Source organism: Talpa europaea (assembly GCF_964194135.1).
Source record: "Talpa europaea genome assembly, chromosome: 11".
In the NCBI taxonomy this organism is placed as follows: domain Eukaryota; kingdom Metazoa; phylum Chordata; class Mammalia; order Eulipotyphla; family Talpidae; genus Talpa; species Talpa europaea.
Genome location: NC_140078.1, coordinates 19,976,635 through 20,048,401, shown reverse-complemented (window position 1 = coordinate 20,048,401; position 71,767 = coordinate 19,976,635). Strand labels below are relative to the sequence as shown.

Below are 71,767 nucleotides of genomic sequence, written 5' to 3'. Positions count from 1 at the left end.
CACCCCTATGTTTATAGCAGCACTGTTTACAATAGCTAAGCTTTGGAAACAACCCAAATGCCCAAAAATAGATGACTGGATCAAGAAGATGTGGTACATATATACCATGGAATATTACTCAGCATTCAAAAAAGATAAACACATGCAATTTGCAGCAACATGGATGGCGCTGGAAGGGATCATGCTCAGCGAAATAAGCCAAAAAGAAAAAGAAAAATACCGGATGGTCTCACTCATAGCAGGAATCTAGAAAACTTAAATAAGGGACCAGAAAAATGAATATAAGAAAGTGAAAATCAAAATCAACAAAAACTATGAACCAGAGACACTTTTTGGGGGGTGGGGGGCGGGAGGGGAAGGATTGGGGTCAGAATGGGGCGTTTGCAAGTGTATGGGGGAATATAAAAATAAAATTTATTATTTAAAAAAAATAAAATAAAATGTTAATTAACCACAAAAAAAAAAGACAGTAGAAAAAAAAATAAATAAAGTGGTGCCTGCCAAGTTCAAAAAAAAAAAAAAAACAACAGTGAGTGCTGTTACCTCTAATCTTCTTGGGTAGTTCTTTCCCCTTTCTCAGATAATTTCTTCACATGCAGAGGCTACTGAATACTCAGCTGAATACATGAGTAGATCTCCAGAGTTTTCTAACTCTCTCCTCTCTGGCTCTCTTTCCTAAGAACTCTAACATTTTTTGGTCTCCTGAGACCCTCAGCTCTATATCACCAATTCAGATCTCTGCTGGGCTCTACCTGGGTTCTCCCTACCTGCATCATGGCCTGAAAATTCTCTCTCAAGACAGAAGTTTTGGAAGCTTATTTGTTTCCAATTTCTCAGGAGTGACTGCCCTTCATTAACGGCTGTCCAGTGTCTTGAAAACAATTGTTTCATTCATGTGAGTAAGGCAGGGAGCTTTTAAAAGCCACAATGTCCAGGGCCTCCCCGGTGGCGCAGCGGTTGAGCGCTGGGTTGCGAAGCTGCCCGCAGCCTCTGCAGCGCCGGTTCGATCCCCGGCTGCTCCCCGGCCACAGAAGGAGGGTCCCACATGGCGCGCAGACCTCTCCTGCCGCCCGCTGCTCCCCTCAGCAGTGTACTTCGGTCCTTCTGCCTGCTCTGCTCCCCGCTCTGGCTCTGGTGAATTCTCTCACCCTCCTGCGCTTCTGACTGTACCCAGTGCTTGTATAAATAAATAAATAAATAAAAATAAATCTTTAAAAAAAAAAAAAAAGCCACAATGTCCAAGCCACACCCTCGATAATTAAATTCAAATTACTGGAGGTAGGGATCCAGGCATCAATATTGACCCCTCAGTCTGATTCAAATGCCCATCCAAATTTAAGAATCAGTCTTCTATGCTGTGAATTTATTATTTTGGTAATTTATCAGTAATTTAGAGGAGTGTTGGCCATAGTAAGAAGGTTCTTGGGCACATTTTCAAATTGTAGCAGAGCCTCTGATTGAAGAGATTAATATCCTTAAAGTTCCCTGATTAAAAAGTAAGCCCTGTCTCAAGCCCAGGGCAGGGCAGAATCAGTGTATGAGAATCCTCTCCCCTGTGCTCCAGCTGTGGGGAGCAGTCTAATGAGCAGAGCAGGGAGCTGAGCAGCACCTGACTGGGGCATTTATAGCTTATCATTTCCACTCAAAAAATCATCAGTACCTCACTGTCTTGCTTCATTTTCTTCCCCCAACAGCCCTAAGACAAAATTCACTCTGTTTGGCAGATAGAGAAATGGGGTTCAAGAGGTTGAATGACTTGACAAAGGGCAAATAGCAGAAGAGTTAAAATTTAAACTCAGGTCTCAGAGATGGATTAAGGAGCAAAGCAGTACTTAGCTGGGTGACTGCCAGGGGTAAGGAACAATCCCTGGAAAATGCTGAGATGAAGTGAATTCTGTTGGTTGCTCCTCTTAGCAGTTGAGCAAGAAATTACTCCATAAGTTCTAGGGGTGGAGGTGGTAGAGACTGAGACCTGCAAATGGAATGGTCAAAGAGCAATAAATAGGCCCTCTGAGGGAGGAGGGAGGAGGGAGGAGGGAGATTGAGGCTCCCTGCGGGACTTGGGAAAGGTATACAGGTGTATAGTTGGAGCTGAATTGCAAGGAAAATAAAGAAGAAACTGGGTGTTGCTACTTCATCTTCCTTCCTGACCCTTCCTCACACAATACTTAACCTTTGTTCTCAATTAATGAAGAATATATATATATATAATAATTCAGCAATCTAATTCACATCTACTTATGTTTCCTATAAGCCAGACCCTTTCCAGGCATCATTGCAGTGAATCTTCCCTATGATTCTACAAAACAAGAGCTATCATCATTTTTATTTAAAACACTTAGGGGCCTCCCTGGTGGCGCAGGGGTTAAAGACAGCACTATCAAGCTATCACCAGCCACTGCAGCACAAATTCAATTCCCAGCCTGCCAGGAAGCAACCCACATGGCAAAGCAGACCTCTCCTGCCTCACCCGCTGCTCCCCTCAGCAGTGTGTTTCAGTAGATATGCCTTTTCTGCTCCCCACTCTCTCTGGTGAATCCTCTCACCCACCGCACCTCTGGCTTATATCCCAGTTCTTATATGCATATATAAGTAAATCTTTACAATAAATAAATAAAACATTTATTTGCTCATTCATTCATGCATTCCTCTGGGCACTTTCTTCCTTTGATATTTTACCAGCTCTCAGGTGCCAAGGCTCTTGCTCTCCCCAAGATACCTTAGCCCTTCTGTGGTGAGAATGGCCTCTGCGTTCCTGGGGTGGCACTGCTCAGCCCCTACTCAGACCCTCCCTGGGAAATGCTGACATGAAGCAAATTTTGGCGGGCTTCCCCTGGCTCAGGTGCGCAGAGACCAGATGGGATGGAGCTGGGTAGGGACAGAGGCATTAGGTCATGAGGAAGCAATTGGCGGGGGTGGGGGGATAGTCCTCAGCACATTGACAGGACAGCTAGTGCGGTCACAAGGATACTGATGCACCCCCAAATTAGAGGAGGGAGCAGGAGAGGCAGAGGAGGCCAGCATGTATGCCCCACTTGACTGATCCACGTTGAGAAGTACCAGACTCGTGCATAAATGGCAGGACGCGTGGGATACATGCAGACTAGGCCCCAGCTGACTATTCCAATTTGCATCCAGCTGTAGTGGAATTCAAAAACAAGAGAGCCTCCCGAGTCACCCTCAGACATAGTCTTTATGTTCTTGAGGCCCCAGGATATAGCAAATTCCATAGGCTATACAAATTTTGTCCCGAGAACATTTGGCACAAGAACGCCAAGAACCAAGAACACCAAGAACAGGGGCAGGGGCTTGTCTGAGGTTTCACCTGTCAGGATTTGAGTTCCCATCCTGCAGCCCAGCAAGTAAGGTTGAGAGGGTCCACATCTGAGGGCAGACAGGGAGCACACTCAGAAAACATGATGCAGGATTGCAGCTCCACCAGAGCAATGTCACCTCCAATGGGATGGCACACTTCATATGTAGGGTGTGGGATCACCCGATGCACCTCAAACTACTGAGTATGACTACATGTGACTCAAGGCCCACCAGGACAACAGACATGTCAAATGTCGTGGTGTCCACATGCCTGCTGAAGCAGTGGGTTGCTACAGGATGCAGTATGCATGGATGATGGACCTACTGCAGATGTGGAAGCCCAAGTAGTGCACACTTGCCCACCAAGGCATGTTGGTGCCCCCTGTGGCCTTCCCCTGCAAGCCATGCTGGTCACAGTCCATAGAACCTTTGACAGGGGAGCAGGGCAGGAGGAGCAGGAAGAGGTCAGCGTGCAGGCAGGCTGACAGGGCCATGAGCAGGGAGCCATCGTCTTCATTTTAAAGGTGAGGAAAGGTTGGGCCTCCCCTGGCGGCACAGCAGTTGAGCGCTGGGCTGCGAATCTGCCTGCAGCCTCTATAGCGCTGGTTCGATCCCCAGCTGCCGGTGAGGGTCCCATATGGCGCGACAGACCTTTCCTGCTGCACCCACTGCTCCCCTCAGCAGTGTATTTCATCAGACAGCCTGCTCCGTTCCCCTCTCTGGCTATGGGGAATTCTCTCACCCTCCCGCGCTTCTGACTGTACCCAGTGCTTGTATAAATAAATAAATCTTTAAAAAAATAAATAAAGGTGAGGAAAGGGAGGCAAAGAGTGACCATATTCATTATGGCTGCATAACAAATGGCCCCAAAACTTAACAGCTTAAAACAATAAACATTTATTAGCTCACACATTTTATGTGGCTCAGGAGTTTATGACCAAATTAATTGGGTGATTTGAGTCTGTAACATCTCATGAGGTTCTGGCCAAGACATCAACCACATTGCAACCAAAATTGACTAGGGCTGGCAAATCCAATGACAAGGTAGACTGGGTATACAACTGACAAGTCCATTGGTAGTTGCCAAGGGATCTCAGTTACTTGCCATGTGGATCTCTTCTGTGGGTTGCTTGAGTGCTGTCACAAGATGGCAGATCTGACTTCCCCCAGAGCAAATGATCTAAGAGAATAAAGTGGAAACTGAAATGTCTTATCTAACCTCATCTCAGAAGTCACACTGTCATTTCTGCAGTATCTTAGTGTTGGTCAATCCTAATCATTGTAGGAGGAAACTGGCTATAGGAGAGTATGAATAGCAGCAAGTGAGAATCACTGAGGGCTATCCTGGAGACTACCTACCACAGTGACAAAGTAATTTACCCAAGCTAAGGGGTTAGAGGTGGGCTTTGAACCCAGGTAAGTTACTATGTCACAGTTAATATTGACTCAAAAGAGTGGGAACAGGCTGGTGTCCACAGGTCTCCTATGACCTATAGGTCATCACACTTGAAGGCCTGTTTCTGTTTCCAGTGATCAGGTGAGTCAGACTCTTCATTTAATGTGTCAGACACTGTCAAAGCAACATAACTTGAACATGTTTATAAAAGATTGCACAAATCATCACTTGACAGTGGACTTGGTGAGTCAAAGGAAAACGATTTTGGTTCCAGCTTTGCTACTGACTCACTGTGTGACCAAGGACAAGTTCCAGCCCTTTTTGAGGACTTTGTTTTTCTATCTGTACAATGGTGCATTTTGATTTCCTGAGCCTGAGGCCCTCTGGCTGAGAGATTCTGGGATCCCATGCACAGAGTTGTTCACCTGGAATGATTAGTTCCCTCTCCAATTTCCCTGGATCTCTCACACCTTTGCCCAAGTGAAGTGGACCCCTCAGGTGCAAGGGTCATTTTTATGGACCCAGGCCAGGGCAGGCCAGGCTGCTTAGCCCTGCTTCAACTGCAGCTGGCTGGCACCATTGTTCCCCCATAAAGCTGGGCCCCTTTCCAGTTGCACTGCCCTCAGAATAGGGGAGAGGCTCAAAGGACTCAGTTGTATGGCTTTCCCCTCCCCCAGAGCAGGCCTGGGTTCACCCAACAGGCTGACTCAGGCAGCATGGGAACAAAGGAGATGAGATATGGTATAAGGAAAGAATTTGACATTTACTATTTCCCCCAGAAAAACTTCAAAGTAATATTATGGGGAAAATCTCATACTTTATTTACAGTTTAGTGGGCTATAAAAAAATTGGGCTGAGCGCATTATATTATTTCAGTGCTTTTGAGGACCCATAGTTTCATGAATCTACGGCATATATTTGTTTGCCCTTTGATATCTTTGAAATTGGGATGCATGTAATAGTTGATGGCAAGTCATAAACTAATTGCAGCATTAAAAAAATATTGTGTAGTGTTACATAAAAGAATAGTGCATATTACAAGATGGGTTTTTAATTTGATGAAATATGGTAATTAGACCCTGTTCTTGCAGTCTGGGTCCTATTGCATCCCTTCCTCCACCCCCACCCCCATCCCAGGCCCAGGCCCACTCCTTCCCACCCAACCAAGGGCTTGTCCTCACCCTGCAGTCTTTGTCTTAACCCTGGGTCTCCAATACAATCTTCAAACTGTCTAAAGCTTTTCCTCTACATAAGACTTTGAAGGAATTATGAGGGGGAGGCTGTCCCCTACTTATAACCAAGACAGAGATGTTATTTAGTAGAGTGAAAGGGCATAGAAGAATGAAAATAAATTAATTCCATGAGTAATAGCTAACAGTTATCTTACACTGTGTAAGAGGCACTATTCTAAGTGCTTTGCATGTATTAACTCATTTAATTCTTACAACCACTTATCTGGTAGTTACTAGAGTATCTCTGTTTTACAGATGGGGAAACTGAGGCACAGAGGGGCATTGTAACTTGCCCAAGACCATACAGCTAGTAAATGAAAGAGCCCAGAAAAAAAGAAGCAAAATTCTCCCCTGTCCCAGAAGTAACACTGTCAATAATGTGGTACACATCCTTCCAGATTTTTTTTTTATGCATTTGTGGCACAAATATATAGAAATACATCATTTTGTTTTCCAAGTAGATCATGTTCTTCAATTAGGTTTTCTACTTCACCCCACGACTTAGAGATTGCTTCTCTATAGAGGGACATTTGTAGTGACTAGTTTTTTCTTACTGCTGCCCAGTATTTCATAGTGTAAACATGAAAATATGCACAAATGTCTACAAAGTACCAGGTTCTGTCTTCCATGCTTCACATACAAATTCCATTTCAACCCTACTGCCCATGATTGCTATTATTCTCCCCATTTTAAAAATGAAGAAAGCAAGGTCTGGTGGGGTTAATTAAATGTTCTGACAGAGGTAGGGGATTTTTCCTCAAAATAGGAAAAAAGTTCACATTTTGATCTTTTTTTTTTTTTTTAATAGAGGCATGTTTTTTATTTATTTATTTATTTATTTATTTATTTATTTATTTATTTATTTGCTTGTTTGTTTATACATGCACTGGGTACAGTCAGAAGCACGGGAGGGTGAGAGAATTCACCAGAGCCAGAGCGGGGAGCAGAGCAGGCAGAAGGACCGAAGTACACTGCTGAGGGGAGCAGCGGGCGGCAGGAGAGGTCTGCGCGCCATGTGGGACCCTCCTCCAGTGGCCGGGGAGCAGCCGGGGATCGAACTGGCGCTGCAGAGGCTGCGGACAGCTTCGCAACCCAGTGCTCAACCGCTGCGCCACCGGGGAGGCCCAGGAGTTCACATTTTGGATGGCTAAAAAGGATGAGCAACACCCAATAGAAGAAGCAGCAATGTGGAAGGAGCTAGAGGATTAGCTTCTTCCCCAGCAATCATCACAAATGTTGAGGGTGGCAGGTGCTCTTTGGCAAGAGAGCGACATCAGAAGGGGTATATGATGTTGCTGGGTCTGCCCCTTTCTTTTTGACTCCCCCAATGTCTCCTGGATGCTCTGTACTCAACAAAAGCACAAGAAACTTATCAAAATGACTAATTTCATGAGGGCATACCCCAAATAATAATACATGAAAATTGAGAACCCCTCTATGCAGGGAACTATGGAAAGTATTTTACATTCTTTTTTTTTAAGACTTATTTTTTTATTTATACAAGAACTGGGGTACAGGCCAGAGGCGCAGGAGGGTGAGAGGATTCACCAGAGACAGAGCAGGGAGCAGAACAGGCAGATGGATGGAAGACACTGCTGAGGGTTGCAGCAGGCGGGGGTCTCCCTGGCCGGCCAGGAATCGAACCCGCGTTGCAGAGGCTGCGGACAGCCCCACAGCGCTGGGCTCAACTTGCTGTGCCACCGGGGAGGCCCACATTTTACATTCTTGATTTCACCTCTCCCTCTTGACAACCCCAGAAGTCTATGCATTTGTTCTCTTTCACAAAGGGGGAAACTGAAACTGCGAGAGACCTACTTGTTCCTCAGTCATAGCTCTTCGTAGTGGGTTGAAAAGTGGTCTCCAAAAAGAGATATGCACTTCCTAACTCCCAGAAACTGCAAACTTTATTTGGAAAAAGGTCTTTGTGGATGTAATTAAGTTAAGGGTCTTGAGATGAGTTTACTTCAGTGGGTCCTAAATCCTAAATCTAGTGACAAATATCCTTCAAAGAGACACAGGGAGAGAGACAGAGTGAGAAGAACGGACGAGTCAGATGGAGGCTGAGACTGGAGTGCTGCAGATACAATCCAGGAACCTTCTCAAACCACCAGAAGCTGCAAGAAGCAAGAATCTCAGGACCTTTGGTGGTAGTGTGATCCTGCTGATCTATTGATTTTAGATTTCAGGTCTCCACGACTGTGAGAGAGTGCATTTCTGTTGTTTCACACTCTCAGTTCATGATAGTTTGTTACAGTAGCGCCAGGAAAGTAATACATGAGGAGAAGGTGAAGGGGAAGGAGAGGAAAGAGAGGAAGAAGTCACCCTTTCCTACAAAAACTCATCTCCTGGCAGCTTAATTTCCTCCTCTGCCTCCAGTTCACTTCTCTGTAACCTCCACAGCCTCTTTGCCATTCCTGGAATGTGCCAGGCACATGCTCACCTAAAGGACTCTGTCCCTGTTCTTTCTTCCGCCTGAAATATTTTCCACCCATTTCTCTGGCCCTCAGAGAGGTCTCCCTGACCTCCCCTCTAAAGTATCTTCCACTTCCCGGGTTTTCTCTATCCCTTTTATTTTTCTTCCTGGCACTTACCCCTCACCTGATGTTATATTTATTCCTTATATCTGTGCTATGTAACAGTGTCCCCCCACCAGGCCGTTAGTTCTAGGACAGGGGCTTTGATCATTGTTGTATCCCCAGTCACTACACAGTACTTGGTCCATATAGGTACTCAGTGGACAAATTGAATAAATGGACAAATTGAATACTAATAGCAGTGGGGACAAGGAGGAGGAAGGCCCAGATGCAGAGCTGTCATCCAAACTGCGTGGGGGAAGCAGTTGGTCCTAATAGGGCTCCTGGCTCCTGGCCCAAGTGTGATTATGAGCCTCAGGAAAGCCTTTCTCCACGCTCCTCCACCTGGCCCGTATCATCTTTCCAGCTGGTCATAGTCCCCAGAGATTCATTTGACTGGAACATCTCTGAAAAAGTCTGAAAATAGTCTTTGTTTCTATATTTTGATTTTTTTTTTTTTGCAATCATCAAATATGGACAAGCACCTCTGGAAAACACACATACTTGTGCACACAAACACACAATTTAGCACACATGTATGACCACATCACTCTTATATACTCTCTTGGCTCAATTTTCCCACACTCAGTACTAATTTGCACACTTGAGGACACCTACTCACATTTGGTCTCATTCTCACTCCCCTGTCCAATACACTCATGCACATCCACAGTCCTACATGGATTCTTGTGTACACGGACATGACTCCGCCCAAGTTCTCACTTATACACTTATTCACACTCACACCCACATACTCATTCATGCAGCTCGTATGGACATTGGCACATATATGCACTTACACACACATCTTTGGACACACCTCGAGACTTCCTCACACACACAGATAGACAATGGCCTGGCATGGTGAACCACACTGGTCAGAGCTCTGTGTGACGACCTGTCCTACCAGACAGGTAGGACCAGATAATGATACCAGATTGGCTATGCCTCCTCATAGAAAAGGCTATTTGCAGCCTGACACTGAGATATTAGAAACACCTGTCACCACCCCTTTCCCCCTTGGATACAACTTTCTCTCACTACTTTTGTCTGAGAAGCTACCCGCCCCCCATGCCTTCCTCCTCTTAGTCATCTTCCTCCACCTTGCCACCCTTGCAGGTCTGTCTTGTGGCTGTCTCCTTTCCACTCCCCTGCTTCAGGTAGCTCTTTCTGCTGGACAGTCTGCCTGGAACGGGTAGCTCATGTGAACCCTTGACATTTGGAGTGTCAGGCCTGGTTCACTTGCCTTCCCAGAGACTCTCTCCACCCTCCCTAAAGTGGTTCCCTTAGGAAAGTTCCTTATACATGCTTAAAATAAAAAGCTTTTGATAATAAACTCATAGCTTGCCAGCATGATTCCTTCTTTAGGAGTCCCTGGAATGGTAGTAGGGGTGACTGACTAATTTTTACTGTTGCCCCAGCACCTCCACTCTTTCTACATTCTCCTTCTCTGGGCGATAAGGGAACTGCATCACAAGGTCAGGCTTCCATCCTGCTCACCTCCTCCATTTCCCTCTACTCTTCCCATCTATATGAGATTCCTAGGGCTGCTGTAACAAAGTGCCATAAGTTGCTAAAAACAGCAAAAATGCATTCTCTCACAGTTGGAGGTCAGAAGTCTAAAATCAAGGTATTGTCAGAGTTGGTTCTGTTACAGGGCAGAGTTAGGGGTACCCCGAGACTCCCAAACATGCCTGCTCTAAATGAGTTCTGCCATCTGCCGCATCAAGACAAAACATACTGTAGTGTGTAATACCTTCAGTAGAAAATTAATACAATTAGTGTGCATTAAAGAAAAGAGAAAAAAATATAGTTTAAAAGTTTCCCCATGAAACACCCAAAATTACCCATCCTCTCGTGGGTGGATGCCAGGTCAAACAGGGTTGGCCCAAAGCAGGGCCACTGAGGCCCAAAATCTTGCCACAAGTCTAAGGCACCTTCTGGTGGGGACCCATAGGAAAGGGGCAGTAGGGGCCAGGCAAGTCTGGAAGGAAAAGAGCAAAATCAAAATATAAGTTAAGATAAAGGGTTCTATTGTCAGCCTCCCTACAAATCTCTCACTCACATCACTCTCTTTCAAGTCCAAGGCTGAGAAGCAAGCCCGGTTTCTTCACATGTCCCTCTGCTCCATGTGCCTCCTCCAGTCTTCTTTCTCCATTTCTCTCAGTGTCTTTTCGAGCTTCACCTCCCAGCTTAGCTCCACCCTTCTTTAGGGTGGAGCAGAGAACCTTGAACCTCCCCTATCCCTGGGGATTACCCCGTTACAGTTCCTTCTGCAGGCTCTAAAGCAGGATCTGTCCTATGACTCTCTCCCAGCTTCTGTAACTGCTGGCAATTCTTGCTGATCATTGGCTTGTAGACACTTAGCTCCAATCTCTGCCTCTGTATTCACGTGGTCTTCTCTGTCTGCTTTATCTCCCTCCCTTCTCTTATAAGGACAACTGTCATTTGATTTAGGGTGCACCTAAATCCAGAATGATCTTATCGCAAGATACTGAATTTAAAAATAAAGTCATAGAGAAGCTTAATAATAACATGTATAGCTCCAGTATACATGGAGGAGACCCAGCAGGACTGAGTAAGTGGCCCACATGGCTTTAAATGTCATACTAAATAGTTTAGCTTTGACAAGTGAAAGGGAAGAAGTCAGGTAGGGCACTTACTGGGGTATAAAGGTACTTCTGTTTTCTTAGGAGAAAAGAGATAAGGGGGTTAAGACTCCCTGGAAAGGACCTTTACAGAGAGAAGCTTAGATGTAAAATCAAAAGCAACTTCTTTCTACCTAACCTTCAGAACCCCTTCCTGAAATAAACCTCTTCCCAAAGACATGTTTTGAGGTGGCTGATTTTTGATCCCTTACAGAGATCATTAATTACACGGACAAAAACCTTTTTTTCCCCAAAAGGTTATATTCACAGATACCACACATCTTTTGGGAGGCCACCATTTAATTTACAATACTACCTTTGCCTGTATTTCTGTAATGTCTAGAAATCTATCTTGGTCCCTGAAAATAAGTAATCAGCAGGGTCTAAAGAGATACCTCCCTGTCTTTCCTGTCTTTACCTTTGGCTGGGCAGCCTCAACTCCATTAGGGACAGAGCAAGTCACAAAAGTTAGCCTCTTTGTTAGGGCCTAGAGGTTACAGCTGACAAAATGGGTAAATTATAACCAACACAATTCAGGAGGTCTTGCAATAAGGGAACATCTAGGGTAGGGCCAAACTACTCAGTGTGTGTGTGTGGGGGGGGTGGTCATGAAGTGAGAATAACCAGGATCAGGACGATCCTGGACCACTGAGAAACATTAGAGGCCAGAGTACCATTAAGAACTGAAATGGGCCAGGGCAGGGACATATGTTGGCCTGAAGGACTTAGCAACCATCTAAAGAGAGCACCTAATATCCAGCTCACTTATCCCTTGTTGTATGTAGACTGCAATGTAGATGCAGTTGTCTTAACTGATAAATTTTTCAAGGGGATCTAGAAATATGTATTTTCATGTGACCTCCCTCAATTAAAAAAAATGGCAACTAATTCAAAATATCAGAAAACATGGTTCTATCACCTTAACGACTACCAACCACATTCTGGCCTCTGCTCAAACCCATGTGTCATCCATTCCACATAGCTGCCCTAGGGCAGGCACTGAGCTGAGGAAATGCCTAAGTTTTGGTCACTGCCCTGAAGGAGTTCATGGCCTTCTGAGCTTTCAGTCCTCTGTGAAGAATTTAGGAGTACAAGTAACACATTTACAATGCTGTCTGCCCAAACAAGAAAAGACTGTGTGGTCCCTAAGGACACAATGATTGGCAGTTCTTCTTGGACAGAATGGCATGCTGGGTAAAGGAGGCACTGGGGTACACAGATGAGATTTAGAGGAGGTGCACCTGTTAGCATCCCCTAAAATGCCAGAGGGGGAGATGTGTGGGAAGCAGAAGTGACCAAAGTCAAAGCAGTGACATTAACTTACACTCCCCCAGAGTCAGTCGGGGCAGGGTCAGATCCTGACTCTGCAACTGGCATCCATGATCTGTGTGGTAGTAGTTGGTGAGTCTCTCCCACAGCCAGGAAGTTCCTTGAAGGCAGAGGCCAGGTCTGAGTGATCTGTGTTCCCCAGTATTCTGCCCTCCAGCAGGTGACCAGCAATGTTTGTGGATGAATGGGAGGAAAGGTTGTCATAAACAGCTGGCAGCTCACAGGCTGAACCTCATGCCCCAGATCCCTGGCAGTTATAATGCAGGTCAGATGGGGCCTCCCTGGTGGCACAAGGGGTAAAGCACCACACTGTGAGGCAAAACTCAGCCTCTGCCACATGAGTTCGATGTCTGGCTGGCCAGGGAGCAACCCACATGGTGCAGCAGACCTCTCCTGTCTCACCCGCTGCTCCCCTCAGCAGTGTATTTCAGTCAGTCTGCTTGTTCGTTCCCAGCTCTGTCTCTGATGAGTCTGGCCTATACCCCAGCTCTTGTATGCATAAATAAATAAATCTTAAAAATAAATAAATAAAAAGCTGGTCAGAGGTGTATCCTTGTTCAACACCTGATGGAGTGTGTGTAAATGGGTGACTGAATAAGTATGCATATTTGAGTGTGTGAGGTGAGTGGGGATCTACACGTGTGTTTGAATGTACAAATATATATATGTGTGTTTGTGTGTGATAGTTGGGAAATGTGTGAGGGTCGTAATGAATGTATTTGGGTGTAAACACAGGCATGTTCACTGAGATGGAGCTCCAGGGAAGGAAGGTCTGTGTCTCTCCTTTGTGAGGGCTTGTAAATCAAGCACCTAGCAATCTGGGATACCCAAGGAATACGGTGCTCTTTAGAGCGGTCCCGGGGTCCGACACTCCTAGGGGTGGGCCAATCGACCATTTCAAGCCTCGGTTTTTCATCTGTAGGTGGCTATATTAGCAGCGTCTACTTTAGGGTGGTTTAAAAAGCTTAGAATTGTGTGTGAAGCACAGGCAGCACTCAAATGCCAAGTGGTATCATTACACCGTGTCACCCTCAGCACACAGCCCAGCGCTCACTCCTCAAATCAAGTCAAAGGGCTACTCACTAGCCACATCCACTGATCGTCTCTCAATCTTAGTTTCTCTTTCCATGAGTGGGAGCAATAAATGGCGCTTCGCTTGTTTCCCAGGGCAGCGCTTTATGTGAGATCACGGGCCTGCGACCGACTGAAGCCACAGCCAGGAGCAGGGCGCCCTCTTCTGGCAGTGGGAGGTAAAAGTTAGTTCCGGCGGGACGACGGCGGTGCGGGTTGGACTCCCAGAAAATGGATCCCTGCAGAGTAGCGGCTGGCTGGCAGGGGACCCTTACAGCCCCCAGCGTGCAGGGCCTCCTCCCTCCCTCAGACCTCACTTCCGGGGAGTTTCTCCCAACCCTCCGCCAGAGGGGGCCAGGCGGCCGGTTACAACTTGTCGGAGCTTTCAGTGTTCATTTTACATTCCTCTGTGGGATCATTTAGGCGATGTCGATCTTAAAGTATCGTGTGAGAAATGAAAAGGAAGAGGCAACATCCCACACCGTTTGATTCTTACAGCCCCTGGACTAGGCTCTTAGCAAATGTTAAAATACAAGGATGGAGGAAGCCCCGAATCTAGTGGAAATTGACCTAAGAGGCCACTCAACTCTCTTAGGGAAGGCCCCAGCCTTAGCTAGGCACCTAACAGACCCAGATTCCGGGAGCTCTGGCCCCTCATCCCTGGACAACCTGGTCTGTGAGCTAAAGCCAAGAGAGGCACCACAATGTGGATTCCTGGGGAGACATTTGGGAGCATTCACTCATTCCTCAAATACTGGAGGCCTTTTGTGTGCCTTGCACTGAGCTGGACATTGGGGATACAGCATCCAGCAAAACCAGACACATTCCTGACCTTCCTGAGAAGTAGTGGGGGCAGTCACATAGACATTCTCAACATAATGATAAATAGCTGCACACAATCCCATTTTACAGGTGGAAAAACTGAGAATCAGAGGGCAATGGCTAGTAAGGAACATTCTCTTGTATTCTGTGAGTTTGGGGGGGCTCCTCAATGGGAGAAATTTGTGGATGGGTCAGTGCAGCCCTACACTCATCATCTACTGCAGAATAATCCAGGATGAAGACTGAGACAGGGATGGGATGCAGGAGCCTGTTTCAAGTTTTCTAAGAAATCTCCCTACCTTTGTACTCCCATGTTCAGCAGTGACATCAAGGCAGACCCTGGGGGTTTAAAAGTCCAAGGTGACCTTGAGAGTCTAGATAGAGTGTGTGAGGAGTTGGCACCAAGATAGGGGTGGCGTGAAGGGAGGAGATGGAACTGCATATCGTCTCTCATCTCCATCAGCGGGCCTGGACTCCATTCTTACACTTCGCAATTTCCCAATTAATCCAGAGTCTGAGTGCTGGACTCTGGATTGAGGGCAGTCTAGAGAACCCCTTGGCCAATGGGCAGGCTCCTTTCCTTCCCACCCCTCTCCACCCTCCATGCTGCAGAGCTAAATGACTGCAAAAATAAACATCAAGAGGGCAGGTTAAAAGGCCAGGTTAAAAGGGCAGGTTCAAATGGCCTAACCTGTCTTTGCCTATTGTTTTGGGGGCCCCCACTGCCTCTCCAGAACCCTCAGCTGGCTCCTGGGCTGAGAGAAGGGCAGTCTCACAGCTATTTATTCACTGCACCTTTCAGTACGCTGTGAGGACCACCACTCTATTAGCAGTTGCTAGTATATCCAGCCTGATCATACACACACGTATATATAAAATATGTAATATATGTGTGTTTGCCTTTTACAAAAATAATAACATACTAGACACATCGTTCTGCACGTTGCTCTTTTCCTTCAATTTAGCATTTAATCTTGATGGTTATATATAAATATCCTTTTTCTAAAAAAGTGGCTGCCTCAGTATTCCATCTGTGGATTATACCATTATTTATTTAACAAGTCTCCTACTGAAGGGCACTGGGACTGTTTCCAACCTTTTGCTCTTAACGTCATTTCACTCAATGTGTTTACATCTTTGGGATAAAGTCTTAAAAGTGGAACTACTTGGTCAAAGGGTATATGCGCTTGTAATCTTGTTAGCCATTGCCATAGTGTTGCCCATGAAAAGTTGGGCCAATATACAACCTCAAAAACACTGTATGAGGGGACCTGCTTCTCCACAACCTCTTCAACAGTTAGCCAGACATTATAGTACTTAAAATTTATCAATCTGATGATAAAATTAAGAAGAAAATTGATCACATACCCATTTGTACTCAACCCCATGGGAAACCTAGTCTTCTACTCCTATTTGGCATTAATAAGGAATCCCTTTCCCTCCCTGATTATTTTTTCATTGATTTTTTTCCCCCACTATATAATGAGAAAAGGGTCATTTCACCAAGAAGACAAAGCAATCCTAAATGACTATGGATGAAGTAAGAACACTGCAAAATGTATGAAGTGAAACTGATAGAACTGAAGGAGAAAAAGACAAATCCATAGTTACAGTTGGGAGACTTTAACATAACTCTCATCAAATAGACAGGAGATCAGCAAAGATATAGAAAGGAAATCTTGTAGCAGTAGGGTACAAGTAAAATACACAAATGTATTAAAATATCAAATGTATTTCTACATAATACATGTGAATGTATGGACACATTTAAAATGCAATACCAGGGCCTCCCCAGTGGCGCAGCAGTTGAGCGCTGGGTTGCAAAGCTGCCCGTCAGCCTCTGCAGCGCCGGTTCGATTCCCCGGCTACTCCCCAGCCACCGGAGGAGGGTCCCACATGGCGCGCAGACCTCTCCTGCTGCCCGCTGCTCCCCTCAGCAGTGTACTTCTGTCCTTCTGCCTGCTCTGCTCCCCGCTCTGGCTCTGGTGAATTCTCTCACCCTCCCGCGCTTCTGACTGTACCCAGTGCTTGCATAAATAAATAAATAAATAAATAAATCTTTTTTAAAAATAAATAAATAAAATAAAATGCAATACCAGGGCCTCCCCTGGTGGCGCAGTGGTTGAGCACTGGGCTGCGAAGCTGCCAACAGCCTCTACAGCGCCGGTTCGATCCCCGGCCACCAGCAAGGGTCCCACATGGTGCGTACCTCTCCTGCTGTGCCCGCTGCTCCTCTCACCAGTGTATTTCATCAATCTGCCTGTTCTGCAACCTGCTCAGGCTCTAGTGAATTCTCTCACTCTCCTGAGCTTCTGACTGTACCCAGTGCTTGCATAAACAAACAAACAAACAAATAAATAAATAAATAAATTTTTTAAAAAATAAAATAAAATAAAATAAAATGCAATACCATTCAAAAGAAGGGGACAGAGCAGAAAAAAAAGGATATACTTAGGTATAAACTAAGGATGCTTACATAAGACTTTTATGGGGCCTCCCTGGTGGCGCAGCGGTTGAGCGCTGGGTTGCAATGCTGCCCAAAGCCTCTGCAGCACCGATTCGATCCCCGGCTGCTCCCTGGCCACTGGAGGAGGGTCCCGCATGGCGCGCAGACCTCTCCTGCCGCCCGCTGCTCCCCTCAGCTGTGTCTTCGGTCCTTCTGCCTGCTCTGCTCCCCGCTCTGGCTCTGGTGAATTCTCTCACCCTCCCGCGCTTCTGACTGTACCCAGTGCTTGTATAAATAAATAAATAAATAAATCTTAAAAAAAAAAAGACTTTTATGCTGAAAACTACATGATACTAATGAAGGAAAGCAGAAGATCTAAATAAATGGTGAAACATACAGTGTTCATGGGTTGGAATAATCAGGATAGTGAAGTTACCAATGCTTCCCATGTAGATATAAAGTTTAAAGCAATTCTGACTTAAAAACCTGCAAGATTTGGTTGTTGTTATATAGACAACAAGATTGCTCTAAAATTTATAGAGAGGGCCTCCCGGTGGCGCAGGCGGTTGAGCGCTGGGCTGCGAAGCTGCCAGCAGCCTCTGTAGCACCAGTTTGATCCTGGCTGCAGGCGAGGGTCCCACATGGCACGTAGACCTCTCCTGCCGCCCCCGCTGCTCCCCTCAGCAGTGTATTTCGTCAGTCTGCCTGTTTTGCTCCCTGCTCTGGCTCTGGTGAATCTTCTCACCCTCCCGCGTATCTGACTGTACCCAGTGCTTGTATAAATAAATAAATAAATCTTTAAAATAAATAAAATAAAATTTATAGGGAAAGACAAAGGAACTAGGATAACTAAAACAATTTTGAAAAACAAGAATAAGGTGGGAGGTATCAGTTTACTTGATTGCAAGACTTATTATATAGAGCTACAGTAATCAAGACTGTAGTGTTGGCAAAGGGTCAGACACATAGTGGAACAGAATAGGAAACTCATAAACCAACAGAAATAAATGTGCCTAACTGAATTTTGAAAAGGTGCATAAACAATTTAGTGGAGGAAAGATAACCTTTTCAATAAATAGTGCTAGAACAATTGAATACTCATGGACAAAAAAAAAAAAACCTCAAGTTAAACTGTACAGTTTGTAGCAAAATTAACTCAAAATGGACCTGGACCATGGAATTACATGTAAAATATAAAATTGCTAGAAAACACCAAAGGGGAGAATCTTTGGGATCTAGGGTTAGGTAAAGAGGTCTTAGATTTATACTAGAGGCATGATCCATAAAAGGAAAAACTGATAAACTGAAATGCATCAAAATTAAAAGCTTGCTCTATAAAAGTTCTGTTAAGAAGCTAAGAGAGAGCCTTCCTGGTGGTGGAGGGGTTTAATATCAGCGCTATCAAGCTATTACCAGCCGCTGTGGCCAGGAAGCTAACCCACATGGTGCAGCAGACCTCTCCTGTCTTGCCTGCTGCTCCCCTCAGCAGTGTATTTCGGTACATCTGCCTATTCTGCTCCCCATTTTGTCTCTGGTGGATGCTCTCACCACCTGCACTTCTGGCCTACACCCCAGTTCTTGTATGCATAAATAAATAAAATAAATCTTTTTTATTTTTTTAAAAAGATTTATTTATTTATTTATACAAGCACTAGGTACAGGCAGAAGCGCGAGAGGGTGAGAGAATTCACCAGAGCCAGAGCGGAAAGCAGAACAGTTAGACTGACGAAGTACACTCTGAGGGGAGCAGCGGGCAGCAGGAGAGGTCTGCGAGCCATGTGGGACCCTCGCCCACAGGCTGGGGATCGAACCAGCACTGCAAAGGCTGCAGGCATCTTCGCAATCCAGTGCTCAACCACTGCACCACCGGGGAGGCCTAAAATAAATCTTTTTTAAAAATTTCTATGCAGCCGGGCGTGGTGGCGCGCGCCTGTAGTCCCAGCTACTCGGGAGGCAGAGGCAGGAGGATCGCTTGAGTCCAGGAGTTCTGGGCTGCAGTGCGCTATGCCGATCGGGTGTCCGCACTAAGTTCGGCATCAATATGGTGACCTCCCGGGAGCGGGGGACCACCAGGTTGCCTAAGGAGGGGTGAACCGGCCCAGGTCGGAAACGGAGCAGGTCAAAACTCCCGTGCTGATCAGTAGTGGGATCGCGCCTGTGAATAGCCACTGCACTCCAGCCTGGGCAACATAGCGAGACCCTGACTCGCAAAATAAATAAATAAATAAATAAATAAATAAATAAATAAATAAATAAATAAATAAAAAATTTCTATGCAGGATAAAGAATTCAGAATTACCTTGATTAAAAAACTAAAAGGAATAGAATGCTATGGAAAACATAATCAATGAACAGAAGAATGAGACTGAATTCGTAAATAAGAAAATAAAGGAACTCCAGGATATTAAAAGATCAACCACTGAAGGGGCAAAAAAATTCTGGAAAAGCCACAAAAATATAACAGATGAAATGGAAGAACTAATCAGTACTCTTGAGGATACAGATATAAAAAGAGCCAAGAAAGAAAAAGAAAGAGAGGAACAGAGGAAAAAGAATGAAGATACACTTTGAGAATTATCTGACACCACATGGAAAGGAATCCCAGAAGGAGAAAAGAGAGACAAGGGAACTGAGAAACTATTCAAGGAAATAATTGAAGAGAACTTTCTAAACCTGAAGAAGGAAATGAAAATAGACATAAGGAAGCTAGAAAAGCACCAAACTATCACAATGAAAACTACAGCAAGACACATAATAGTAAAGCTTTCAAGAGTCCAAGACAAAGAAAAAATAATGAAGTTGACAAGGGGAAAGGAAAGAGATAACCAATAAAAGAAAACCATTAGGCTGACATCAGACTTCTCTGAAGAAACACTATCGGCAAGAAGAGAATGGACCAACATATTCAAAAAACTCCAAGACAAAAGATGCCACCCAAGAGTATGAAGATCTAGAACAAGACAAGGATGTCCACTTTCACCACTGCTTTTCTTTTTTTTTTTTTTTTTTTTTAATAGAGGCATGCTTTATTTATTTGTTTGCTGGTTTGTTTGTTTGTTTTTGTTTATACATGCACTGGGTACAGTCAGAAGCGCGGGAGGGTGAGAGAATTCACCAGAGCCAGAGCGGGGAGCAGAGCAGGCAGAAAGACCGAAGTACACTGCTGAGGGGAGCAGCGGGCGGCAGGAGAGGTCTGCACGCCATGTGGGACCCTCCTCTGGTGGCCGGGGAGCAGCCGGGGATCGAACCGGCGCCGCAGAGGCCGCGCGCAGATTCGCAACCCAGCGCTCAACTGCTGCGCCACCGGGGAGGCCCCACCACTGCTTTTCAATAAAGCACTGGAAGTCTTAGGGTAATTAGGCAAATAGGGAGAGAAGAGTAAAACTGTCATTGTATGCAGATGATCGGACAATCCTATAAAAAATCCACAAAAAAAACTAATTAAAACAATAAACCAGTTTAGGGCCTCCCCGGTGGTGCAGCGGTTGAGCGCTGGGTTGTGAAGCTGCCCGCAGTCTCTGCAGCACCGGTTCGATCCCCAGCCACCAGTGAGGGTGCCACATGGCACGCAGACCTCTCTTGCCACCCGCTGCTCCCCTCAGCAGTGTACTTCGATCCTTCTGCCTGTTCTGCTCCCTGCTCTGGCTCTGAAGAATTCTCTCACCCTCCTGTACTTCTGACTGTACCCAGTGCTTGTATAAATAAATAAATCTGAAAAAAAAACAAAACAAAAACAATAAACCAGTTTAGTAAAGTAGCAGGTTACAAAATCAATACACAAAAATCAGTAGCCTTCCTATATGCAAACAATCAACCTCAGGAAGAAAAAATTAAGAAAATCATCCCATTTACAATTGTAACACCAAAAATAAAATACCTGGGAATAAACCTAACAAAGGTGGTAAAAAAACCTATACAAGGAAAACTACAACACACTGTTAAAAGAAATACAAGGCACAAAGAAATGGAAAGATATTCCCTGCTCATGAATCAGAAGAAATAACATTTAAAAAATGGCCACCCGGAACTTCTCTGGTGGCACAAGGGGTTAAGCACTGCTCTATGAAGCGATCTGCAGCCTCTGCAGCATGAGTTCAATCCCTGGCCAGCCAGGGAGAGACCCACATGGCACAGCAGACCTCTCTTGTCTTGCCCGCTGCTCCCCTCAGCAGTGTATTTCAGTCAGTCTGACTGTTCTGTTCCCCGCTCTCTCTGGTGAATCTTCTCACCCCCTCCCACATCACTGGCCTGTACCCCAGCTCTTGTATGCATAAGTAAATAAATCTTTAAAAAAAAAAAAAAAAGGCCACCCTACCAAAAGCAATTTACAGATTCAATGCAATTCAAATAAAACACTCAATGGCATTCTTCAAAGAAATAGAACAAATATTGTTGAAATTCATACAGAACCACAACCCCCCCCCATAGTAAAAGCTCATTACAAAATCATTATAATAAAAACAGCTTGGTATTGGAACAAAAACAGACACACAGACCAATGGAATCAAATTGAAAGCCCAGAGGGCCTCCCCGGTGGTGCAGCGGTTGAGCGCTGGGTTGCGAGGCTGCCCACAGCCTCTGCAGCGCCGGTTCGATCCCCGGCTGCTCCCTGGCTACCGGAGGCGGGTCCCACATGGCGTGCAGACCTCTCCTGCCGCCCGCTGCTCCCCTCAGCAGTGTACTTCGGTCCTTCTGCCTGCTCTGCTCCCCGCTCTGGCTCTGGTGAATTCTCTCACCCTCCCGCACTTCTGACTGTACCCAGTGCTTGTATAAATAAATAAAAATAAATCTTTAAAAAAAAAAACAAACAAATTGAAAGCCCAGAAATAATACCATAGATAGATGGCCAACTAATCTCTGACAAAGGAGCAAAGAATATACACTGGAACAAGGAAAGTCTCTTCAATAAATGGTGTTGGGAAAACAGGACTGCAACATGCAAAAGAATGAAACTAGACTACTGTCTCACACCATATACAAAAAATCAACTTAAAATGGATAAAAGACTTGAATGTATGTAAGACCTGCCACCATAAAATATATAGAAGAAAACAAGGAAAATTCTCCATGATATAAACCTCAGAAACATCTGAGGATTCTTCTCAAGAAGCAAAGAAAACAAAGGAGAAAATAAACAGCTGGGACTACATTAAATTAAAAAGCTTGTGTACAATAAGACCTGAAACCATAAAATGCATAGAAGGAAATACAGGCGAAATACTACATGACATGCATATCAAAGACATCTTTACAGAAACATCACCCAAAGCAGTGATAGTGAAGGCAAAGATAAACAGCTGGGACTACATCAAATTAAAGAGCTGCACAGCAAAAGAGACAATAACAAAAACAAAGAGTAACCCCAATGACCGGGAGAACATTTTTGCACACAACACTAATGATAAAGGACTGATCACAAAAATCTACAAAGAGCTGATGAGACTCAACAAAAACAAAGAAAATAATCCTGTCAAAAAATGGGCAGAAGAGCTAAAAAGAAACTTCTCTGAAGAGGAAATGCAAATGGCCAACAGGCATATGAAAAAATGTTCAACATCACATGTAACCAGGGAAATGCAAATCAAAACTACCATGAGATACCATCTTACACCAGTGAGAATGGCACATATTAAAAAAACTAGCAACAACAAATGTTGGCGAGGTTGTGGAGAAAAAGGAACTCTCCTGCACTGTTGGTGGGAGTGCAAACTGGTCCAACTGTTATAGGGCAGCCCCGATACAAAATGGGGTGCCTGACTGTGGGTCCTCACCCGTGCTCTTAAAAGGACTTATCAATGCTCTACTGCAGGCACACGCGAAAGGTTAATAAAAGGTTTATTTACAAGGGAAGGGCAAATGAGGAAATGTACAACTAAGGGAGAAAAGTGGGAGACAACGTTTTAAATGCGTCCTACCCGATCCGCCAATCTGGAATTCCAAATGGCACTCTGAGAGCTGGTGGAAGCCAGGAGCCGTGAAGCCAGGAGGCGAGCGAGAGAGCGAGCCCCCCAAGGCCCACGTGTCTGGTTTTTATACCAAACCTGGCTGCTTAACTCCACCCTCAGGTCCCAGCCACCTTCCCTTTGGTGGTGACAGGATTTGTCTTTCCCAATGTCCTGATGGCTTTGGTCTGGAGTGGGGGTGGAGTCCACAAAGCCTGCATGGAATTAGCTCAGGACATCCTTTCCCCCTAACACAACCACTATGGAGAGCTGTGTGGCGATTTCTTGATCTACTAAACATAGAGCTTCCATATGATCCAGCAATTCCACTCCTACGTATTTACCCAAAGGACACAGAAACATCAATTCCAAAGAGCACTATTTACAATAGCTAAGCTTTGGAAACAACCCAAATGCCCAAAAATAGATGACTGGATCAAGATGTGGTAGGGCCTCCCCGGTGGCGCAGCGGTTGAGCGCTGGGTTGCGAAGCTGCCCCGCAGCCTCTGCAGCGCTGGTTCGATCCCGGCTGCTCCCCGGCCACTGGAGGAGGGTCCCACATGGCGCGCACACCTCTCCTGCCGCCCGCTGCTCCCCTCAGAAGTGTACTTCGGTCCTTCTGCCTGCTCTGCTCCCCGCTCTGGCTCTGGTGAATTCTCTCACCCTCCCGCGCTTCTGACTGTACCCAGTGCTTGTATAAATAAATAAATAAAGGTTTTAAAAAAATAACATTACAAAAGCTTAAAAAAAAAAAAGATGTGGTACATATACACCATGGAATATTACTCAGCATTCAAAAAAGATAAGCACATGCAATTTGCAGCACCATGGATGGCGCTGGAAGGGATCATGCTCAGCGAAATAAGCCAAAAAGAAAAAGAAAAATACCGGATGGTCTCACTCATAGCAGGAATCTAGAAAACTTAAACAAGGGACCAGGGAAAAGAATAACTATAAGAGGGCCTCCCCGTGGCGCAGCAGTTGAGTGCTGGGTTGCGAAGCTGCCCGCGGCCTCTGCGGCGCCGGTTCGATTCCCCGGCTGCTCCCCGGCCACTGGAGGAGGGTCCCACATGGCGCGCAGACCTCTCCTGCTGCCCGCTGCTCCCCTCAGCAGTGTACTGCGGTCCTTCTGCCTGCTCTGCTCCCCGCTCTGGCTCTGGTGAATTCTCTCACCCTCCCGCGCTTCTGACTGTACCCAGTGCATGTATAAACAAAACAAACAAACAAACAAATAAATAAATAAAACTTGCCTCTATAAAAAAAAAAAGAATAACTGTAAGAAAGAAAATATCAAAATCGGGCCTCCCCGGTGGCACAGTGGTTGAGCGCTGGGTTGCGAAGCTGCCCGCAGCCTCTGCGGCGCTGGTTCGATCCCCGGCTGCTCCCTGGCCACCAGAGGAGGGTCCCACATGGTGCGCAGACCTCTCCTGCCGCCCGCTGCTCCCCTCAGCAGTGTACTTCGGTCCTTCTGCCTGTTCTGCTCCCTGCTCTGGCTCTGGTGAATTCTCTCACCCTCCCGCACTTCTGACTGTACCCAGTGCATGTATAAACAAACAAACAAACAAACAAACAAAAAAAAACTAAATAAATAAAGCATGCCTCTATTTAAAAAAAAAAAAAAGAAAATATCAAAATCAACAAACAATATGAACCAGAGACACTCTATGGGGGGTGTGGGGTGGGGGGTGGGGCGTGGGGGGCGGGGAAAGGAGGGATTGGGACAGATCACAATATAAAAATAAAATTTAAATTAAAAAAAATTTAAAAAAGCTTGTGTACAGTAAAAGAGACATCCTATTGAATGGGAGAAAATATTTGCACATCATATGATGGATAAAGGACTGATATTGAAGATCTCACATAACTCAACAAAAACAAAGCAAACAACCCAGTCAAAAAATGTTCAAAAGAACTAAAAAGACACTTCTCCAAGGAAGAAATGCAAATGGCCAGCAGGCATATGAACAATGTTCAACACCATTATCGGAGAAATTCAAATCAAAACCACAATGAGATACCACCTCACTCCAGAAAGAATGGCTCACGTTAAAAAACCGAAACAGGGCCTCCCCGGTGGCGCAGCGCTTGAGCACTGGGTTGCGAAGCTGCCCGCGGCCTCTGCGGTGCCGGTTCGATCCCCGGCTGCTCCCCGGCCACTGGAGGAGGGTCCCGCATGGCGCGCAGACCTCTCCTGCCGCCCGCTGCTCCCCTCAGCAGTGTACTTCGGTCCTTCTGCCTGCTCTGCTCCCCGCTCTGGCTCTGGTGAATTCTCTCACCCTCCCGCGCTTCTGACTGTACCCAGTGCATGTATAAACAAAACAAACAAACAAATAAATAAATAAAACATGCCTCTATTAAAAAAAATTAAAAAAAAAAAAAAACCGAAACAACAAATGCTGGAGATGTGGAGATAAAGGAACCCTCTTACACTGCTAGTGGCAATGTAAACTGGTCCAGTCACCACGGAAATCTGTGTGGAGGTTCCTCAGAACACTGAAAATGGATCTACCATATGATCCAGCAATTCTACTAGGATTCTATCCAAAGGACACAAAAACACTAATTCAAAAGGAAACCTGCACTCCTATATTTATTGCAGCACTATTTACAATAGCCAAGATATGGAAACAACCCAAATGCCTCAAATTACATGAATGGATCAAAAAATTGTGGTACATTTATACAATGGGATATTATTCAACAATAAAAAAAGACAAATGCATGTCATTTGCAGCAACATGGATGGAGCTGGAAGAGACTGTGCTAGCCAAAATAAGTCAGAAGGAAAAGATAAATACTGGATGGTCTCACTTATATGTGATATGTAGAGAAACCAAACAAAAGGTCAAGAAAAAGTCAAAACTAGCGGGCTGACCACAGAACTGGGGGCACATAGCAAAGGAAAGTGAGGAAGAGGAGTCAACACAGGGGAGGAAAGAACATAAGGGAATATGGTGATGGTTCATGGGTGATCTGGTGGCAGGAGATTTATGGGGACTACAACAATGTAAAAAAAATTTTTTTAATTAATTAAAAAAGCAAAGAAATAAAAAGGGTCTCCTCAGTGGCGCAGTGGGTTGAGCGCAGTGGGTTGAGCACAGTGCTGTGAAGCTGTCCGCAGCCTGTGCAGTGTGGGTTCAATCCCATCAGCTGGCAAGAATCCCACATGGCACAGCAGACTCACATGTCGCGCCTGCTGCTCCCCTCAGGAGTGTACTTCCGTCGATCTGCCTGTTCTGTTCCCCACTTTGTCTCTGGTGAACCCTCTGGCCTGTGCCCCAGCTCTTGTATAAAAATGGATAAGTCGGGCCTCCCCACTGGCGCAGCGGTTGAGCGCTGGGTTGCGAAGCTGCCCGCAGCCTCTGCAGCGCCATGCAATGCCCTGCTGCCAGGGGAGTGTCCCACATGGCGCACAGACCTCTCCTACCGCCCGCTGCTCCCCTCAGCAGTATACTTTGGTCCTTCTGCCTGCTCTGCTCCCCGCTCTGGCTCTGGTGAATTCTCTCACCCTCCCACGCTTCTGACTGTACCCAGTGCTTGTATAAATAAATAAATCTTTAAAAAAAAATGGATAAGTCTTTTAAAAAAAAAGGGGGGGGGCTTAGTAACCTGGAAAGCATTGTACCCAATGAAGGTAAAGTTTTTTGATTAGCATTAACCCTTAAGCTGATATTCTTTTTCCCATTTCTCAGTTGAGAAAATGAGGCTCAGGGAGGTTCATGGCAGGTATGTCAAAGAGGTGGTAAGAGACTTTAAAGGCAATGGGATGGGTACAAGTTATCTTTACCAGAGAAGTGTGACTATGAGGGGTAAGTAGAAATTGCTTCTGAAGAAACTGGAGAATAAAGGTTTTCACACTGTACTGCATAGAATCCAATGAACTGTCATAAACTTTCAGAGGGATGTTCTCACTAAGCTTATTCTTTTTTTTTTTTTTAAATGAAGTGGCTTTGTTCACTTTTTTTTTTTTTTTTAAGATTTAGTCATTTATTTATTTATACAAGCACTGGGTACAGTCAGAAGTGCGGGAGGGCGAGAGAATTCACCAGAGCCAGAGCGGGGAGCAGAGCAGGCAGAAGGACCGAAGTACACTGTGAGGGGAGCAGCAGGTGGTAGGAGAGGTCTGCGCGCCATGTGGGACCCTCCTCAGGTGGCCGGGGAGCAGCCGGGGATCGAACTGGTGCCGCAGATGCTGCGGGCAGCTTTGCAACCCAGCGCTCAACCACTGAGCCACCCACTTTCCCCCCAAAGAAATGACTCAAAATACATAAAAAATTCTGGATGAGTAACAACTCATTACCATTCTAATAATGAAAAAAAAAAACCCAGTATTTTATGATAGCAGTATGATACACCTGCAGTTAAAATTTTTCCTATGAGTTCTCTTATTTTACTGGGGTATAGGCTAAAAGGGTGTATGCATTTGTTAAAGTTCATCTACGTAATACTTAACTTCTGTGCATATTACTTCATACAAATTTTAACCAATCTCAGAATGAAAAGGTGGCCATATATTGTATGATTTCATGTAGAGGAAATGTCCAGAATAGGTAAATCTATAGAAACAAAGTATTAGAGGTTGTCAGAGACTAATAGGAAGAAGAATGGAATTGATGGATAGATGGGTAGAGTTTCTTTTAGAGGTGATGAAATGTTCTGGTATTAAATATTTTTTTTTTTTAAGATTTATTTATTTATTTATACAAGCACTGGGTACAGTCAGAAGCGCGGGAGGGTGAGAGAATTCACCAGAGCCAGAGCAGGGAGCAGAGCAGCCAGAAGGACCGAAGTACACTGCTGAGGGGAGCAGCGGGCGGCAGGAGAGGTCTGCACGCCATGTGGGACCCTCCTCCGGTGGCCGGGGAGCAGTCGGGGATCGAACCGGTGCCGCAGAGGCCGCGGGCAGCTTCGCAACCCAGCGCTCAACCACTGCACCACCAGGGAGGCCCTCTGGTATTAAATATTGATTCTGGTATTAGACCCTGGTGCAGGTGGCACAAAACTGCTGTGCAACCGTGACCACATTAAAAACCATTGACCATATTAAAACCAATGAATTGTACACTTTAAATGGTTAATTGCATGGTATTTGAGTTATATATTAAAAAATGAAAAGGATAATTATTCTCATAAAGCAACACAAAATTATGTGTTTACATATATATATAAAATGATGAGAAAAAAGATAAGAAATATAGTAACGCATGATAACACTAAGGGAAATGAGGTGGCAGGATCAGATGCCATGTCAGAACCTTTGTGCCCTACTTCAGATTCTCATTCAGGTCTCCCCTGACTCAGTTCAGCCCTTCTGAGGGAACCAGTTCTGCACAGGTTCCTACAGTTTCATACAATTGCATCTCCAGCTGTTCCTTCCCCACAACTTCCTTCCCAAGTCTTCTTACATTGGGCATTTGTAGCATCTCCTGGAAGTCCAGAGTAGTTAATGCCCTGTGGGGAGAACCTTGGATCCCTTGGGATCAGAAGTTGATATTTTCACCTTTCTCCACCTCAGATGAATAGTACAGGGCACCTGTGCCCACACAGCAGACCAGAAGTCACATTAACACAAAATTCCAGTGGACCCACGATGTGTGGGAATTCAGCAGAACTCAAAGTGAGTACAGGGTAAGCTTGTTAAATCTACATGAGCTGAGTACTGACAATTTCAGAGATCACACTTGCCATTCAGAACAGAACTTGATTCCTACACAGAAAAGCCTAAGACCGAGGGGCAGTATTGTGTCTTTCTTATTCATGTTAATTACTCTGTTAGAAGGAAAGGGGAAGATAAGGCGATCAATAGTTTCTTTTCTTTTCTGTCCTTTCTTACTCATCAGTAAGCAGAAGAATCACGATGAACTTGATTTTTTTTATTTTTAGAATTAAAAAAATGAACAGAAATAGAAGGTCTGATATTTACTACACCTTAACAGATGGTCTTGTAATGAGACTGGTAAGTACATATACCCTTTTACAGACTACTACTTTAGGCAGCGGGAAGTCAATGAATAGTTTTAAGCCCCAGGGGGGTGAGGTTTAATATGCTTATATTGTGCTTTTAAGGGATCACTCTGGCTATGGGGTAGAGGATGTATGGTTCATGGGTACATTGGATGCTTGCAGAGTGAGAAGGCTGGTGTACAGATCCAGGAGGAGATGGTGAAGGATGGAATCAGGCTGTAGGCCATGGGGTGCAGAGGGGGTAGGGATTGGTGGATTTGAGAGCTGTATAGGTGAAAGAGGGGCTGTTACTGAATGAAGGTGGTGCCAGGTAGTCAATGAGATGAAGGACACAAGAGGTAGTAGAACAAGTTAAAGGTACCCATGTCCACTTCTTCAGTAAGGAAGAGAAAAGACAAAACAACAAATGTCAGGACTGGAAAATAAGAATTGTGTACAGAGTCAGTGCAATAATTTATAAGCAAATCAGAGTTGATCAAGACTACTAAGTAGATTAAAACCAATTCATCTTGTGAAATAAGCAAAGACAATAATCTCATTAAATGTGGAATCTAAAAAAAATAAAAATGAACTCACATATACGTAGAAGAGATTGGTGGCTGCTGGAGGCAGAGGGGTGTTGGGTTAAATGGGTCAAAAGGTACAAACTTCAAGTTATAAAATATGTAAGTCCTGGGGATGTAATGATAAGAAAATATATTATTGAGCAAATGAATATAATAAAGATTCCAGCAGAACTTCCAGCCCAGGTGCAATGAACATTCCAATGCAGGCATAATTAACAAATTTGCTTACTTACAGCTCTTTCCCTTTCAAGATTCATGGCCAGGGCCTCAGCACTCTTATCTACAAGGTCGGGCAGCCAACCAGATGGTCTGTCTCTCCAAGGCCATCCCTGAATGCCTGCATCTTTCCCCCCTTGCCAAGCCCACCTTGTCTGGGGACTTTGCCGCAAATGGTTGTGCCTGCTGAAAAACGATGCTATCAATGTAACTGATATGGAGACAGTTGGTATAAAAGGACCCCTTGGTCTTTAAACCAGTGCTCAGACCTTATCGGACTACCCAGGTCTGGGACCTCCTGCATGAGTAATAAAACTTTTCCTGACCTCACCATTCCTGAAGTACCGCTTGTTCTTCCCCTGCCTGGGTAAAAGGCTAGAATTTATTTCTACAACAGTAGTATACAGCATAGTGACTATAGTTAATAATTCTATATTGTATATTTGACAGTTGCTAAGAGAGGAGATCTTGTTTTTTTTTTAAAGATTTATTTATTTATGCATACAAGAGCTGGGGTGTAGGCCAGAGGTGTGGGGGAGTGAGGGGATTCACCAGAGACAGAGTGGGTAGCAGAACAGGCAGAGATCTACTGAAATACACTGCTGAGGGGAGCAATAGGCAAGGCAGGAGAGGTCTGCTGTGCCATGTGGGTCACCTCCCTGGCTAGGTATCAAACTTGTGCTGCTACAGCGGCTGTGGACAGCTTCATAGTGCTGTGTCTTAACCCCTTGGGCCACCAGGGAGGCCCCTAAGAGAGTGGATCTTAACATTCTCATCACAAGAAAGAAAAAATGTATGTGTGGTGATGGATGTTAGTTAGATTGACTTAGTGATCATTTTGCAATATATACAAATGTTGTACAATTATGTTATGCACCTGAAACTAATATGTCATTGTACCTCAATTTTGAAAGAAGCAAACTTGAAAAATAAAAATTAAAAAAAAATTAAAAAAACATAAAAACACCTAGGAATAAACAGAGTCAAATATATTTACATATTTATAATAAAAGAATATCAACCCATGAAGGAACTAGAGAAGCAGGAAGTTGCTAAGATCAGACAGAGAAAGGTCAGTGTGAACAGTGGGAGGAGAGTCAGGAAAGTGGAAGCAAGAGCACATTGTGTGCAGCAGGGAGGTGGGTTGGGACGCCCGCTGAGGCACATTGATTGAATTCTGCCAGGTTCCCCAATGACCTTGGCTGGAGCAGTTTCAGCATAGACGTGGGGGTGGAGGCCACACAGCTGAGGACTGGGGGAGGTGAGGAAGTGCAGACAACTCTGAAAAAGTTTGAAAAGAAAGGAGGAAAGAGATGTGGGAAGAGGTGAGGGAGATGGCAGTTATTCCTTCAGAGTGTTAAGGGGTCTTCAGGTGGCCAATTAAAGTCACAAGTAGATATATTTTCACTCATCAGTTCAACAAAAATTTCTCCGAGTGACTAGTGGTGACAGTGATGTAGAGCAATGGTCTCTTTCAGACACTGCTGATGGGAGGGTAAATGGTAAAACTACCTTGGAAAGCAATTTGGCATTTATTTAGGAAAGAAAACGTAAGCCTTCAGCCCATAAACTCCACCCATCGGTATACTTAAGCCCAAAGACACCCACTTAGAGGCACTAAGAGACAATTTTCATTGCTCCACGTATGCAACAGTGAGACTATATTCAACCCGAATATCCACAAGTAGAATAGGTAAATTAACCATGGAATTTATACAATGAAATACTATTCTGCAGCAAAAATAAATACATCCATGCTATACGCACAACTCTAACAAATCTAAAATAGACAAAAAAAAAAAAGTTGCATAAGGGTAAGCACAGTATGGTAGGTATCATTGATATAAAGACCTTAAATACAAAGAACTCTAGGAAGCACTTAACGATTTATACACGTTGTAAAAGTAGAAAATGGTATGTAAATTTACTTAAACTGAGGCTAGTAGTGGGGGGTGAGGGTGGAAGGCCTGAGGTAGGTTAGGTAACCGGCACCCTGGAAATTTACTTATAATCTGTGAGGTAGGTATCATTCAGACCATTTTACAGATTAAGATATTTGAAGCTCAGGAAGCGAACTGGGTGGAATTTCGGTTTCAGGCTTTTGACATAAAATTCACTGGCTGGAAGAGCGAAAAAGAGAACTCTCCCGGGCTCGTTCTCAGCTCCAAACCCGGCAGGAGGCAGAAAGTCGGTAAAACTCGGTCTCCGCTCTGATCGAAGTCCACGCGGCCCCGCCCCCTCGCGTCGGGCCCCGCCCCGGGGCCCAGCCTCGGCGGGGTCATGAATATGCAAGCGCGAGGCAGATATTTAAAGGCGCCGGCGCCACGCCACCATCCCTACCTCGCGCCGCCCGCCCAGTGCCTGCGCCCACTCCTAGGCCCGGCCCCCTCTGCTCGAGTCCTTCACTCCGAGAGGAAGCGCCGCCGGTATGTCGGACAAACTGCCCTACAAAGTCGGTGAGTTCCAGGACGTGCTGCCGGCACCGTCTGCCCGGCAACTGCTTGGGGCTTGTGGGGACGGCGGCCGCAGGGCCGACTCGGAGCGCGCAGGAACCCTTGAATCGCAGGCGCGGCGCGATCCTGGGCGCGCGAGGCCGCCTGGGGGTTGGAGTTCTCTTGCTGCAGGTAGTGGGTGGTGGGAGGCGGACGAGGACTACAAGTCCCGGCGTGCCCCGCGTGGCCCTGTGCCACTGCGCGGGTCGCGGAGCCGAGAATTGGCGGCGTGTTCCATACTGAGCTGGCTGCAACTGGCGGCGAGCGCGCACCTGCCCAGACCTGCCACCCTGCGGGGATCCGGGACCTGCCTCTTGAGCCAGAATTGGGCCTTTGGCCAGCAATGTGGTCCCAGACAAGTGCTCACCCCTCTCGGTCCTCCTAGCGGGAAGGCTAGGACACTGGAGCCCCGAAGGGCGTGTGGGCAGAGGCCTGGGGAATGAGCCCGGAGGCACTAGTCCACGTGTCGGGGACTTTAGTTACTCAACCTCTGGGGTCAGGGACGCACCTGGACCACAGGGACAGCAGAGTTAAGGATCTCGAAGAAAATTAGGAGTTGTTAGAAAAATCCTTCCTGTTGTCCTATGGATTGGAGACTGATACTCTGGATAGTTATTGTTTATTGGCCATTTGCTGTGGGATGGGCACCGCCTTCTACTTTTATTCTGCAGTAATTTTATTCTCACAGCTCTTTAGGCTAGGGACTATTACTTTCTCATTTTTATAATGAGTATATTGAGACACAGGAATAAAGGTAACTTCTTCAGGATCTTACAGCTGGGAGGTGGTGGAGCAGGATATGAACCAGGCTACCTAGGCCTCTGAGCACATGTTTTCACTACTGCTACACAACTGAACACAGCGTTTGGAACAACCATGAGTTATCAGCAATAGTCAATTTAGGCGGCCTCTTGGTGGCCTAGGGGTTAAGTCTCAGCACTAGCACAGTATGGCCAGAGTTCCATCCCCAGGCAGGAAGCTAATCCACATATGGCACAGCATACCTGTCTCCCCAGCTTCTCTCCTTAGCAGTGTTTGCAGTAAATCCGCCTGTTCTGCTCCCCATTCTGTCTCTGATGAATCCTCACCCCCAGCACCTCTGGCCTGCACCCCAGTCCTATGCAAAACAAAAAGGAAGAGATGGGGAAAAAAAAAACCAGTTCTGGCTAGTTTGAAGATACTTCAAGACACAGTTAAACCTGGAGAAAGGCATTAACATTTACAAAGCACTTGCTGTGTATCTGGTTATTTCCATAGCTTTACAGAATAATCTTCAGTGGAATTTATCCCATTAGAAACTGAGACCCTGTGGGCCTCCCACGGTGGCGCAGCAGTTGAGCACTGAGCTGCAGAGGCTGCCCGCAGCCTCTGCAGCGCAGGTTCGTTCCCCGACCATGGGCGAGGGTCCCACAAAAAAATAAACAACAACAAAAAAAACCCCCAAGACCCTAGTAGGAAATGGCTTGCAAAGATTCTGTTGAAATAGTAGCTTATTGGGCCTCCCTGGTGGTGCAAGGGGTTAAGTCAGCACTATGAAGCGATCGTAGCCACTGCAGCACCTGAGTTTGATCCCTGGCCAGGGAGCTGACCCACATGGCGCAGCAGACCTCACCTGTCTCTCCGGCTGCTCCCCTCAGCAGTGTATTTCAGTCAATCCACCTGTTCTGTTCCCCCACTCTGTCTCTGGTGAATCCCCTCACCCCCTACAACTCTGGCCTGTATCCCAGTTCTTGTATGCATAAATAAATAAATCTTTTAAAAAAAAATAGAAATAGTAGCTTATCAAGTAATGGCCAGAGTGGACCTGTTGTCCCCATTGTGTGGATGATGAAACTAAAGCCCAGAAAGGTTATGTGAAGGTCACATCAGTGGCAGAACTGGAATAGGGGCTTGCCATCCAGTAGAGAGTAAGGTTGAAGGCCTTAGGATCTGTGAGATAAGGAGATATGACTGTCTTTGCAGGTGGGGGAGTTTAGTTGGGTAAGGTTGGAGAAAGGAAGGCCCTATCAAGCAGGCCATACTGTGCCAGACCTTTCCCATATGGCATCTTCTTTAAATCTTCAGGGCTCATAGGAAGGTTAAGGATGATTATGCCCATTATTCAGATGAAAAAACTAAGGCTCAGGCTATTCCTAGGACAGGTGTTCAATAATAGCTGCAAGTCCTCAGTTTCCCTTGGCACCAAAAGCTCCAGAGCTCTAAACACTGAACTCTCTTTTGCCCTCGGAGTTGAGGAACCCATGGAAAACTCTGGGGCTGACACAGCTGTCATGAGGGCAGTGTAGGAGTTATTTTTAGCTAGAAGGACAAGTAGTGGTGGAGGGAGTGAAGTTTAGCAGGATAGGACAGAGCCTATTGTCCACTACTGCTGGGTCCCTCCTAGGAGCACTGGAAGAGACTCTGATTCTAGCCCCATCTTCTATCAGCCCCACCTCTGCCATTGACTCTGGCACCTGGGGCAGATCCTTCTATGGATCCTTCTTTGTTGGCAAATTCAGGAAACTGGACTAAGTTCAGATTGGTTTAGCATCTTTATCACTACTGCCCCACACCAGCCCTTTTCATTCAGTCCTAACAGCAGATATGGACAGTAAACATTTGCTGACTCTTTCTCTGTGCCAAGCCTTGCTGAGCACTGGAGATACAAATATGGCTCAAGGATTAGTGTGGGACAGGCATACATGCAGGTAATGTAAAATGTCTCCATTTTATGAATGAGCTCTACTCCTCTTGTACCCTGGCCACCAACTCAGCAACTCAGTTCTGACTCTCCCCACAGATCTCCTTGGATTTCTTGCTCTACGAATACATACAGCAGCCAAAGGGGTCTTTTGGAAACACAAATGTGGTCATGATACTCCTCTTAAAACTCTGTAGGTTTCTCAACTCACTGGCAATAAAATAATGACGCATCTCACTCCCTCTAGTTGGGGTACTCTGGTGCATTCTCTTTCTTCAGGAAGTTAAGTTTTTTTCTGGTCTGGTTTTTTGTTGAGCACCTCCTGTGTGCCAGATACTGTGTCAGGTGCTTGGAGAGGAGCCTTTCAGGCTCAGAACTGCTTGGGTTAAACTGAAGTAGGAGTGAGCTTAGTTTACAGTCTGAAGATAGTAAGATCCTGCGGTGGCAGAGCTAGCAGGTAGGAGAGGAAGGAGAGGTGAGGGAGTAGTGTGGGCATTCACATTGATAAGGGCCTAGAAGCCAGGTGAGGAGTTAGTATTTTATTCATCAATAAGAGAAGGTTGGTTTGTTTTTTTATTTATACAAGCACTGGGTACAGTCAGAAGCGCGGGAGGGTGAGAGAATTCACCAGAGCCAGAGCGGGGAGCAGAGCAGGCAGAAGGACCGAAGCACACTGCTGAGGGGAGCAGCGGGCGGCAGGAGAGGTCTGCGCGCCATACGGGACTCTCCTCCGGTGGCCGGGGAGCAGCCGGGGATCGAACCGGCGCTGCAGAGGCTGCGGGCAGTTTCGCAACCAGCGTTCAACTACTGCGCCACCGGGGAGGCCCTAAGTTTTTTTAAAAAGCTCTTTCCTCTGACATCTGTGGGAAACATAGTATGTGTGGGTGGGAGATGAGTGAGGTATGGCTGCTTCAATAATCCAGCTGAGTAGTGGTGGCTTAGATTAGGTGGTATGATGCATTTGGAATGTTGAACCAACAACATGCTGAACTTACCTGGTGGCACAAGGGGTTAAGACGCAACCTATGAAGCTATCCGCAGCCACTGCAGCACGAGTTCGATCCCCAGCCAGGGAGCTATCCACGTGGCGTGGCAGACCTCTCCTGACTCTCCTGCTGCTCCTCTCAGCAGTGGATTTCAGTCGATCTGCCGGTTCTATTCCCCACTCTGTCTCTGGTGAATCCTCTCACCTCCCACACCTGGCCTCTACCCCAGTTCTTGTATGCATAAATAAATAAATCTTTAAAAAAAAAAAAAAAACATGTTGATGAGCTGAAAGAAATAAGAAGACTCAAGAACTATTATAAGTTTTTGGTGACAGCTACTGGTTGAATTGTAATTTCATTTCCTAAAATGAAAATACTATTTTTTTAAAGATTTATTTATTTATGCATACAAGAGCTGGGGTACAGGCCAAAGATGCAGGGAGTGAGAGGATTCACCAGAGACAGAGCGGGGAACAGAACAGGCAGATTGACTGAAGTACACTGCTGAGGGGAGCAGTGGGCGAGAGAGGAGAGGTCTGCTGTGCCATGTGGGCTGCTCCCTGGCTGGCTGGGTATTGAACTCAGGCTGCAGAGGCTGTGGGTTGCTTTATAGTGTGGTGCTTAACCCCTTGTGCCACCAGGGAGGCCCCTCCTAAAATGAAAATAATATGGGAGTAACAAGTTGGGGTGGGGGGAGACAGGGAATCACAAGAGCTCAAATTTACCATATAAAAGATCCAGCTTGGCTTCCAAGTGGAGATGCTGAGTAGACAGTTTATGAGTCTCAAGTTCATGAAAGAAGCTTGGACTGGAGATAATATGTGGAAGTCATTGCTGTAGAGAATGTATTTAAAGCCAGAAGACAGCTCATCTGGCAAGAGTTGGCTTAGAGGGAGATGATGGAGCCAAATATTAGAGCCTGTTAGAAGAAGAGAGCCAGGAAAGTGGGAGGAAAACCACAGACGTTCAGGCAGAGAAGCCAAGTAAAGAAAGGGAGATTAGTGTTGCTGATCACAAAGAATTGAACATAGATCTGAAGGTCAGGCTGGGGACCTTGAGGAGAGCAGTTTCAGTGGAGTAGTGAAGTTCTCAAAGAGGTGAGAAGACATGGAATTAGCCCCCTTGGAGCAGAAACAGCTAATCTATTATGCCCAGTTCCTGTAGCTACAGTTAAGGACTAGTGGACCCCATGGGAGAAAAGTGGTATAGTTCTGAATTCTTTTTTTTTTTTTTTAAGATTTATTTATTTATGCATACAAGAACTGGGGTAGAGGCCAGAGATGGGGGGATGGTGAGAGGATTCACCAGAGACAGTGGGGAACAGAACAGGCAGATTGACTGAAATACACTGCTGAGGGGAGCAGAGGGTGAGGCAGGAGAGGTCTGCTGTGCCATGTGGGTAGCTCTCTGGCTAGGGCTCGAACTCGTGCTGCAGTGGCTGCGGATAGCTTCACAGGTTGTGTCTTAACCCCTTGCGCCACTAGGGAGGCCCAGTTCTGAATTCTTTTCAGTGAATTTTCAAGTGAGGTTGATAGTTGGTGAGGAAAGGTATTGGAAACTTGGAGAAAGTAGAGAAGAATAAATTTACTTAGAAAATGTAATAAAAGGATTGCTGGAATCCTTTGAGATTTGTGGTCTTAATACATGAGATCTTGTGGTATGTTTATCCTCCTGCTTGGTTCTATGACCTGGGTACACTGGACGATTTGGTTTAACCAGGGTAGGAGTTTTGCCAAGCGGGACCTTATAGGAAAAGAGGGGACAGTGCAATCTTAAACTGTGGAAGGAAGAAGTTGAGAACATTAAGTGGGTACAAAGTGGGACCCTAGAAACTGGTAGGATTAATGGACAGAGATGCTGACCTGACATGTCTTGGCCTTATGGAGTCAGGATTCTACCGGCAGAGGATTGAAAGGTGGGAACATGCGCAGAGTAAGTTGCTTGAAATCAAGATTTTCAAGAGCGAGTATCGTTGGTGGTGACCTGCTAAGAGGGTGGGGGTGGGCTTGATGCAGGAGGAGGGGATATGTGTTTCCGTACAGTGGGCGTAGTTCCTCCCATGGGAGGAGGAATATTTCAGCTCTAAAATTATTTTAATGTAGAATATTAAATTCTCTTAAGTCTCTTTCCCGCCCACCCACCACCTCCTTGGGTGAGTGGCAGGATTTATATTTCCTTAAAGTTGAAAATCACCAGGAGTCCCAGCCTTGTCTTAGACCAATTGAATCTGACTTTCCAGGAAGATTTATAACTAGACCAGATGACTGATGAGAAGTTTGTCAGTGACCTAAGGGCTGACCTAGTGTGGTGGCGGTGGAATTATTAGAGAGAAGACTTAAATAATAAGAGGGCTGATAAAACTATCATCCTTTCTTGCTTGTGAATTTGGATAGATTTGAGGCATTTGGGGTGGCAGATAGATATAACTTTGTATATAACTATAACTTCTATTACTAATAACATAGTCAAGAGTATGTAGCTTAGTGTCCTGCTAGCTGAACTCCAAAACAGTTAACAAGTTACATGCAAGGCGGACCTAGGTAGGTCTCTGTGAAAGAGCAGAGAACACCTGATTCCTACAGGCAGACCACTGCTTGCTTGCAAAATAAGGGAGAACTGCACTCACCAAGTTTACTAATCAGACAAATCACTCCACCTTTCCTGGGGCAGAGAGGCCAAGAGTGTTAGTTATACGAGTAAGCTCCCTGTAAGGAGAAATATCTGGGATGGGGAAGAGAAGTATTTTCTTATCTTCAAGATCAAAGAGCTTATCAAGTCCCAAAATGTGTTAGATTATATCAGTTATGACTGTTGAAGGCATAGAGGGATGACTTGGAAGGTGGAGGGCCAGGTGCTAAAATCTTTGGAGAAAGAGGAGGGAGGGTGGTAGGCGCAGTAGAAGGGTAGTGGGGAGGGGAGGTGTCTCAGTAGTTTGATAGCTGTTTTTCAAAGGGGCATTTATCTGTTATAATTCTCGCATACCTGTATGATTCTTTGATTAAACGTGTTCTCCTACGAGGCTGTAAGCTGCAGTTAGGCAGGGACCATGCCTTTTTTGACTGTCCTGCTTCCATAAATCCTTGTCGAATCAGCGAGGGAGTGGAGTGGCCAGGCTGTTGAGTCCACGAGTGGTGAGTGAAGAGCAGCGGTGCTTCGTGGTCGCTGGGCTGCGGTAGCTCACGGAACTCACACCCGTCCTGCCCCCGCAGCTGACATCAGCCTGGCCTCCTGGGGCCGCAAGGCGCTGGACATCGCGGAGAACGAGATGCCCGGCCTGATGCGCATGCGGGAGATGTACTCGGCCTCCAAGCCCCTGAAGGGCGCCCGCATCGCCGGCTGCCTGCACATGACGGTGGAGACCGCGGTCCTCATCGAGACCCTCGTAGCCCTGGGCGCGGAGGTGAGGCGGGCAGGGAAGGCCCACGCGGTGCCCGCACAGGCCCGGGAGGCGGGGACTCTAGACTTGTCAGTCTGCCCTCACCCTTTTTGGTGACTGGCCTCCACATTTTCTCCCTGACTGGGGAAATAGCTCCTGGCTGACTGCGCTCAGTTTGCCTCCTGAGCTATGGGGGGGTGGGGGGGTGGGGGCTGGGGGGGTGGGGGGGAATTAAATTCAAAGCCCGGCGGTCTTCCCGCAACTGACTCCCATTGGCCGCCCAGGGTCATGTGCCTGTGTGAGGCCACGCCTGCTGCGGAAGGATGGCTGCTCTGATTGGCTCAGTCTGGGTCATGTGTGCAATGATTGACAGCTCCTTCAAGCTCTGGGAAACCAGGAGCAAGAGACTTGCACCGGCAGTTCTTTGCCTTGTGGACGTATGTCTAAGCAGGTGTTCCTTTTATTCCCTCCTTTTCTTAATAAACCTGTCTTTAAAAAAAATTTTTTTTAAAAGTTTCTCAAAGAGGAGGCAGGGCAGAGCAGCCACAAGCAACAGTATTCTAGGGCCCACTCCTTGGACCTCCTCTTTTTAAGTATTTACACTCTTGGTGACCTGACTTTTTATGACTTTCAATACTGTCTGTATGGTGATGACTCCCAAATGGAGTGCCTGGATTTCTCCCTGGAACTCCTGATTTATATGTCCAGCTGCTGGTGTATTACCTCTGCTTGGTCATCTAATACATATCTCTACCTCAACTCGTCCTATCCCCCTGGTTTTTCCACACACACCCCTCCCCCCCTTCCTGAAGTCTTCCCCACTTAAGCAAATAGAAACTCCAGCCTGTGGGTTCTCTCAGTTCGAGAGCCTGGGGTCATGCCTGACTTATCTTTCAGCAATTCCTGCGAGCTCAGCCTTCAAGAGACCCACCATCACCTCCACTGCTGCTGCTGCTGCTGCATTTCTTTTCTTTTTTTTTTTTTTTTTTTTTTTGTGGGACCCTCGCTGGCGGCCAGGGAATGAACCCGCGCTGCAGAGGCTGTGGGCAGCCTCGCAGCCCCGCACTCAACTGCTGCGCCACCAGGGGAGGCCCGCTGCTGCATTTCTTGTCTGAACTTGTAACCTCTCCTTCACTCTTTTCCCTTTTCCCTCCACATGGCACCAGAGTGATATCTTCAATCACACATCGGCTCTTGTCACTGTCCTGGCTCCTGCCCGTCCATCCACTCGGGTCCCCAGCTTATGTTAGCACAGCCAGCTGGGCACAGATCCCGAGCCTTTCACCCCGACCTCCAGGGCTTTCCCCTGTCCCTGTCCAGTGACCCCGGTGCATTTGAGTTGTCCATGACCAGCAGCTCTGTGGCTGCCTCTTCCAGGTGCAGTGGTCCAGCTGCAACATCTTCTCTACCCAGGACCATGCAGCAGCTGCTATCGCCAAGGCAGGTATTCCAGGTGAGTGCTGCTTGCTGCTGGAGAAGGTGGGAATGCATGAGGAGGCTCTGTTGCTCTCTCTATGAGCTTCACCAGCTCCTGTGGTGACAGATTTCCCCGTGGCAGGTTTGAGGACTTATGGCCACAGAACCCAAACCTAGTGATCCATAGGAAAGAGCTGTTTTGTCCCACTGTCATCCAATAGATTTTAATGCTTATTGGCTCAACTCAAATCAGGTGACCAGGGAAGTTGGGATCTTATGATTGGAAATCACATGCTGTAGAGGAGGCGAAGTTTACCTTAAAGAGTCTGTTTCCAAAAGAACTGGGGAGGGATACTGAGCAGAGAAGGAGCTCCAGTGTCTAGGGGACTGGCAGAGGACTGGACCTAACGAAAAGGAACTTTGTCAAGCTGCTGGGAAAATGGACACATTTTGCCTCAAGTTGGTGAGGGGAGTGGTTATTCTGGTGGTGATTAAATAAAGCGTTCCCGATTCCTTCTAAATAGCCACAGGTGGAAAGGACAGAGGAGGACCCTTCCAGAAACTGATCAGGCCTGGACAGCCATGTCTCTAACTCCTCAGCATTGGTTGGGCTCCTTGGCCCTTTCTGGGAAAGCCTGGTTTTCCAGACTGTTGTCTGCTCTGGTTGGGGGAGGAGCAGCTGGTTATGTCCTTGCCCCACACTTGTGTCCAGGCATAACGTATGGGATTCTGTGAGGGAAGATGAGTTGGGGCATGAAGCAGAGCAACGTTTGGCACGGAGAAAGTACTTCATACATAGTAGCTGCTATTAGTAATTTTTTGGCCAGACTTCGTCTGGGCCCACTTACCACAAGATTGCTGAGTTCTCAAGTGCTTTCGGAGCAGAAGGAACCTTGAATCTTGCCTTGTGGGCCCACCTGAGTGTAGCCGCTGCCCTGCAGCACCCCCTTGTCAACAGTAGATATTGTGAAGAGGAACTGTGCTCACTTTGGGCTGATGTACTTGGGACAGACAGAGGGGCTGGGAATAGAAATAACTTTTCAGATACCTCTATCTGGGGGGCTGTACATGGCCTTCATCTCATTTAATCTGAACCCCCACTTATAGAAGAAACCGAGGCTTACTGAGGTGAAATGATTTTCCCAGTCACATAGCCCTAGAGGACAGAGCGAGGATTTGAACTCAGACCTACCTGGCCCTCGGTTGTGTTCTTAGCACTGTGGAGTCTTCATAGGGGCTGGAGGTGGCTGGGGATGGGAATTAGGAAGGAGATAGTATTGGCTCTGTCCAGGTAGGTCCCTGGAGCAAGTGCCAGTGAAGTGGACAAGGCCCTAATATGCCACTCACCCTCCAGTGTATGCCTGGAAGGGTGAAACAGACGAGGAGTACCTGTGGTGCATTGAACAGACACTGTACTTCAAGGATGGACCCCTCAACATGATTCTGGATGATGGTGGTGACCTTACCAATCTCATTCATACCAAGTATCCACAACTTCTCTCAGGTGAGCAGAGTGTGTGGGTGGACTGGGTGATGGCAGTCTGTGTGAAGGCAGCAGGCCTGGCTTGCCAGGACATATGGTGGCTTAGGCAGAAGGTTCTGTGGAAGATGGGAGGACAACAGGCTGCTATAGGCATGCTTGGGCCTGGTCTTTTTACTTCTGATGGTGTGGTACTAGGGTGAATGGGGAGGCCCGACGTTAGTGGTCCAAGGGCAAGCATAAGGTAACAGCTGGGAATAGCAGAGTGATGGGGAAGAATGTTATGAGGATAATAAGTGCAAAGGCCCTGAGGCAGGAAAGCCTGGACTACTTAGGAAACAGAAGAAACCAGGGCACTTTCCACTATAGGACAGTATTATGGGATAATGGCTGGAACTTTAGTGAAGGCCAGATGTATGAGGACTTGGTAAGTCAAATAAAAAGAGTTTAACTTGATCCTGGAAGTAAAGGGAATTAATTAATTGGAGCATTTTGAAAAGATTTCTCTGAAAATATGTATGTTAAAAATGGCTGCTGGAACATGGGTTGTGGCTGAGATGTCAGGTAAGAGAGGATGGTGGCCGGCACTGGGAGTGGTGGTAGAAATGGAGAGGTCAGGAGTTGTGGGCAGATGGAACCATTAGACCTGGTAATGGCAGTGATTCCCTCATTTTGGCCTGGTGATCGGGTGGACTTTGTTATCAGCCACAGAGATGGGAACCTGGAAGAAGTAGCTTTAGGGGGCAAAAGTGAAGAATTTGGCCAATGGGTGTGGGTCCTTGGAGGCTCCTGGGGCCTAATCCCAGGTCCCCCAGCCCCTACCTCATCCTACATCCATTGTGCAGCTCCTTCCTGGCCTGAGCTTCATCCCCTCCCTCTTGTTCAGGTATCCGAGGCATCTCTGAGGAGACCACGACTGGGGTCCACAACCTGTACAAGATGATGGCCAATGGGATCCTGAAGGTGCCTGCCATCAACGTCAATGACTCCGTCACCAAGGTGAGCCCATGGGCAGAGACCACTCTAGCTGTTGGCTCCCAGCGCAGCTCAGGGTAGGCCCCTGGAAAAGGGCCTGAAGGAAGGCTCCAGGCTAGGGACACCTGCAAGGGGGAGGGAGGATATAGATTGAGGATAATGAGGGCGTTAAAGGGGGGAAGAGTTACACAGTGAGGCTCAGAGCTGGGCATCAAGAGCTTTAAAGTGAAGCAGGTTTTTGACCAGGTAATTTCTCCTAGTAATTGATCCTTGAAAAGCCTGGACTGGCAGAGGAAGGCGAGAGAGAAGGGCTGAGGGCTGATCAGGGCAACGGCCATATGAGTACACTGGCTGGTGGGGAGAAGTCACAGGAGGTGATCATCCCAATGCCCACCAGGCCAAGATGCTGAGAGTTGGGTCCAAGGCCCCAGGACTTTGCCTGTACATGTCACCCCTTGTCTCCTCTCCTTTCAGAGCAAATTTGATAACCTCTATGGCTGCCGGGAATCCCTCATAGATGGCATCAAGCGAGCCACAGACGTGATGATTGCAGGCAAGGTGGCAGTGGTAGCAGGCTACGGAGATGTGGGCAAAGGCTGTGCGCAGGCCCTGAGGGGTTTTGGGGCTCGTGTTATCATCACTGAGATCGACCCTATCAACGCACTGCAGGCTGCCATGGAGGGTAAGATAGGGTGAGGGTTGGCTCTCTGCCACTGGGACCAGGGAAAGGCAAGCCCACCCCGGATGACCCATGATTCCTGTCTCTGCACAGGCTATGAGGTGACGACCATGGATGAGGCTTGTAAGGAGGGCAACATCTTTGTCACCACGACCGGCTGCGTTGACATCATCCTTGGCCGGTAAGTGCCAGCTTGGGGGTCTTGGGAAGTCAGGGGTGAGGCAGGCTTGGGTGGCTGTCTTTTGTCCTAACAGTCTCCCATGGGCTCTGGCTCCCTGCAGACACTTTGAGCAGATGAAGGATGATGCCATCGTGTGCAACATCGGACACTTTGACGTGGAGATTGATGTCAAATGGCTCAATGAGAACGCTGTGGAGAAAGTGAACATCAAGCCCCAGGTGAGTAGCCTCAGCCCTGTCAGCTGGGTGGGCACGTGGAGGGTGGAGGCACCATGCTTTGGACTGGCCACCAAGGCAGGCAGGTGAGAAGGCTGTTGCAGCCTGGTCACTGGGATGGATATGGAGAGGGTCTGGTTTCAGCGCCAGGTTGATCCTGAGTGCGGCTGGAGTTGGGAAAGGTGTGAAGCAAGTGAGATGAATGTGGTGAGGTCGCTGCTGTAGAATGAACACTTTTGTTGCTGTGTGGGGAAGAAAAACAATGGAGTTGGGGTTGGGTGGGCAGAGGATGCTGTTAAGAGGATGCTGTTAAGGTCCCTGCAAGGGACTTGGAGGTTGTGGGGACCGGATGGATTGGATGTGGAGTCAGATGGGGGAAGAATCGAAACATGCTAGATTTTTGGCATGAATAAAAAGTGGGACCATTTACTGAGCTGAGGAGACATGGAGCTGGAGAAAGAGTAGGCAGTGGGGAGTTAAAAGATGAGTTCCTTTGGGATATGTGCCATTTTTTGGGGGGGATTATGTTTACTGGGACAGTTTTTTCCTCTGCTTATAAAAATAATGCATTTCTGGGAGACCCTTTAATTTTGAGTAGCAAGAGCTTTAAGCAAACTTTTCGGGAGTTTCTCCAGTAAGTAATATTCAGGAGTTAATTAGGCTTGTACATATGGATATTTGTCACATTTTCCACATTTGTGGAATACACCACAATAAAGGGAGCACTCGGGTTGGTGCCAATGCTGTCTTCGAGACGTATAGAAAGTGTAGGCACAGACACCCGAGCAGCAACGCCACAGGCCCAGGCAGGAGCACAGAACTCCCAGGGGCATTAGCAAGCACCCCTCCCAATATCCACCACATGTCTATCTACCCTCCTGGTGCTTCTGCGCTTGGGCCCTCTGCCCCAGTGTGGGAGTTCCAGCACTAGCCTAGGGGTACCAGTTCCTGCCCTGGGGAGGGCACTCCATCTCTCTGCCTAGGAGGCCTGGCACTCACCACAGCATGGGGGCGGGCAAGGCATGCATCCCTGGCAGCCAGCCAGATCGCCTTCCAAAGAGGCCACACAGAACTCTGTTGGAATGATGGGCATCTCTCCCCTAAGCTGCCCTCTAAAGCCTGACTCTCGATTCCCCTGAGATCCTCAACAGTCTTGCCAGCCTTCTTCCCAACTTTATCTCCTATCCAGCCTCTCAAGGACCTGTACACTTGGGTCACCCTGGATCACTCCCTGAACACACCACATTTAAGCTTCTGTTCCTCCATCTGGAGACTCCTTTTGTTTGGAACAGTGACTAGCCTTTTCTTTGCTTGAGATCCCCTGCCAAGCCAGTTCCCTGCTTGTGCAGATCTGTAGTACAGCACCTGTCCTATTGTAGTTGGAGTCACTGATTTTGGTCTTTGGCTCTGTTGTCCTACATGAGGGCAGAGTCCAGTTTGATACACTGCCTATGGGGGCTTGGTTCAGAGAGGTGCCAGTGAGTTTTCCTGAAGGAAGGGATGCTTGGTAGACCTCAAAGACCTTTCCTTGAACTATAATAGGCCTCTTGGAGTAACCTGGAGACCTAGGCTTTCGGAAAGCTGTTTGAGAGGCACTGTGAGGGATGACAGGTGGCAGGAAGAGGAGGGAAATAGGTAGAAAAGCGAATTTACATGCGTGTTTGGGTAGTAGAGAGATGGAAGACTTTTGGGGAATTGAGGCTGGTGATTCCATTTCTTGTTTATTCACTAAACCAGGGCGTCAGCCTGGTGGAATCACTGAGTAGCCACACCACAGACAACTGATATTAAAATCTCAGTGAAGCAAAAGCATCACCATTTTAAAAACTCCTAGTGTGCTTCACATTTGCAGTTGAGGTTGAGCACCACTGCATTCAATTGTTAGTAAGGAAGGTGGTTGAGATTCTGGCCAAAAAGAAGTCTCAAATCTGTCCTCGGACTGCAGGCTCAAGTTGCAGCCACTGAAATTGCAGTTCATGGCTGTGGATGAATGACTGAACCTTTTAAACTTCAGTTTCATTATCTGTGAAATGAGAATAATAGTAGATTATAGGTCTATTAGGATTTAATGTGATCTATGTATATATACATATACATAGTTTATGTATGCTCTTAGCCCAGGACCAGTGGATATAATAACAATGACAGCATTAGCTACTACATATTAAATACTCAGTAGATGCCAAGCTTGGCGCCGAGTGCTTTACATGTGCCAACTCAGAATTCTCATAGCAGACATGTGAGATCTACAGCTCAGAGTTGCTTAAATATTCACTATCGTTAATTGTGTGTGCCAGACCCTGAGCTGGAGGTCATTCAGGGTCTTCATGGGTACTGTTGGAAGCAGGGAGGCCTGTTGGACAAGAAGGGTGGGTAGAGGTGGACAGTGGGAGCACTGCCCTTCCAGCCCTCATCAATGTGCTGCCAACTTGCAGGTGGACCGCTACCGGCTGAAGAATGGGCACCGCATCATTATACTGGCCGAGGGCCGGCTGGTCAACCTGGGCTGTGCCATGGGTCACCCCAGCTTTGTGATGAGCAACTCCTTCACCAACCAGGTGCTGGCGCAAATTGAGCTGTGGACCCACTCAGACAAGTACCCTGTCGGGGTGCACTTCCTACCCAAAAAGGTGGGTTCCTTCCTCCATCCTAGCCCAAGTGTCCACAGAGTTTATAAAGTGCATACTTCTCTACCCTCTTATGGGTCCTCATAGGGTCCCTTATAGGACAGAAATCATTTTTTCCATTTAACAGGAGGAAATTGAGGCCCAAAGTAGGGAATGATGCCCATGGTGGCAGGGCTGGGTAGTGAGAAAAACATGGATTTAGGAGTGTACACACCCAGGTTTAAATCTCAGCCTCACCACTTACAGGCTCTATAACTGGGGTAAGTTACTTAACTTCTGTGTCTTATTTCCTCATCTATAAAATGAAAGTAATACTGCCTTCTTTAAGGATTATGAGGATTTCCTTAGATCAGGGATCACAAACACACATGCCCACAGGTATTGGGCAGGTAAACAGATAAAGTGGGTTGGGTGGAGACTGACTGAACAGCCCAGGTCCCAGCTGAAGGGGGTGGCTGCCTGTCATCAACCTGGAACCCAGGCCCATTGGTCAAGGACTCCTGACATTTTAAGAGAGTTCAGACATAAAGATCTTTGTATGAAATATTCGATTTTAAAATAGGCAATTAACGAAAAAATAACCAGGCACTTCAGCTTGGACATTGTCTTTCAGGCCAGTGCAGCTTACAGACTGCAAGATTGGGGCCTTGGAATGAGATGATGCCACTAGCACTTGTGTGTGAGCATGACACACAAACTATGGGTGTGTGGTCACACTTCCGTAACAGTGAGGTTCTCTGATCTAAAATCCAGAGCTTATTCTAACACTCTGTACATCCTGCCCATCCCAGGGGTCAGAACTGTTTTAGTCCTGGCTTTTTTTTTTTTTTTTTTTTTTGCCAGTGTAACAGGTGAACTTAGCTTTGCCACTGTACCCTGTCTGGGCCTCAGTTCCCTATCAGCTCAATGGTTAGTGTTGTTCTTGCTCTCCCAGCTTGTGGCTACTGGAGAAGTCTCTTTACCTCTTTACCTCTATTCCTACCATCCCTTGAAAGATTAAACCTCGTAACAGCTGTGAGAGATCTATCCTCAAATGGGGAAATTGAGGTTCAGAAATTGACTTGTTCCCAAAACTGTCAAGTATTGGACCAGGAATAAAACCCATCTCCGTCCAGGTTGCTAACTGTATGATGCACTGCCTTCTGGGTACAGGGTAAGGGAGAAAGAAGGTTGTTCTAAGGTAGACCAGGCCAAGTGAAGGGTAGATGCAATGTGTACTTGGGAGTTGGAGACCTTCATTCTGCCTTCAGAACTGACACGGACTTGGGGCTGGGTTCTGCTCCTGCCTTTGCTTGCCTCCTGCAGTTTTGTCATTTGTTAAATACAACAATAAATCCTGCCCTCCTTCTGAGTGGTGTTTGTGAGGCTTTAATGAGACAGTGGGTGTGAAACCTCTTGGGAATTAACGCCCTGGCTGGTCTGTCGTTAAAGGCTGTCGTGGTTATGGCTTGGAACTTGGGCTCCTGGGGGCAGAGAGAGAGACCCCATCTAGAACTAGAAGCTGAGATGCTCAAGCGTTCATTCTTCTCTAAGGGCAACCACTTAGTCTTCTTTTCAGGTCCCTTTTATGCATTTCAGTGCTGGTCAGAGTTAAAAACCAGCCTTCTCTAACCCCAGCTTCTGCTCTCCTTGGTTCTCTTTCTTCAGAACTGCCTTGGAGGCCATAAGTTGACAGGCTTAAGATCAGTTTTGGGGCTTTGGAGCCAGAAGTACCTGGGTTCAGATCCTAGATCTGTCATTAGCTGTGTGACCTTGGGCAAGTCAGTCTACCTTTCTTGAGCCTTGATTGCCACAGTGTAGCCAGGATCCTTTTGGGTTACAAGTGGTAGAAACCCTGTTCAAATTGATACATTAGTTATATGTTGCTCTATTATAACCCCAACTCAAGGACAGAGGATTTAAGGATATATTTTGAAACAACTACAACCAGTTTAACCAAAAATGAAACACTACTGGCTATATATAGTAGAGGAGTTAAAGGTTTAGACACTGGATCAAGGATTCACTGTCATCAGAGCTCTGTCTTGGGTTCTTTCCTTTACATTCACTTCACTTGTTAATTAGACGTACCATTGGCGAGCTGAGGCTAATTCCCTCCCTTTTAGGAATTCAGTAGACTGGGTTGCCCCTGTTTCTCCTGTCATGGAAAATATGTCCTGACCATAGATCAATTCAGAGAAACATTTCGGTTAGCTACTTGGGTTGGTGGAGGGTGAGGAAAGAGATGTAATTGATGGTCTCACCAAGACTGCTTAGAGAAGAGGATGTAGCATGGTTCCCTCTGAGGAAGGGGAGCTAGGCAGCCCAAAACAACACATGCACTGAGGCAGACTGTGAGGACAGAATGAGGTAACACACAAATACCACAACAGTACAGCTTTTTACCTCTACTGGCAGTTGAATGCAGATAAAGGTCCTAGAAAATGGCACTGATTCCAGGTCTTTCTTTGTTTCTTCCCAGCTGGATGAAGCCGTGGCTGCAGCCCACCTGGGCAAATTGAATGTGAAACTGACCAAGCTGACAGAGAAGCAGTCCCAGTATCTGGGCTTGCCCCGTGATGGCCCCTTCAAGCCTGATCACTACCGCTACTGAGAACCAGGCCTGCCCTTTGTCTTCCAGCTGCTGTCCTTGCCCAGTCTCACCTCTCTTGTCCAAGAGCAAATGGCACCAACTTTGAGATTGGTTTGTTATTGTCTCCTATTGACTCCCAGGAGCTGGTTGCTCAGTCTTTTGCCTCTGCTGCATCACTCATACTGTTCTAAGAATGTTGGGGAATTAAGACGCCCCTCAAACCCTGGTCATGACAGAGGGTGTAAAGGAGACACCCACAGGAAACCATGAGCTTGGGGGTCTTGGAACTGCTCACTCATTCCTTTCTTAGACTGGAAGTTGGCAGTGGTGGTTACAAAGCCCATGCACTTTACTCTGGAGGTCCTCATCTGGCCTGTGGACTCTACTCATGTTTCTGGTTTGCAAGTTCACTGGCTCCTCAGCCCATACAGATGAGAAGGAGCAGGGAGGAACTGTTAAGAGTTGTAATGTTCCTGAGAGCCTGACCCAGGGCCGGGCATTCTTTTAGACCTCAGAAAAATGAGGTTGGTATTTTTCAGTTCCTGTTTTACAGTGGTTAGAATATACTGCTGGAGGACAAGGACAAGAGAAGTGACAGCCAGAGGTTGAGCAGGGCCAGGAAACATAAAAGCAGGCATACATCTGCCACCACGTTGGAACATGATGGATCCACAACTCTGGATCAAAAAGAGACTAGTTTGGTTTTATAATGTTAAAGGAGAGCAGGAAAGTTTGTAAATAAAAATTTTGGTGCCGAAAAGAATTTTGAACCTTTATTATATAAATATACTGCTAGTAGTGTATGGCATGAACAAGGGGTTACAGTTGTGTGCTGATGAAGCAGTGCAAAGATGAAGTCTGCAGTGTGGGGTGATAAGGGCTTCAGGCAATCCTGTGGTGTGAAGATGGAGCTCATCTCTTCAGGTGTAGGTAGCTCTTGTAAATAAGCCTGCTTTTTTTTTTTTTTTTTAACCCAATCTAAGACTGTCATTTAATAGGTGAATTTAACTTGTTTATTGTAACCTGCTTGTTTTTATTTCCTCCACCTTATTTTTGGTGATCCAGTTCATATTTTCTTTTTCTCCATTTCCACTTTGGGTTGACTCTATTGAGCACCAACTATGTGCTAGATGTTTTATAGTTGAGGTTTTTTTTTTTTCCTTCTCATAACAAGATTGCATTAATTTTATAGAAAACAATGGAAACGTTTAGATATTTAAGTGGCTTTTCTAAAGTCACAGTTTAGAAAAGGCTTTATCATGACCAAATCACAGGAAATTGAGCTCCCTATTTGCCTAAATGGTGATTTACTGAATCCCTGTTCTGCTCTTGGAAATCAAAGAGAAATAAAAGCCCTCCTGGGAATGGTAACTGGAGGCTATTCTAAGGACCAACCATTGAATGAAAGACCTCATGGGGCTGCTGGGATATCTGAGACCTGACCCCAGCCAGCTAGGATCTCAAGCTAGAATCAGGCACACCAACTGTTATACCATCTTCTGGCATTTCACTTTCTCTGTCCAGCTTTAGAGTTCTGTACCAGGCAGCAGTAGGAGAAAAGCAGTGGGGAAGAGATGGTACTTGAAGGTTTCTAACAGGAGGGATTAAAGGCAAGGGCATTCCAGGCAGAACAGCTTAAGCAAGAATGACTAAGGCGGGGTGGGAGGCAGTAAGCCCTAACCTGCCAGCTTTCTGTGGGGAAAGAAGTTCTTTAAAATGGTTCTTCCCCACATTTAAAGGAACTCAAGATTCTTGTCACTTTCTTATGAAGTCTATGTTTTGCTTCTCTTCCCAGTAAACATACATGCAAATAAAATGTGAGAACAAAAAGGAAAAAGCAAATTAGGGAGACTGGCTTGAAGTAGCTGCTCAGACATTAGTCAGTGTAGGATAGCCTCAGATCACAAGGATCTCAGGCTGTCAGTAGCAGCCCTGGGTTCTTAGCCAAAGCCAGTATACAAGCTTACAGGCATCTGAGAGAGGTTGTGGGAGCACATCTTGGCCTTCCAGAGGGTAAAGGAGTCAGGGGGCTCCGTGATTTGGGCCTGAGTGAAATTACTGAGAATTATTTGGTGTGTAATAGTACTGACTGACCTTCAAGATCAACTGGTTCCCAGATCACTTAAGACTGGGAAACCAGAGCCTCCCCAGTGGCGCCCGCAGCCTCTGTAGCACCAGTTCGATCCCCGGCCACCGGCGAGGGTCCCACATGGCACGACAGACCTCTCCTGCCCTCCTGCTGCTCCCCTCAGCAGTGTATTTCGTCAGTCTGCCTGTTCTGTTGCCCGCTCTGGCTCTGGTGAATCCTCTCACCCTTCGAGGCTTCTGACTGTACCCAGTGCTTGTATAAATAAATAAATAAATCTTTAAAAAAAAAAAAAAAGACTGGGAAACCAAGACTACCTTGGAATCCAACATCAGTGAATGCATTGTCTCCTTCCTCTCGTCAAGTTTCCCTCTATTTCCCAGTTCCCCAGGGGCTGCACTCCCTGCCTTCGCTTCCTAGGGCCCATCTCTATTTTTCTTTCACAGCCTCTTACATGTATACACAATGCAGAGTTCCAGATATTGTTAGACATTGGGATAAATAATGAGAAAAAGAACAAAAACTAAACTTTCCCCCTACGTGTAGTAGCTCAAAGACACAAAATTGTACTTTTTGATTTGGGGAGGAATCAGCTGCTCCAATAGCTTGTAAATGCGATCTCACCAACTAGTCAGGTTAATTAACTTTCTAGTAGTCGTGCTTTTATTACTGCTCTGTAGTCTATACAACCATTGTTCCAGATTCTAAAGTGGAACTCTAGAAGGTGTGAAAACCTTCAGGAGCCAAAGGAAAGAAGGTATTTGCTGGGCTCCCCAAACAATAAGACATAATGGAATTCATTGTCATCATCATCACTATAAATATACTTGATGCATGGAAAATGAAGGGGAGGAACAAGTTTATTCCAGGGCCTCCCCTGGTGGTGCAGGTGGTTGAACACCATGCTGTGAAGCTGTCCACAGCCTCTGCAATGCTGGTTCGATCCCGGCCGGCCGGTGAGGGTCCCACATGGCACTGCAGACCTCTCCTGTCTTGCCCGCTGCTCCCCGCAGCAGTGTATTTTGTCAGTCTGCCTGTTCTGTTCCCCGCTCTGTCTCTGGTGAATCCTCCCACCCTCTCGCACATCTGGCCTGAACCCCGGTTCTTGTATAAATAAATAAATAAATCTTTAAAAAAAAAAGTTTATTCCAGACTAATCTGAAATTTACTACAGCTGATTAGGCTAATTCAGTTAAAATCAAATTCTTTTCTTGATTTATCCTATTCCTTTCACACATGGGAATTTGCTCTTCGCATTAAATTCCTTTATAAAGTTCCTATTGTTATGACTGGGGGTAATTTCCTGATGGTGGAGGTGCTAGATGTTTGGTTGTTCAAACAAATGGACATACTTAGAATAAGCACCCAGAGATTGCTAATTAGGTTGGTCTGTTGTCCAGAGTTCAGGAAGGGGGTTTAAGGCTCTTCTATGGCCCTGCTACTCCCGCAGGGCAGTGTTTTGAAGTATACTACTCCTGTAAAAGCATAACTTTCAATGTCTACTTTTAAGAACACTGAAGTTTTTTAAAAGTAAAAGCATGCATGTATTTAAAAGTACTATGCACCTAATTTTAACACATTAGAGACCACCTGGGCCAGATTTTGAAATAAACCTCTTGTTTCTGTTCAATGGAACACTATTCTGAGGTCACGGCTTTTAAAACCTCTTAGCAACTTTTCTGTGTGAATTAGACCTTTCTTAGTATCATGCAACCAAAATGATGGAAACACGCTGGTTATGGAGGTGGGTTAAGGAGGACAAGTATTAATCTCTAATCCCTGATTTCAAATTTCTGAGGACATTATAGTGTAAAACCAATTAAAACTGCTTTAATGTATTATTATGTGTTAGATATAACCTTATGTAATAAGATTTCAACTGAGGAAATGAACTTTTTTTTTAAGATTTATTTATACAAGAACCGGGGTACAGGCCAGATGCGCGGGAGGGTGAGAGGATTTACCAGAGACAGAGCGGGGAACATATAACAGGCAGACTGACGAAATACACTGCTGAGAGGAGCAGCAGGTAAGACAGGAGAGGTCTGCCGCGCCATGTGGGATTCTCCCAAGTCGGCCGGGATCAAACCCGCGCTGCAGCTTCACAGTGCGGGCAGCTTCCAGCTTCACAGTGCGGCGCGCGGTGTTCAACTGCCTGCACCCACCAGGGAGGTCCACCCTCTCTTTAAAATTTTAATATGTAGCAGAATTTCTGGGGCTAGAAGTATCCTAACCATAGTGGCCAGGCGATTTGGAGCCCTAGAACTATGTCTTTAGGACCCTGAAGTTTGAAGGGAATTCTGAAAAGATGGAGAGTCTAAGGATCTGAAAGGGAACTTGGGCAGATAAATACCTACCAGATAGTTGAATTTTTAACAAAAGCAAAAATAGACCTGTAGGGTAAATGAAAAAATATCAGGCTTTTCTGCCCTCCCACCGTTAGGATTAATGATGGATCATTGCGGTCCTGAATGCACGCCTGATGGCAGGCACCTGGAATAGGGTGTGGGCATATGTAGATGGGATTCCCCTGGGCTAAGACTGGGCTTATAAGGGGGGGGGGGTGTCACGGGGACGCCAGCAGAAGCAGAGAGAACAAAAGCAAAAGTGTGAAAGAGAAGCAGAGACCTCAAGAGAACACCGGAGAGCCCAGAAAGAGTGAAGATATATCGGGGATAGGAGGTGTACCAGCCTCCTGGCCCCCCGGCACCCCTCCCTGCCATGTACCTGGTAAATTCCAATAAAAGTCTGCAAAAGCCACCGAGGGCTCCTAGGACTCCTCCTTTACCCTGTCTGCTCTGTCATAGAGAACCTGCCCTGTGCTTCCTGCCACTACAGACCACTATGTTAATAATGGTTTTAGCCTCTACAAGGTCACTGGACCACAAGCTCTGTAATCAGGGTATCCATATTGGACCTGTTAACCATAGTATTCACAGTACCTGACACAATGCCTGGCACACAGTAGGTGCTCAGTACATCTTTGCTGAATGTATGGGTTGTTTTTTTCATGTAGTTGTCTCTACCTGGCAGCCAACTGGTTCTTTTTTTAATGAACTGGGGCTTTGATTTTGCATCCCTGCCTCACTCACCCCTGAGAGTCAAATGGTGCCTGGTTGGCCAGCAATGTCTGGCAAACACAGATACAGTGGTTGCAATATGTTTCCAATATTGCCATTACCAATGACATTTACTCAGTAGCAACTGTGGTACAAGGAACAAAAGGTTCTTGCCCTGTGGGCTTGCAACCTAAATGACGGAAACAAAACAAGTAGCTGGCAATCTGTGTTTCCTGTTGAGGAGTAAGAAGCAACAACTATCTGAAATAACAACAGAAGAGGATTATTTCACATTTTATAGATAAGTAAACGGAAACCAAGAGAAATGCAGACTTGCCTCGTTTGCAGAACTGTCTCCAGCCTGGCCTGGAGTGTCCATCTTTTTTCTCGTGCTCTGTCCAGGTTGTTCCCACTCTATCTGATGTTTGCCTCCTTGATTCTATGTTGACCATTCAGGCTACACCTGGGTCTCTGGTTGGTAAAAGGTCTGTGGAAAGGAGGCAGCTTTAAGAATTGGAAAGAGAGATTGCAAGTGGACAAGTGAACCAGGAGAAGTGATCCCAACTGTACTGGCCTGTGAGCGCCATTGTCCTCGCCTCCAAGGATAGATACATGGTAGTTGTTAGGGCTGAGGCAACTTCTTATAGCCTCTCTAGCATTTTCTTGTGCACAGGCTTTAAAAATATTACCTTCTTATAATAACGTTTTAGCTTCCTCTTTCTTGCTTAAAGTGATTCCTTGGGGGAGAAGCAGATCCCAGCTGCTAAGGGTAGTGGGGGGCACTGACAGGTGCCATCTCATCCTTTCTCCTGACTGGCATATTGCCCCACAGCCAAGCAGTGTAAATAGATAGTGTCATTTGAAGTTCTTGCACTGGAAATTTCCACGTGACTCCCCCATCCTGGTTGGTCCTTCCTCACAGACCCTGCTCTTACCTCTACTTCCTCTCCATAGCAATATACTAGGTGGCCCTCTCTCAACGGCCCTTCCAGAGAGTACCGCACCCAGTTTCTCACAGACTCAGAGAAGCTCTCAGGATGAAATTTTGGTCAACATGGGGCCTCCCCTGGTGGCACAGGCGGTTGAGCCCAGCACTGTGAAGCTGTCCGCAGCCTCTGCAGCCTCGGTTTGATCCCCGTCGGCCTGCGAGAATCCCACAAGGCGCGGCAGACCTCTCCTACCTTGCCCGGGCTCCCCTCAGCAGTGTATTTCAGTCAGTCCGCCTGTTCGTTCCCCGCTGTCTCTGGTGAATCTGCTCACCCTCCCACACATCTGGCCTGTACCCCGGTTCTTGTATGCATAAATAAATAAATCTTAAAAAAAAAAAATTTGGTCAACAGGCCCCTGATAATCCAGGGCCTACTCACCAAGCCCAGGTCCACTGCCTCCTTACTGGCTGACAGAGCTAGAGGATAATGAAGGATTTCAGAACCCCCTGCTTCCTATTTGCGAACCCAAATGTTAGGTTGTCCCAACAAAAAAAAACGCCAGGGGACGAAGAGTGTTTATTTAGTCTGGAGTTGGAGAAACTCCCCCAGGTCCCAGCACCTCTGGGAGAAAGGGAAGGGGTTGCACAGGTGGCACCAATTTTTTTGAGTTTTCTGAAGCCCTAGATTATAGGGACCTACTGCAACAGCCAGTCACAACCAGCCAGCCCAGTTTTTAAACTGGCACCCCACTCCCCCCAGGATTGACAGCCATGTGAGATAGTGTATGCAATTGTAATCTTGTTTTTCCAGGGGTGAAGGGAGTTCTCTAGGAGGGGAGGAGGGGTGAAGGTTGAATGGCGATTCCTTAGAAGCTTCTTTCTGCCTGACTCATCTGCAGTGCCTGGTTTTGGAAGCAGCGCTGGGTGTCCCAGGTGTAAAGGAATAGAGCATCATGAAAGTGATTACCAGGAGTGCAGAGATAACCGGGTTACCTGGCACAGAGGTAACTGGGTTTCCCCAGGACCAGGTGAGTAGCTTGTGTGCCAAGGGACTTCCGCGGTGAAGGGGACTGGGCCAAGTGAAAAGAACCTTTCCAGTTCTTTAAAGAAACAGCCACAACATACCTTCAAGCAGCCTTCATATATTTAGATCTTAGCCTAGCCCAAGCCTTCTCCGTGAAGCCCCGCCTCCCGGGAGCCCCGCCCACGCAGGCCCGAGGAAGCCACACCTACTAGAGGTCACCCACCCACTGGGGGCCTCCAGGGTCCCCTGGGAGCCCCGCCCCAGGAAGTCCCGCCTCCCGGGGCCCGCCCAGCCCCGCAGCCGGGAGGCGGGCGCGCTCAGCAGCGGGGGCTGAGCACCCGGCAGGAGCACGCGCTGCGGAAGAAGCGGCACTGGCAGTAGGCGCAGGGGTCGCAGCAGGCGGGCGCCGGCGGCTTGCAGCTGTCGCGGGTGGCCACGCAAGCGGCGGGCGACTGGGGCCGGGGTCGCGCCGCTTTCGTCATCGAAGCCTTTTTCTGCGGGGAAACGCCGGGGCTGCTTGAGCCATCCCAGGCCGCCATCCGTCCTCACCTCTGCCTGGGAACGAACTCCTGGATTATCGAGGCCCTGACGACACACCCCCACGCGCTACCCGCTGTTCTCGAGACACCCCCCAATGACCCCTCCTGCACTCCCAATCATGCCCCCCGCCATGCCCATCAAAACGTATCTGGCTCAGGGCCTGGCCCCCTCCTCTCCCTAGGGGAATCTCACTCAGCTCACGGTTGTTTTGTATTTTTAATTATTTTCAGGAAACCATTTCAAAGAAATAGTGGGATAGCTAGTAGAGGTAGGCACAGGGTAATAATTTTGATAAACACAGACTGAGTTCTATAGTATTTCCCATCATGTAAGAAAGTGTCAGTTTCAAACCCCAGTTTTAACTCTGCCATATCTGTGTCTTCCCCTTTCCAGTGTATCTGCAATCCCTGTCAGATCCTGGCCCACATCACATACTTCACTGCCACCGCCACCCTGGGACCTAATCTGTCTTTGCTCTGGTACCCTTTCAGTACATCCTTTAAGTGCACCTGGGACCTCTGAAAATGATGGCATCTCAACTGGGCTTAAAGTGCCTTCCATCACCAAAGCTCTTTGCCCTTAAAAATGAAACATAAACTTTAAACTTTATTTTTGCCCATTATTCCACTATGGTTTGGCCCTGCCCACCTCTGACTAATCAATGACACATTCTCCCACCTGCCTTCCATTGTTTGCCCAACACAGCAAATGAGTCCCTGCTGAAGGGTCTGTGAGTTGGCTTCTCCCTTTCCTGGGGACATTCCTTGCTGTGCTGTCCAACACAGGTAGCCATTAGCCATATATGGCTACTGAGTACCTGAAATGTGGTTAGCACAAGGGAAGACCTGAATATTCAAATCTTATTTAACTTTGGGTGTAGAACTGGCGTGTAGACCAGAGGTGTGGAGGTTGAGAGGATTCACCAGAGACAGGGTGGGGAAGAGACCACATGGATCTACTGAAATACACCACTGAGAGGAGCAGCAGGGTGAGACAGGAGAGATCTGCTGTGCCATGTGGGTCAGCTGGGTGGGGGGGGAGGAGGATCCAACTCCTGCTGCCATGGCTGGTGATAGTTTGATAGTGCTGAGACTTTAACCCCTGCAACACCAGGGAGGCCCTAGAAAAATTTAATTATATGTGTGGCTCACATCACATGGTATTTCCAGTGGGTATTGCTGCTGAGATTACTGAGTTTTTCAGTCTTTAAGTTGTTTTCCTTGATCACTTTTGCCTTCATTCTGTCTCATTTCCATGCTTAAATCCCATCAGAATTTATCCTTATTTGAACATATCCATTTATTGGTTTACTTACTATATATCTATTTTCCCTACAAGAATGTAATTCCAGAGAGCAGGGATATGTCACTCTTGTTCCCTACTATATTCCCAGGACCTAATGTGTAAAAAAGGTGTCAATTTTGTCTATCATATTGTAACAGGGTGGTCCCCAGGAAAGGGGGAGGTTCCCTGCCCCACCCAAGGGAGGGTGGAGCTGAGCAGGAAGAGGAGAAGCTGAAGAAGAGACTGAGGTAGGAAGCAGGATGGAGCCAGGAGACCTGGAGGAGGCACATGGAACCTAGAGACACGTGAAGAAACTGCGCTTGTCTTTTGGTCGTAGACTGGGTGACACAGATGTGGGTGAGACCCATGGGGAGGTGACAATGGCAGCTTTTATCTTGATGTTGATTTTGCTCTTTTCCTTCTGGGCTTGTCCGGTTGTTTGTGACCCTTTTCTGTGGGTCCCCACTGGAAGATGCTTTAGACTTGTGGCAGGCCTTGGGGCCTTGCTCTGGGCCAATCCCATTTGGATGGACTTTTACCCACGAGGGGATGGGTAACTTTGGGTACTTCATTTAGAAACTAGACTCTTTGCCTTACCTGTATTGTTTCCTAGTTTTATTAAAGTTCCTTCCCATTAAAGTCTCATATGTTTTGTGTTGATGCGGCGGATGGCAGAACCCATTCAGAATAGGCAGGTTTGCGGGGCTTTGGGCTGCCCCTCTCCCTGTCCTATAACAGATTTGGCGCCCAAAAGTTACCCATCCCCTCGTGGGTAAAAGTCCATCCAAATGGGATTGGCCCAGAGCAAGGCCCCAAGGCCTGCCACAAGTCTAAAGCATCTTCCAGTGGGGACCCACAGAAAAGGGTCACAAACAACCGGACAAGCCCGGAAGGAAAAGAGCAAAATCAACATCAAGATAAAAGCTGCCATTGTCACTTCCCCATGGGTCTCACCCACATCTGTGTCACCCAGTCTACGACCAAAAGACAAGCGCAGTTTCTTCACGTGTCTCTATGCTCCATGCGCCTCCTCCAGGTCTCCTGGCTCCATCCTGCTTCCTTCCTCAGTCTCTTCTTCAGCTTCTCCTCTTCCTGCTCAGCTCCACCCTCCCTTGGGTGGGGCAGGGAACCTCCCCCTTTCCTGGGGACCACCCTGTTACAATCTGATCTGCTTATTCATTTCACAGAAGGCCCTGAGAGGAGCAAGGGCTTTTTCAAGGTCATGCACTGTCAGGTTTTACCTCCCAATGCCTAGTCTAGGACTCCTTGTATTGGTTATAGTTGATCTGATAAACTGAGGGACACTAAATTGGAAGTAAATACATTTCAGCAAGGCCGTAGCTACTATTTCCTAAAGTGTCGGAAATTCCAGCATATGTGCAATCCAATGATGAGAAAGCATTCTTTTTCAATCTCTTTCAACTTGAAAGCTCAGTTTGGCATCCATATGCCATTAATGCCTCCCCAACATATTCTAATCTGCCTTTTAAAGCACAGTTTAGATAAACCTCAGATTTAGAACCTTTGGCAGGCAACATCAGCTAGAATTCACTTACTGTTTTTCATTTTATTCTTTTTTTTTTTTTTTGGTGGGACTCTCACCAGCGGCCAGGGAATGAACCAGCGCTGCAGAGGCTGCGAGCAGCCTCACAGCCCAGCGCTCAACCGCTGCGCCACCAGGGGAGGCCCCATTTTATTTATTCTTAAGGTTACATACTATTTACAGCATTGATCCTCATTTTTTTTATTCAGTTATATATATTTTGAAAGTTTTAATTTATTCACTAATAAGTGAAACTTAGAGATGGCAAAATATAACAATGGTTCAAAAATCACTGAGGTTTAGGAATCATTGTATTCATCCAAAAGAATGAGTGCTGGTGAGATTTCAGGCAGGGGGCTAGTTAGTAGAAGAAATTACTTTTCAGCAGGTAAGCTGTTTTGCTCAGTGAACCTCATCACCTTGGGGGTCTGGTTCAGGGATCTAGGCCAGGATGCCTTTAGATAACTTTCAATTTCTTTTGTTGACCTGGAAAATCTTTCATTTAGTTGTGAGCCAGAGCTTGGGGGTCTTCCCATTTTCTGTCTATTTTTACCCAAATAATGAGAACTCCCAGGCCTACCTTGGAAGATTTCTTTTCTGCTTCTTTTCTGCTGATCTTTTCAGACTTCTTGTTCAGAGCTTCAAAGAGAGACAAAAGGTCCAATGCCAGATGTTTCTGAGGGCCCTGAGCTGCAGTAAAGTGGGAGGAGCAGAAGGGCTCTGGGAAGGCCCAGGGTAGGGGAGAGTAGTGGGGGTTGGCTAGATGAATCACAGCTTGGGATTTAGACCAGCAGGTTCTTGTTAGCCTGACTGCTGACCTGAAATCAGAGACTAAAGGCAAAATTGCCCTCTGAGGAAAGGCAAAAGGAAAATCAAAGGAGACCCTGGGATCTGCCTGTGGCACTCATGAGGGGCCTGGTTCCTTGACCTAATTGACCCTGTGTCACTCAAATTCACCCCAGATGTCCCTTCTTTAGTTTCTAGTCTGGCAGGTCAAGAATACTGTGATACTTTGAACATGGACTCTGTGTCTCCTACATGGATGGATCTGTGTTTTCTGTATTCCGTTTTCCATTTCTTAAGAGCTCTGGAGCCAGGCACACCTGATTTGATTTGAATGTTGATCCTGCCATATAACAGCTATGTGGTCTTGGGTAACATAACTGCCGTAAGACTCAATTTTCTCATCTGTGAATAGGGGTACTGTAATACCTATATTGCAGTGTTGTTTTGAGGATAAATGAAGTATGTTTATAAAGTGGAAATCTGGCACATCAGAGGTGGTCAATATTGATGTATCCGATCTCCTTCCCTGCCCTTACTTCCCTGATATAGCTAGAATATTTTCCTAGGCAAAGCAGTAAATGATATTAGTTTTGAACTTGGGTTCTGGGGCCTAAACACCTGGGTTTCAGTTCTGGTTCTGCCAATTAAGAACTGTGTGGTATTATGTTAATTATTACCTTTCATAAGTCTCAATTTCTTCAGTTGTGAAATGTGAATAAAAATATTATTCATTTCATAATGCCTAGCACATGATAAGTATTATCTGGAATTACTATTATCAAAAAGGCTTTAAATGCCCTTGATATTTTTCTGTGTAATCATTCTCAACCCTGGCATGACAGGACTGGTTCATCAGCCCACACTTGTTTATATTCTGCAGCATTACCCAAAGTTTGATACCATTGAGAGGAGTTCTGTGAGTCAGGAAGTTTTAGGAAATGCTAAGTTAAACCAAGTTCACCAGGGTCTTCATTTCGGGCTTTCTCAGAGCTTCTAAAATGCTAGCCATGTATTAGATTGGGGGCATGCAGTGCTTTCCCAATCAAATGAGTCAAGAGACACTGTATTCCTCTAGTATTATTTTGCAGAATGAGTAAGAAGGAGCCCATAACTATGGCAATGAATCCTGGTATCAGCCTGGGGAGCAGATTTGACTTCCTGCAGCCTCTTTTTTTTTTTTTTTTTTTTTTTTCCTGCAGCCTCTTATCATAAGATAGAATCCAGAAGCTAGGCCCCAAGCCAGGCTACTTACCCACGATAGAGACAGAAGGGAAATCCAACAAGTTCATGGAGGACTTACTCCTGTCATCTCTGGGCTTCTCCTCAGGTGCCAGGTGGCTGCAGGCAGTGAGGAAGCACAGACAGACCAGCAGAGTGGCCAGGAGCAGACGGGTGATGTCCATCCTAGGAGGCATGAGTGGGACAGGGAAGGTAGTCAGGCTGGTGGGCCAGGGGTCTTAGCAAGAGATGTGCCCTCCTGTTTTCTTTGTGTTTCTATGGGTTAGTGCTCTGACCCCATTCCATTCCACAAGTGTCCCAGTGGAACCTGAAGACTAGCATGGCTTAGAACAACGAAAGGGAATTGATGAAGAAAAAAAAAAAAGAGAGAGATGGCCTCCCCGGTGGCGCAGCGGGTTGAGCGCAGCACTGTGAGGCTGTCCACAGCCTCTGCAGCGCAGGTTCAATTCCCAGCCGGCCAGGGAGATTCCCACATGGTGCAGCAGACCTCTCCTGTCTCGCCCGCTGCTCCCCTCAGCAGTGTATTTTGGTCCTTCTGCCTGTTCTGCTCCCTGCTCTGTCTCTGGTGAATTCTCTCACCCTCCCAGGGCTCTGGCCTGTAACCAAGTGCTTAAAAGTGTATAAATAAATAAATCTAAAGAGAGAGAGAGAGAGAGAGAGAGAGAGAGAGGGAGAGAAAGAGAGAAAGACATGTAAGGGAGGGCAATTGAAGCAAAGAGAAAAGGACTGCACTACAATTGGTCTCTCTCATCCAGTGGGTGAGTTGCTGTTTTGTTTTGTTTTAAAGTTAGTGGCCTCAGAAGGCCCTATATCTGGGAGAGTAGTTGAAAGGTCCTAGTAGTGCCTCACAGGGCTGAGGTTTTACTAAGGTCCAGGTACAAGGCTAATAAGTTAGGATTCAGTGAGAAAAAATCAGGGGGAATGGTTCCTTTGGACAACTGTGTATGTTGTAAATGCTTTATTTCCACACCCAGAGAATATAAATACAGGTATGGTTTGTGTCAGGAGGATGGACCTGTAGATTTACTACTAGGTAGATTTTGACAGATCTCAGAATGGACTTCTTTCATAATGCATGAGTTTGGTTTAATTGGGGCTCATAGCTTCAGGAGCATCTTCATCTTCTCTGAGTGTAGACTCCCCGCCATGCCCCACCTTCCTTTTCCCTGTGCATATTCTCTCTGGTGTCTGGGCAAAAGTAGAGGCTGCTTTTCTGAGGTCTTTCCGCCCTGCCATAAGGCACTGTGGGCAAGAACAGAAAAAAACGGTTTTCTTATGCTGGTGGTGTCCACTTCTGGGCATCCCTTACACTAGTCTGGTAATTTCTAACCTACTCCTCCTGGCCCTCAGCCTGGATGGAATAAAATTTTCTGTATGTCTGTTATATATGTTCTAGGAGGAGGGGACACAAAAAGACATTCCCCACTCATAAACTTCCTGAAGTCTACCTCTACCCATCTTGGTCCTAATGCCAATTCTTATTCCTTTAGATCAGTGGGCTTGCCCTCTGCAGATCTCTTAGCACTCTACTACTAACCTGATTCTTCTCTCTACCAGCTCAGTTTTTAATGTTAAACTTCCAGGTCAGTTTCACAGAAGAAGCTGCCACATGATGTGCTGAAGTGACATAATATTTTGAATTAAAGAAATAAATAATGAATGAATGATTCCCTAAACTTCCCGTTCTTCTAAAAGCAGCAATTTTCACTGATCCTAATCCTGTCTGTCCCTGAAAGCAGGAAATAAATCTCCATGCAAAGACATAGAGATTTATCACAGAGACCAGAGCAGGAAGCTATGTAAACAAATGCTGCTTAGCTCACTAAATAAGATGTCCAAAACAAAATTTTAAGAATTTCTTTATCCTGTCTGTTCTTCAAAAATGTATAACTTCTTTATCTAAAAACTATATAAATTGGCTGTTACAGTTATTCAGGAAGTCCTATTTTCATAATGGTACTTCCATGCACATGAAATTAAATGTGGTCTTTTTTTTTTCCTTCTGTTAATTTGTCTTCTGTCACTTTACATATTTTCCAGCTGTGAGGGCCTAGAAAGCTAGAGGAAGATTAGCTTCCCCAACACTTATCACGAACTGGCCAGCAATTTTCTACCAAAGCTTGGTAGTGAATCAAAAAAATGAATTCTGGGCTGGGAGTCAAGAGCTCTGAGTTCTTGTTTTGACTCAGCATTAGTTAGATGTGTGTTTTGCAAATATCCATTTTCTCTCTCTCTCTCCCTCTCTTAATGGTAAAATGAAGGGAATGTGTTATGTCAGTGGTTTACATTCATTTATCAGGGGAACTCTTTCTTCAAGTAAACAGTGATTTGTACAATCCCAGTAGGTAATACAGTGTCAAAAAAGAGTTTTCTCAAGCAGCTCAGATCATTTCCTCAAGCCCTAAGGCCCAGAACATTTTTTGAGGCCCTAAGGATTCCTGGCTCATGCAGTTTGATCTCTGAGGTTCCTAGCTCTTGTCAGCAATAGTTAAACCAAACAACCCTATGTCAGAAAACTCATGGGGTTGAGGTGCATTTATTTGCTCCATTATTTGCTTCTCAGAATTTTGTACTGTCCTGCTCTTGTCACACTGTTTATATGTTTGTCCCTCCCACTTGATTTAAAAAAAAAAAAAAGGCCATCTCTTACTCATTTTTATGACCCTGAACCTGCCATAGTGATTAGCCCAGAGCAGGAGTCCAGCAAATGTTGACTGGATAAATGCTAATGTCTTAAGCTAAGCTCCTCATCTTTCTTGCTTGGTGGGTTTCTGAAAATAACAGTTAGTTGCCTCTTCAACATCAACTATGATCTTCTGCTTTTTCTAAGAGGATCCTGAATTCCACCCTCCCTGTAGTGATTCAGGCATGGTTATGTGACTGAAGAAGAGATAACCTGAGGAAACCCAGACCTTTTCTGACTGTTTAGGGAAGCTAAATATCTCACAGTGGAGCCCACAGACCTGATTAGTGCTGGCAGTCATCTTATAAACAGAAGCCAGATTTAGGATGAAGGTGACACAGTGAAAAGCAGACTGGACAGAGAGTTAGAAAGGACGTTGGTAATATAACTATTCCACTAGGTTACAACTTGCCTGAAACCCATCTTTTATTTGGACTTATAAGTTAGAGAAGATAATCCATTCCCTTTATTGTTTTTAAACTTGCATGAGTTGAGTTTTCTATTATTCTTAACCCATGGCATTCTAAAGGGCATTTCTCCCATGTCAATTGTTCTGAGTTGCATATTTAGGTCTAACATCAGACTCAAGGGTAAAAATTATATAGAGTACTGACTTTTTTCCAACACGGCAAATGATAACTGTTGGGCCTTTTTTGTTTTGTTTTTCCCATTTCACACCAGAATAAGTCATTGGATTATATGTATAAAAAAATCCTTTTCTTTGAACAACAGGATCATAATTAACATATTGAAAGGTTCACACTGTAAGAGCTCAGTTGAAGGAAAAGCAAATCTCTAGCTCCCAATTCTAAGGCAAACATCTTTTTCACCAAGCAGGTGCTCTCTGTATGAGCCCCTCCAGTTTCTCACTCAATCACTAAGCACATACATTGACTCTGCACAAGTCAAATATGTGCATGATCTGGCTCCACCATACTCTCTACCTTTGTCCAAAGACCATCCTCCCCAGTCAAGAACCTTGGTCTTAATTTTCAAACTCTTTCTTCCCTGATTTTTATCTCCTATCCCTTACCAAACTTTACCTTATATTCCTTTCAAATTACTTCATATTTTCCAATTCCTCTTCACTCCAGCATTTTCCTTGCTGTCAACGAAACAAGTCACACTGGCCCAATCTCCTTGCTTTTGCTCTTACTTCTTCAAATTTGTCCACTCTCTTAGGGCCTCCCCCGTGGCGCCGCGGTTGAGCACTGGGCTGCGAAGCTGCCCGCAGCCTCTTCAGCATTCATTCGATCCCTGGCCACCAGCGAGGGTCCCACATGGCGCGCAGACCTCTCCTGCTGTGCCTGCTGCTTCCCTCAGCAGTGTATTTCGTCAGTCTGCCTGTTCTGCTCTCCGCTCTGGCTCTGGTGAATTCTCTCACCCTCCCACGCCTCTGACTGTACCCAGTGCTTGTATAAATAAATAAATCTTTAAAAAACAAAATTGTCCACTCTCTTGGTCTAAAACTTTCCTTTGTTATATAAACAAGTCTGCAGTAATGAACTTAAAATACAATGTCTTAGAACCTAAGTAACTTGATGGAACTACAAAACTGAATTGAATCTAGAAAAGATGAAGACCCAGAATTAATTTTAATTGGGTATTAGGAGAGGGTTAAAGACCAGGATTCCTTCCACCAATCCTGGGAGGATATGTATATCCTAACTACAATGTAGGTTTGTAATACCTAGTTGTATTATGATCCTTGGGTCAGATTTTTTTGTTTAGAACTAGGGATTTTGAGAAAAACAAGACCATCTCTATACTATATTAAGTTCCATAGAAGTGATCTGGGCATACCTCAGATTAATTAATAAAAATATTATTCTATAACAAAGAGGTATAAATATTCATAACAAACCCATTAAACAGAGACTATGAATTGATTAGCATGAATTTAGGATAGGTTTTGTTGCCTAATGACATCAGGTAAGGTCAGATTTTGCTGCAAATGAATTACAAAAAAAAAAAAATGACAGTTCTCATTTCAGAGTTTTGGGATTAGGAAATTTCAAATAGAGGCTTACGTACTTGGTTAAATGCTCATTTGCTATTACTACCCAGTGTGCGCATAACACACATTCCCTGCTGTTAATGAAGGATAGCAATGCTGACAGTGTTAGTATCTTTATGTTTAATGAGATCCCGGTGGCTTAAGCAGGAGACTCAGACACATTCTCCATCTTTAACGGGAGTCAGGAGCTTTTCCTTTACTTTCGCAGCACTGTTTGACCAAATGAACTATCTCATTCGCAGAGCTCAGCTTGGTTGTAAGACTTCTAAGTTCACCCTTCCAGGGAATGGTTCCATTACTTCCTGGACTGGCTCTTCACATTGTCCATGTTGCCGGCTCACTGCAACATGGCTGCTCCCTCCATGAGGGTTCTTCTCTTTTCCTACACATATCTCAATAGAGCTCTGCATTCTGGTACAGCCCTTCAGCCTTCTCTGGTACATCTCAGCTACCTATCTATAAGGCAAGGACAATAGCCAGCTCCTTTTACAATTCATGTTCTTAAATGTTTAGGAAAATCCTGCACCCAAATAAGAAAATGTCATTCGGAATCTCCAGTTAGCAAAATGCACCAGGCAAAAATCATCTATGCTTTGCAGGCTTGGGGAAATATTTTACCACAGAAGAAACAAATAAACTAACTAACTAACTAACTAACTAACTAACTAACTAACTAACTAAAAGATGATAAGGAAGAAGAAGAAATTAAGACCAGTATTAAGATATTTTACTATGGCATAGATAGATTGCTGCACCGAAACACCCGCCGAGAAAGAGAAAAAGATTTTGTTTTCCCATGCTGGGGCTCACCTCTCACTCCACAGGGCCCTGTCCCAGGGATCGTCAATAACAGCTCTCTGTGGTCAATAACAGGTAATTCTAGATCAAAAGAAGGGTTCTGAAATCAAGATGCTGTTTTTGAGATCAATGGTTCTCTAGTGGAATCCCGGGATTCTCTGGTGGGTCTGCAAAGATTCTTCTAATCATTTTGTGGGCTGGGTCAAAATACAAGGGTAGTTTTTTTCTTCCCCTTTGAAACATATTTTCCACTGCTGATTTTAATCAAAACTTAAAAGCAACAAAACAAAAACAAAAATGTTTAAAGGGACCTACAAGTAAACACAGAGGCTCAGCAAAAACACCTCACTGGCTTGTTTATTTAATCTAATAAATAGGTGAGACTCTTTTGCTCTGTTCAAGTAGACTAAGGACTAAAAATTTTAAGACTCACCGTCCCCATGAAAAGATGAACTTTGTGAAACTTACCTTTTTGAAGGGAGAAAACGTAGGTTCTTTCTTTCCAGTTTCCCATTGTCATTTAAATGCTGTTCCTTTCTTTTTGCACCGCTTTCTAGTTCAGTGCCCACAGCTCTGAAGTTAGAAGTAGCCACTGCCAAGAAGAATCCGTCTCTGCTGCCATGGCTGACTTTACTCAGGTTTTTCTTCCCGGAAGCAGGGACTCAGGTGTGAGGTGAAGCGGATGTCAAGTGCTGCTGCAGCTTGGGAAGGTCTGATATTCCACTTTCTAGTCCCACAGCAGGAATTAACCCCAGAAAAGCCAGAGCTGCTGGAGAGGAGTTTTTATGAGTTATCTAAGGATATTATTGTTATCTATATAGCACAATAAAGTTGCCAAACCATCCAGGCTGCTCAGATGTCATGAGACAAAATTTAGTTCTTATGGCTAGGTCTGCCCTTCTCTCTGTAATAAAGTAAAATGTACACTCAGCTATTTGCTGGATGAATTTCTTAGGATTTCAAAACAGATAATCGGCTGCCTCCACCAAAAGTAAATGGTGTGGACCGTGTAAATCAGAATGAATTTGGAAGCCTCTAATTGTTTGCTGAAGTGCTTGCAACACCAGTTACCTATCTGGATAATTCTGTCAAGTGTACAAAGTGTTCTCTGATAATTTGAATGCCACCCTGAATCACCCAGATGCTGTTAGCTCTCTTAATCCTTTGGTACAGACCTTCCCAGAGGATACAGGAAGCAATATTCTTCCCACCTTGCTTGATAAGGTAGAAACAACATGTTTGCTCTTTGAATGTGATTGAAAAGAAGAGAGAAAAAGAAAAAAAGGGAGAAAAAAGAAAGACGAACCTTAACATCTGCATGGAATTTATTACATACCTCTCTGGACTCTCCGGTTGTTGAAAGTTTCGGCTAATGATTCTCTCTTCCAAAGTCTGCAGAGGCTCAATGGCTCAGCCCACAAGAAAATGAAGTTTTGCTGCCAGTTGCTGCAAGTTGGTTTACATAGGTTGTCAAGATGCTGTAGCTGTGACCAAACCCCTAGCAGGAGAAGGTGGGGCAGCACAGGGCACATAAGCATGCTCATGTGCTTCCAGGTGGATACCTCGTGGGAAGGCTATTTGCCACTTCTGGAGACAATGGAGGCTCTCTACTGTACTGCACAACATCGCAGTCCTAGAATCTGCCTCATGCAAGTAAAATCCACAAAACCATTCGTATTTTGAGGCTATATATATATTTGATTCTTATTATGACTCATATTTCTGGACACCTAAGGTACAGCAGGAAGATCTGAGTATCAAAATTTGGGTTCAGCTGTGACTGACACTTACAAGGTCTGAGCTAATTTATCTCCTTCTCTGAGCTTCAAGTTCTTTATCAGTAATGTGGATAAATAATATCCTCAGTGGAGATACTGGGGAATGAATTGAGATAATTATATGTAAAGGGCCTGGTGGAGATGCATGCACAGAACTGCGTATGCACATTGTGGCAAAGGAGGACTCCATTTGAGGGGCCTCCCTGGTGGTGCAAGGGGTTAAACACAGCACTGTGAAGCAATCCACAGCCTCTGCAGCATGAGTTCAATCCCAGGCCAGGGAGCAACCCACATGGTGCAGCTGACCTCTCCTGTCTCGCCTGCTGCTCCCCTCAGCAGTGTATTTCAGTCAGTCTGCCTGTTCTGTACCTCACTCTGTCTCTGGTGAATGCTCTCACCACCCCCACCCCCTGCACCTCTGGCCTGTGCCCCAGTTCTTATATGCATAAATAAATAAATCTTTTTTTTTTTAAAAAGGAGGACTCCATTTGAAAGAATACCTCACAATTATAAGGGGACCCCAAGGAAGGGGCTCAGTGATTTCCAAGTATTTTTGTGTTACTGAAACCTTCTAGAGCATATTTGTCTTAAGTGAAATAAGTCAGACGGAAAAAGATAAATGCCACATGATTTCCCTTCTGTGGAAGATAAAGAAACAAAACAAATGAACAAACAAAGCAAAACTAAAAACAAACCCTTAGATTCTGACAACAGAATAGTGGTTACCATAGCAGAAGGAGGGTTAGGAGGAAAGAAGGGGAAGGAGGGAAGGAGGGTAAAACAGGTAATGGAGGTCAATTATAAGTGTAGGATGAAAACTAAATATTTGGGGCCTCCCCTGGTGGCGCAGCAGTTGAACGCTGGGCTGCAAAGCTGCCTGCAGCCTCTGCAGCGCTGGTTCGATCTGGCGGCGAGGGTCCCACATGGTGCGCAGACCTCCCCTGCCGTGCCAGCTGCTCCCCTCAGCAGTGTATTTCTTCAGTCTGCCTGTTCTGTTCCCCGCTCTGGCTCTGGTGAATTCTCTCACCCTCCCGCGCTTCTGACTGTACCCAGTGCTTGTATAAATACATAAATAAATTTAAGAAAAAAAAAGAAAACTAAATATTTGGTGATCACAATGCAGTATATACAGATGCTGAAATATAAAGCTGCACACCTGAAGCTTAAAAAAAGAAACAAAATAAATGAACAAACAACACAAAAACAAAAACAAACATTATGAGAGAAAAATGGTGTTACCGGAGAGGAAGGAGATTGGTGGGTGGGTAATATGGTAAAGAGGGTGAATCATACATGATGGATGGAAACTAGGTTTTTTGGTGGGGATCATAATGTAGCATACAGAGAGGCTGAATCACAGTGCTGTGTACCTGAAACCTGTGTGATGCTATAAATCAATGTCACTTCAGTAACTTTTTTAAAAAGATGGAATGGTGGAAAGGACACAACTGGAAGTTAGAAAATCAGTGTTCTAATCCTGATTCTGGTAACAACAGATCTAGATAAGTTTGGGCAATCATTTAATCTCTTTTTGTTTGTTTCCTCACCCACATAAAAAACAACATTCATACTTTCCCTTTCCAAAGCACAGTATTTTAAAAAAGATTTATTTTTATTTATTTATGCCTATAAGAACTCGGATGTAGGCCAGAGGTGCCAGGGGAGGGGGAGGGGATTCACCAGAGCAGGGAGCAGAACAGGCAGATTGACTGAAATACATTGCAAAGGGGAGCAGCAGGTGAGACAGGCGAGGTCTGCTATGCCATGTGGATTAGCTCCCAGGCTGGGGATCAAGCTGATGCTGCAGTGGCTGGTAATTGCTTGATAGTGCTGGGACTTTAACCCCTGAGCCACCAAGGAGGCCCCCAAAGCACAGTATTATTGTGAAGCATAAATAAGATGGGGAGCTATAAAAATACAAAGATAGGTAGATATAAAGCATGGTCAAAACCTTCAAAAACAATCCTGTCAACCTAGCAGTGCCTAACATGCTTTGGGAAGCTTATCTAAAAGTTTAATCCTTTTTTGCAGTTGACAAGATTGAATCATAACTGGCAATGCAGCTGCTGGACTTAACCAAATTAGTCAGTTCCTTGAGTTCTGTGCATGATCATTGAAAGGCAATGAGAAATAACATCAGGAGATAAGCAAAACTTACCTCTGGGTTTTCTGAATTTCCTGTGAGTTCACAGTTGAAGTTTCTAGAACCAGGGCCATGTCTTTGATAGCTACAATTGAGGGGCCTGTTTGGAGTCAAAGGCATGGAGGCCTAGCTCCCTGCTCTGACCTTAGCATGCAGCAGAACACAGGTCAGAGAGCTTGGAAGTAAGGGAAGGGGTCACACTGGCAACTTTGGGAACCGTAAGACAAAGCCCCACCCTCAAAGCACTCATTACCCATACTTCAAGAGCAGCCCAGCAAGAAATACACTCACTTCAAGAGCAGTCCAGCAAGAAAGCCATTTTCTTTATCAGAATTTTGAATTCCCTTCCCATCCAAGAAAATACCTGTAGAAGAAAGTTAGGAAGATCCTTGTTTATATGTTTAATTTTTTTCTCTTTGCTTTTTTCTTCCATGACCCAGAATCTTGCAGACCTGCCCTGAGTGAACAGGGAGAAGCTTATGGAGCTTATAGAGCAAGCTTTTTGCTCTGAGAACCAAAGTTCTACCTCCTTTTATAGCAAAGGGCTACCTGGAATTTTCCTCCCACTTCTGAGTTGGCCTGAGCCTGAAAGCAAAAGCATCTGCCCGAAACTCTTCTGTATGGACATGGGGACATGTGAACATAGATCTTTCCCCACAA

At 45.9% G+C, this 71,767-nt stretch overlaps 2 protein-coding genes across 2 annotated transcripts; one reads left to right on the top strand and one right to left on the bottom strand.

Moving 5' to 3' along the window:
* Window positions 1–31,948: 31,948 nt before the first annotated feature.
* Window positions 31,949–49,220, top strand: AHCY (adenosylhomocysteinase; the record flags this gene model as incomplete). The annotated part of the gene is made up of 10 exons (XM_084247963.1): window positions 31,949–31,976; window positions 38,888–39,078; window positions 40,432–40,507; window positions 41,825–41,974; window positions 42,837–42,949; window positions 43,400–43,607; window positions 43,698–43,785; window positions 43,886–44,003; window positions 46,436–46,630; window positions 49,089–49,220. 10 exons carry the CDS (start codon window positions 31,949–31,951, stop codon window positions 49,218–49,220), a joined length of 1,299 nt encoding a protein of 432 aa, XP_084104089.1.
* Window positions 49,221–56,613: 7,393 nt separating this feature from the next.
* On the bottom strand, window positions 56,614–61,864 carry ASIP (agouti signaling protein; the record flags this gene model as incomplete). The annotated part of the gene is made up of 3 exons (XM_084246816.1): window positions 56,614–56,790; window positions 60,244–60,302; window positions 61,702–61,864. The coding sequence occupies 3 exons, from the start codon at window positions 61,862–61,864 to the stop codon at window positions 56,614–56,616; spliced, it is 399 nt and encodes a 132-aa protein (XP_084102942.1).
* Between the last annotated feature and the right edge of the window lie 9,903 nt (window positions 61,865–71,767).